Source organism: Phascolarctos cinereus, unplaced genomic scaffold (assembly GCF_003287225.1).
Source record: "Phascolarctos cinereus isolate Bilbo 61053 unplaced genomic scaffold, phaCin_HiC Scaffold_726;HRSCAF=1367, whole genome shotgun sequence".
Lineage (NCBI taxonomy): Eukaryota > Metazoa > Chordata > Mammalia > Diprotodontia > Phascolarctidae > Phascolarctos > Phascolarctos cinereus.
This window is the reverse complement of record NW_027556098.1, coordinates 380,142,117-380,212,959: the sequence shown is the minus strand read 5'-3', so window position 1 is coordinate 380,212,959 and position 70,843 is coordinate 380,142,117. Positions and strand designations below refer to the sequence as shown.

Here is a 70,843-nt window from a genome sequence, read left to right as displayed (position 1 = left end):
GGTTTGTGTTGAGCCACCCACACTCTCTCACCCAACCCTGCTTATGATCAACAGCTCGAGTTTGCAAAATGGCTAGTCTGAGCCAAGGGCATAGTGCCATAGATAAGAGCAGAGCTAGGGGAAATTAGAACCACAATTGGATAAAACAGAAGTATGTACCATAAGTCAGATGGTCAGTGGTCAAATCCAAGATGAAAGGGAAAAGGCAGGTACCACAAGTATAAGAAGGCAATGGGGACAAGTTCAAGGCAATGGTATTCAGGAGACTGAAGGACGTAGATGAGGTCAGTAGCCAAAGTGAATGGTTTAGAGGAGCAAAAGGCGGGACCTAGACAAGAAGACTAAGTGGTATAGTAGGTAAAAAGTACACTTGGAGTCAAGAAGAGCTGGGTTCAACTCCTGCTCAGACACTGACTAGCTGTGTGGCACCGGGTAAATCACTTAACCTCTCTGAGCCTCTGTAAAATGAGGCACAAGCAGTTAGGAATAAAGCTTGATACTGAGATAACTGCTTTTAGCCAGAACTGGATTGGGGAATCAGAAACCTGAATTCCAACCCTAGTCTTCCAGTAATTCATTAAAAGGCTTTGGGCAAGTCATTTTCACTCTCTTAGCTTCTGTTTCCAAATATGAAAAAATGAAGGAAAAAAAATGAAGGGGTGCCTGCCAGCTCTGGCATTCTGTTCTAATGCTAACAAGTCCACTTGCAAATCTGACAAGATAACTTCCAGCTGGTAAGGCCCCTCCCAGCTCTAACATTCTATGTCCTAAGGTCCTTTCTACTTCTTACAATCTAAGTCCTAACATTTTGTGATGTACTATTTCTTCCTGTTCTAATATTCTATGTTCCAAGGTCCCTTCCAGCTGTATCATTTTGTGTTTCAGGGTCCATTCCAAGCTCTGACATTCTGTTTCTAAAATTCTACGTTCTAAGGCCCCATCTAGTTCTAATATTCTGTGTTCTAAGCTCCTTTCCTGTTTTGATGTTCTCTGGTTCCAGGTTCCGGAACGGCAGAGTTGAAAGAGCCCTGAGTAAATTAGTCAAAGGAGAGTCCAAATAGTGGCTCTGCTCCTTGCTACTTGGGGCAAATCACAATCCCTTGGGCCCAGGTTGCTCTCTGTAAAAAGGAAGGATTTAGGAAAGAAAACAAATGTTTGTTAACTGAAAAAAGATAAGTTTTCAAAATGAGGGGAGTTGGACTAGGTGGCCTTTAAGGTCTTTTCCAACTCCAACTCTATGATCCTGTGTTCTGACATTCTCTGGTCCTAAGATTCCATCGGGCTCCAATATTTTACGGAAATATCTGCTCTGAGGAAGCAAAGGCTCCCTGTAGAGCCCCCTACCTAAGGACTCCAAGCACAGGCAATGCTGGGTTCTAAAGTGTATAGGAATAGTCACTCCTAGCAAACAGGATACTAACAGGCCCAGTGTGTTTTCCAAGAAACAGATGATCTTGCAAAGAAAGCCACTCCCTTCAGGGCTCAGGGCTCAGGGCTCAGGTCTCAACCTCAGTCTCCTTAGCACCTCCCTTTAACCCACTGGGCTGAACACTGCCGAGATCCTGAACCCTTCTTCTCCTGTAATGGGAACTTTAAGCAGGCTGTTAGGTATAGCTGTGGCTGCTAAAAAGAAAACTGTGGGCATTTTTTTTAATTCACAGAAGAGAACAAAGGGGAACCAGGAGTCCCAAACAGGACAGCTTCAGAAGTCATATAACCTCTCTGAGTCATAGTTTCTTCATCCATACAATGAGGATATATTATCACCCACACTGCCTATCTTTTGCCAAGATCAAAGGAAAACAAATGGATGGAATTTACTGAATGAAGTTCCATAAAAATGCCAGCTATCATCTTTGTATGGAAGGGAATTGGCCATAAAAGGGGTGAAGACAAGGTCAGGTGCAGCTGGTGATGGTATTGAAGTAAATACATCCCTATTCACCCCCAACGCAAACACACCCATCTATACTCACCACCCATCAGCGTCCTCGCTGGGAGAGGACGGAATGCTGGAATTTGCCCTCTCTCCATTTTTCTTCCAGGTTCTTTGAAGGGCTTTACCATCTTACTATGTCCTGTAGCCAAACATTTGACAGGCATAGGCAGGGACACAAATCGGATGGAAGAGTCTCTATGAACCACAGTACAGGCTCAAGCGGCCAGGAGAGAAGCCACCTTTGAACCCTCTGCCAGACTGTTGGCTTCATTTTCCTACAGTCTATGCCTTCCCCCCCAAAGCCCTCCACAACTGAGTAGAAGGCAGAGGAATGTAACAAACGAACCCTGGACCGGGAATCAGAAGACCAGGGTTCAAATCCCAGCTCTGACACTTTCTAGCCCTGGAATGTAAAGCAAGTCATCTAACCTGCCTTAATTTCCATTTTTTCCTCTGTAAAATGGGTATAACAAGCTGGACCAGGTGACCTCTTAAGTCTCTTACAGATCTCACATTCTGTGAGACTTTTCATTACACTTGTAAGGGCCCTCCCAGCTCTGAGACTGTGTTCTCAGGGCCCTTCCAGATCTGACATTCTGTATTCTAAGACACCTCCTAGCTCTGATGTCTTATGATATTTATACCCCCTACCCTAGGCAGGAGTGGTAGTTTTGCCAATTTCAGAATTGATGTAATAATTCCTTATGTACCTAGCACTTTATTGCTTTTTTAATTCACAGTCTCTTTTTAGGCCTCAGAACAACTCTGTGAGGTAGCGAGTATAGGAATAATTATCCCTCTTCCCCTTTGGGGATGAGATCCCTGGAAAGGTGAAACCCAAGGTGACATAGACCGCTACTGGCAGAGCTGGGACTGGAATCCAAGATTCTGGACTCCCATCCCAGGGCTCTTTCTAATTCTGCCCATTCAGTCACGCTAGTTTTCTCTTTCAGGTCTGGTTGCAAACTGTGGATGGATAATTCTCCAAATGCTGTCAACCAGCAGCTTCCTCAGTGCCCAAGCCACACGTAGGCTGGTGCTCCGCTGTGGAGAAAGGCATCCTCCTCCACAGTTGCAGTGAGTGGGAACTTTGGCGTTATATCCACAGCTGGAATGTGAGACGTGCCAAAAGGAGGTGTTATATTCACTATCAGATGGCTAGCTCACTGTAGGGCTCAATGTTGGCTGGAAACCGAGTAAGGAGGGGGATGGAGGTTAAAATGGCAGTGATGGTGATCAGGGTGATTGGACGGATCGTGATAGTTCTGGTGACAGTTGTCATGATGGTGGCGGTGGTGGTGATAGTGGTACTGGCGATCATGATGAGAGCATTAGTGGTGACAATTATATTAATGGTGCTAATGGTGAAAAATGATAACTGCAATAGCAGCAATGATGAGAGCATTGGTGGTGATAGCAATAGTGGTGATGATGGTGTTAATGATGGTGTGGGAATGATGACAGGATTGTTGATTGCAATAATGGTAACAGGGATGATAGTGGTGCCAATTGGGGTGATGAAGGGAACAGTAGTGGTAATGCTGATGGTGATTATAATGATGATGTTGGTGGAGGTGATAGTCAAGTGACAACATCTCAGTACATCCAAAACTGAATTCCTTATCTTTGCCTCTCAAACACTCTCACTTCTTAACTTCCCTGCTTCTTCTTAAAGATACCACCATACTTTTAAGGTTCTAAGACCAGTGTTTCTCAAACCATGCTGCAAAGAACCTTATAACATCTCAAGTTTGTTTTTTTTAATGCACCTTTTGTCATTGGTTAATAGGCATTAAGAACAATAATTTCTACTACAAAGATTCTGCCAAAGTTTTGTTTAAATTGAAGGGTTTGACAAAGGTTTCAAAATTGCTGTGTAGACCCATAACTTTGTCACTGCTCACTCTCCTTCATCTCACTCAACCGCTTGGTTGCCAAATCTTGTCATTTCTCCCTCTGTAATGTCTCTTGCATCCCTTTCCTTCTCTCTACTCACGTGATCATCATCCTTGTTTAGTCGCCCTATGACCTCTTGCCTAGACTACCACAACAGCTTCCTAATTGGTCTTCCTGCTTCAAATCTCTTTCCTCTCCAATTCATCCTCCACAAATATGCAAAATGATATTCTGGGGGACAGCAGATAGAGCACCAGCCCTGGAGTCAAGAGGACCTGAGTTCAAATCCGGCCTCAGACACTTGATACTTACTAGCTGTGTGACCCTGAGCAAGTCACTTAACCCCATTGCCTAGCCAAAAAAAAAAAATTATATTCTGACAGAGCAAGCCTAACCACACCACTCTCTAACTTAATAAACTCCAATGGCTCCCTACTGCCTCTAGGAACTTCCATTGAGCTCTTAAAGCACTTTTGCCACCTGGCTCCAACCTACTTTTCCAACTTTATTATCATTTTTCTCTTTTCTGGACTCTATAACCAAGAAAAAAATTGGACTTATTGCCTTTTCTTACACACTATATCCATTTCTTTTCTGTGCATATTCACACTGAATGTTCCTGTGCCTGGAATTCACTCCCTGCTCACTTCTGCCTCTTAGAATCTCTTGTTTCCTTAAAAATTCTACTCATACAAAACCTTCTACAGGAAGCCCATCCTGAGTCCTCCAGATGATAGCACCCAATCGCCCAAAATATTCCATATATTATTTTTGCATATAACCTGTATATAACTAAATGTGAACATGCTTATCCCCTCCCCAATACAATGTAAGCTTCTTAAGGGCAGACGGTTTGGTTTTTTGTCTTTGTATTCCCAGCACATAATGAAATAGCTGGATCATAGCAGATGCTTCATAAATGGTTGCTGATTGATCAATGGCGGTAGTGATAGTTACAGTAATGATGGATGGAGATACTGCTGTTAATCATGGTGACATGGTGTTGGTGCTAGTGTGAGGGATGGTGATCATGTAGGTAGCAATTGTGATAAATGATGGAGATGGTGTTGTTAGTGATGATTGTTGTGACGATAGTGACATGATACAGTTAGGGATGTTGGTGACAGTGATGGTGATGGTGATCATGGTGGTGATTGTTTTGGTGATGGTAATAATTGTGGTGATGGTGGTGATGGTGAGGTTGTACTGGTGGTGGTAGTGGTGGTGATATGATAATGGCAGTGATGATGATAGTGATGATGATGGTGACCATCTTGGTAGTGATGGTTATGGTGACTATACAGTTATGGTGATGGTGGTGGCAGTGATGTTGTCATGGTAATGGCTGGTGATAGTGGTGGTGATGGTGGCAGTGATGGTATGGTGATGATGGTGGTGGTGGTGATATGGTGACAGAATTGAAGCATAGAGTAAGATGGGGGGAAGGGATGAAAGTAGATGGAGTAGGAGGAAAAGAAGAGACCATCAGTCAAAGGCAATTATCCCTCAGGAAGGCACTGTTGGACTTGCTCCAAGTTTCATACAACACACAGGAATGGTTCTAGGACATCTCCATCCCTGCTTCCCAGGAGACTCTGTATACCCTCTGTCCTCAAGGACAGCCCCTGAGAGGAGCAAATACTCTGCTCTTCTACCTTTGTCCAGACCACAAAGTCTAAACATTACAGTCAATCAGTCAAAAGAGCATGTATTAAGTGCCTACTATACGCTAAGTACTGGGGATACCAGTACAATCCAAACAATCCCTGCCTCTCTAGGAGCTCACAATCTAATGAGCTGGTGGACAATACGCATGTACGTGCAAGGAACATACTGAGACGATACAAGGCAAGCTTAGAGGAGGAGGCACTAACAGCTGGACGAACTGGGCAAGGCCTCTTGCAAAAGGTGACATTTGACCTGAGTCTCGAAGGAAGCCAGGATCTAAGAGGCAGAAGTTAGGAGGAAGAGTATTCTAGGCTTGGGACACAGCCAGTGCTAAGTCATGGGAGTTGGAGATGGAGTGGTGTTGTGAGCCAGGAGTATTATCTGAGCCCAGCCCCTTCCCACAGCCCTCCCACCCCTGGCCTGGCTCCCACAAGACTCCCTTGGCTTGACTCCAGATCAGCAGGGCCAGCCCATCACCTCCTTGGCATGTGCCTCTCTCTCACCAAGCCAAGCTGTGGTCAGAGCCTGCCTTTCACCGAGCTTTCTCTTAGGGGTCGGAAGGACCGAGTGGGGGGAAGGGAGAGAGGTTCTTGCTTCAGATGCCTCGGGAAGGAACTTGAGAGCAGAGAAAGGCCTCCAGAGTCCCCTCTCTGACTCAGCACTGCTAAAAGTGGTTGGGAGTGGAGGAGGGGGTGGCTCACTCACACCAGGGAGCCTGTGGTTTGGAAATAAAGTCTAATCAAATGCAGAATCATTCTGCCTTCTCTCTTGCCCCCAAGGACGGCCCTTTACTGGGTATTACTCATATGCTCTCAGTGAATTCTTCTGAGGCTTCTCTGAGACATGAGGGAATTTGCAGAGCTAGGAAGATAAAAATCTAAAAATCCTTTTTTTTTCAGTTGCTTTCTCGCTTTTCATATTTTCTCTCTGTGACTCTTCTTTGTTACCAAATCCTTTCAAACACTGGTCCTTCTTTGTCCTTTGGTCCTTCTTGTCATTGATGATTTCAAAGGAACAGGATGCTTCAAAGGCCATGGAGCCCAGACTGCAGACAGGGAGATAAAAGTGTCAAGGGGGTCCCCGGCCACGAACTGGGCACCCCCCAGGAGCAGCCAGAGGCATAGCCAAGTCACAGGCCACTGTGTGTGAACCAAAAGCTAAGGGCCAGACCAAGGTGAACTGGGAGCAAGACTGGCACCATGAGGGAATTGGCAGGTTCCCAAGACCCCAGCTAAGATCCACAGCTCCATTTACACAGGCAGTGTAGGTGAAGCTACTGGCCAGGCTACTCAGAGAGCCAAAAATAGCAGAATCAGTTAGAGTCCTTAGAACCTGGGATATCAGAGCTGGGAAGGCCCTTAGAACACAGGATGTCAGAGCTGGGAGGGCCCTTAGGACACAGGATGTCAGAGCTGGGAGGGCCCTTAGGACACAGGATGTCAGAGCTGGGAGGGCCCTTAGGACACAGGATGTCAGAGCTGAAGGGCCCTTAGGACACAGGATGTCAGAGCTGGGAGGGCCCTTAGGACACAGGATGTCAGAGCTGGGAGGGCCCTTAGGACACAGGATGTCAGAGCTGGGAGGGCCCTTAGGACACAGGATGTCAGAGCTGGGAGGGCCCTTAGGACACAGGATGTCAGAGCTGGGAGGGGCTCAAAAGACAGAGTGTCACAACTGCAAGGGCCCTTGGAACCCAGAATATCAGGGACGAAAAGGATCTGAGCTATGACTTGAAATGAAGAACTGGGCATGTCAAGGACCAGGCTTGACAGATTTACATAGCCTGGGGAAATAAGTAGTGGGGAGAGGGAAGGGTGAGAAGAAGGGAAACAGAAAGTGGCTTCTCATTTACACCTGGGGATTTAAGGATGGTCTATCCTACTATGGGACAGTGAGCTGTATTATCCGTGATTGTTCTCCTGTTCCAGGGACTGAAAAGCCACTGGACATCGGTAGTCTTCTGGTATAATAGAAAGAGTCCCACGGCTTAGGAACTTGACAATCCGCTTTGTGACCTTCAACAAGTCACTCCTACTCTCTGTACCTCTGTTTTCTTATCTGTATAATAAAAGACTTCCAGTAAAGTCTCTTCCAAATCTATATTTTTAGCACAGGCCCTTGAGTCAGGAGGACCTGAGTTCAAATCCCACCTCAGACACATAACACTCACTAGCTGTGTGACTCTGGTCAAGTCACTTAACCCCAATTGCCTCACCAAAAAACAAAACAAACAAAAACAAAAACAAAAGCAAAAAAAAAACCAACCAAATCTAAATTTCTATTTTCTAAAGTTTCTTCCAGCTCTGACATCCTATGTTCTAAGGCCTCTCCCAGTTCTGACATTCTTGGTTCTGAGGACCCTCCCGGCTCTGACATTCCCTGTTCTAAGGCCCTCCCAGCTCTGACATTCTGTGTTCTAAGGGCCCTCCCAGCTCTGACATTCTGTGTCCTAAGGGCCCTCCCAGCTCTGACATCCTGTGTTCTAAGGGCCCTCCCAGCTCTGACATCCTGTGTCTAAGGGCCCTCCCAGCTCTGACATCCTGTGTCTAAGGCCCCTCCCAGCCCTGACATCCTGTGTTCTGAGGACCCTCCCGGCTCTGACATTCCCTGTTCTAAGGCCCTCCCAGCTCTGATATTCTGTGTTCTAAGGGCCCTCCCAGCTCTGACATTCTGTGTTCTAAGGGCCCTCCCAGCTCTGATATTCTGGGTTCTAAGGGCCCTCCCAGCTCTGACATTCCCTGTTCTAAGGGCCCTCCCAGCTCTGATATTCTGGGTTCTAAGGGCCCTGCTTTTAGATTTTACATTCTTTAATTTGTATGAAAAAATCAACAAATCTTAACTGAGTGCTTACATTGTGAGTTCAATTCAACAAACATTTAAGTACTTACTATATGCCAGGCATGATGTTAGGTATTAGAGAAACAAAGACAAGACAAAATAGTTCCTACCCTCAAAGAGCTCACATTCTCCTGCGGGGAGTTGGGAGTGGTGGGAGAAATATAACACGTACTCAAAAAAGTAAAAATAATAGGAGGAGGAGGAGGAGGAGAAGGAAGTGGCACAAACATCTGGGAGGGTCAGAAAAGGTCCCTTGTAAAGGGCAGAACTAGTCCTGAGCCTTGAAGTAAAGGGAAGGAAGGAGAACAAGGGGAAGGCATTGGGGAGGGCTTTTGCAAAGTCTGGAAAGTGGGAGGTAGAATATCATGTAAGGAAGAGCAGTGCAGGTAGAATTTAACATGCAGAAGGTGGAGTAATACGGAATTAGCCTAGAAAGAGAAATTGGAGCCCAATTGGGAAGTGATTTAAAAGACAATTAGATACAAAAAAAAAAAAGACAATTAGAGAAATCTGTTTTATCCTGAAGGCAATAAGGAGCCCCTGAAGCTTCTTGAGCTGGGAAGCAGCATGGACAATACCATACTTAAAGGAATATCAATTTCTCTACTGTTGGAGGAGCTCTGAGAATGGAGATGCTTTGAGATATATCCACATCCGTGCTTGACATATGGTAGACTACTAAATGCTTACTGATTGCTTGATGGATTGAGAGGGAAGAGACTACAAACAGGGAGGCCAATTAGACGGCTAATTTTGTTCCTGTTCAGTCATTTCAGTCACGTCTAACTCTTTGTGACCTCATTTGGGATTTTCTTGGCAAAGATACCAAAGTGATTTGCCATTTCCTTCTCTAGCTCATTTTTTATAGATGAGGAAACTGAGGCAAACAGAGTTCAGTGACTTGCCCGGGTCACACAGCTAATAAGTGCCTGAGGCTAGATTTGAACTCAGAACATGAGTCTTCCTGACTCCAGGCCTGGTGTTCGGTGCACTATGGAGCCCCCTAGGTGCCCTAGGAGGCTATTAGAATATTCTAAACTAGAAGAGATGAATTGGGTGGTGACGGTGTAAGCATAGAGAAAGGAACCAATATAGTAGATGTGGTGGTGGTAGGGACTGGGTATGGGAACAATCATTTCTTGAGAGTCTACTATGTGCCAGGAACTGTGCTAACTGCTTTAAAATATAATGTCAGTTGATCCTTACCACAACCTTGGGAGTTAGATACTTTTAATATCCCCATTTTACAATTATTGAAATTGAGACAGAGAGAGGCTAAGTGTCTGAGGCTGGATTTGAGCTCAGGTCTTTCCGACTCCAGTCCCAGCGTTCTATCCACTTTGACATCTAGTTACTGATTGGGGGTAAAAAAAGAATAAAGCCGAGGAAGACCCTCGGGTTATAAATTTGAATGTCTGGAAGGTAGTAGTGAATTGGACTGAAATAAAGAAGTTAAGAGGAGAGGTAGGTTTTAAAGGGAAGGTTAATGGGTCCTGTTTGGGACATACTGAATTTGAGATGTATGTCCAGGTGGAGATCACTAGGACACAGAATGTGATACGGAAACAGATTTCAGGGGGGAAATTAAGGCTGAATGTGTAGCTATGGTGTTACCTGCATAAAAATGATTTCATGGATAAATTCCATGAAAACTGAAGACCTCACCAAGATAAAGAAGAAAAGAAGAGATGGTCCAGGATACAACCTCCCCGGCCATTATAACTGATAAAACTGTTCGTGTCGTTGTTAATGTAAGGACAGAAAATTGTTAATACCAATTGAAATATGGACTGCCTAAATCTTAGTCATCATGACAATGTCAAAATTCCAGTAATGTCCTTACATTCCTACCCTTAAGATAATGAGATTAGGTTGAGCTGAACCACACCCTAGGTCCCCCCACCCCAAGGATGTTGCCTCGTGGGGAGCCCAGCTCAAGTTGGATCTCAGCTTCTAGTGTCTTTGCCCCCTTCCATTAGGATTCATGGCATGAAGGGCAAAACAGACAGAATGAAGTGGTTTTCCTTACCTGGATTGACAAACACCACTCTGGTCTCATGACCAGGTCTTGTTACCTCATACTGTCTCCCCTGCCCCCTCCTAAAATGATTTTTAAGAATTATTTTTTAAAAAAACTTTTTCATGGGTCTCTTCGGTTGGGAAATCCACTGCACATCCACCAGGGTGGCAGGTTTACTACTGTGTTGTCTCAATTAAAGACAATTTACTTCTCAACTCACGGCTTTGATTTATTTCAGGACTTGACACAAACATGAGAAGAGAATTGAATGAATTTGGTGATCCAGTAAAAGAGACAAAGAAAGCATGGTCAGCCAGAGTTACAACGGTGTCATGAAAACCCAGAGAAGACAGCGTATCCAGGAAGAGGGGAAGGTCAACATCATCAAAGGCTTCAGAGAGGTCAAGAAAAGGATGAAGAATGGGAAAAGGGAATTCAATTTTTCAGTTTTAAAGGGCTATTGGTAACCTTGGATCAAGCCATTTCAGTAGAGTAACTGACTTGGAAGCTAGAGTAGAAAGGGTAGACACGTGGGGTGGGATGTGACAAGGGAGAGAGAATGAGTATGGAATGGTTCTTCTAGGATACTGGCACTGAAAAGGAGATGAGATATATGGGATGTTAGCTTGAAGGGATGGTAGGTCAAGTAAAGGTTTTTCCAATGAAAGGATACAGTGTTTAGTCTCATTCTCCTCTAGCAAAGGACTTCTTGTGGACGGATTCCTCCCCGTGCTTTCTGTTACCACCAACATTGCCTGAACCTCTGCAAAGATCTGTATCCTCTACCATCCTCTAATCACATGCAGAAAAATCAAGATGGGCCAAAAAGGTTTGGTTCCCTCCTCAAAGGAGATGGAAGACAGTGAGGACGAAGACATGCCAGAAGATGAAAAAAAGAAGTTGTGGTCCCTCAGAAGGAGAGCAAGAAGGCTGTGGCTACGCTAGCAAAGAGAGTACCATGAGCCAAAAAAATTGTTGTCACCACACCTGCCAAGAAAGCACTCATGACTCCTGGTAAGAAGGCTGCTGGGAGGCCCTGCCAAGAGAGTGTCTACCCCAGCCAAAGCTGTCATCACACCAGGCAAGAAGGGAGCCACTCCAGCTAAAATAGCAGCCACCCAGCTGAAGCACCAGCCCTCCCCCCACCCCAACCAAAGGGGCAAAAAATTAGGAAGAATGCCAATAAAAAAGAGAGTGAATCTGAAAAGCACAGCGTAGGTAAGGAAGATGAAGAAGCTAAGCCACTCAAAGCCAAAAGATGGGAGCAGCTCCAACCAAACAAGATTCTGAGGAGGAAGAGGACGAGGAGGAAGAAAATGGTGAGGAGGATACAGAAGATGAGGATGACATTGAAGAAGAAGCTACAGACACCCCGCCTGGCAAAGGGAAGGCTGCTTCTGGGAGAGCTGCCCCTGGGAGAGCTGGGAGAGCCGAGGAATCCAAGAAGAAAGGTGAAGAGGAGGAGGAGGAAGTGCCTGTCAAAGAAGTGCCAGGGAGGAGGAGGAAGGAAATGGACAAACAGAACATCCCTGAAGCCAGGAAACAGAATTTGGAAGCTGAAGCTTCTACAAATTGCAATCTCTTCACTGGTCACATGAACTTCAACAAAACCATTTCTGAGCTCTCATGGATGTCTTTGCAGAAAGGACCTTAACAGTTGTGGGCATCCAAATTGGTGCCACCAGGAAGTTTTGGCTAGGAGGAATTTAAACCCACTAAAGATATGGAAAAATCTCTGGAACTCAGTGACTTCGAAGTGCTTGGCTCTGAAATGAGATTGGAAAAAGGAAAGAAAAAGATCTAAATGCAAGGATGCTCTTCATCAAGAATCTGCCTTATAGGGGGCAGCTAGGTGGCAGAGTGGATAGAGCATTAGTCCTGGAATGGGGAGGACCTGAGTTCAAATCTGGCATCAGACACATAACACTCACTAGCTGTGTGACTCTGGGCAAGTCACTTAACCCCAATTGCCTAAAAAATAAAAAATAAAAGAATCTGTCTTATAAAGTAACTCGGAAGGTCCTCAAGGAAGGGTTTGAAAATGCTATTGAGGTCAGGCTGGTCTGCACAAAGGATGGGACACCCAAAGGAATCATCTATGTTAAATTCAAGACAGAAGCAGATGTGATTAAGGCCTTGAAAGAGAAACATGGATCAATGGTCGGGCACTCATTATGGACTACACAGGAGAGAAAAGTGAAGGACAAGAGAATCTGAGAGATGGAAAGAAGAATTCCTAGAGTCAGAATAATAGCAAGCCGGCAGACTCACTGAATAACCTCACCTGCAGCAGCTTTGAAGGCTGAGGGTCATGGCAGCAGTCATGGAGGCATCAGTGGAAATTGTTAAGGCACTCCAAGAATGATGTAGGGAGAGAGAGCGTTGGTTTTAACTGGATGCATGTTTCATAAACTTTTCGTAGAGACTAGTGATAGATGTGGGAGTTAACCTTTTTGCCTATGAATTGTTTTGAGTTTATAATGTTATACCCCATGTCCAAAACCACATATTTTCAGAAAGAAAGAAAGAGGGAGAGAAAGAAAGAGAGAGAGAGAGAGAGAGAGAGAGAAAGAGAAAGAGAGAGAGAGAGAGAGAAAGAAAGAAAGAAAGAAAGAAAGAAAGAAAGAAAGAAAGAAAGAAAGAAAGAAAGAAAGAAAGAAAGAAAGAAAGAAAGAAAGAAAGAAAGAAAGAAAGATCTAGGCATGTTTGTAGAAGCAGGGAATGAAGAAAGACTGGAGATTAGAAAGGCAAAAAGGATGATGAAAGAGCAAGCTGCCAGAGGAGACAGTAGATGGGAGCAAGGACTCAAATAAAGGGGTTGGCCTTGACCAGGAAAAAGCATCATTTCTTCTTCTGAGAATGGACTAAGGGGGATGAATGAGGATGCTGAAGGAATAGAAAGTGGAGAATCGGAGAGAGCTCATGAAGGAGTGGCCTCAATTTTTCGTGAAATATGAGACAAGGTCTTCTGTTGGGAAGAAAAGAGAAGGCCTGGGACAGACACCATGGAGAGTGCAAGAGGAAGTCAGTCAGAGAAGAATAAAAGGTGTGCTATGAAAGAGCAAAGACCCAGGAGAAAATTGGTAGCAGACTGCATCAGAACAGCTGTGTGACTGACATCCTCCAAGAACACTCAGCAGAGCTCAAGAAGGAGCAAAATAGACAGATGATGGGGGCAATCCAGCATGGGCATCTGGAAAGGAATGAGTGGTAGTAGACAAGAGAGAAATGAGCTTACGGATAGGGAAAATCATGAATCGAATTTGTTCTCCATAGCAACAAGATTTCAAAAGGAAAAAATTGGGCCAGAGCAAGGTGGCAGACCAGGAAGGAGGAAGGAGATAGAGCAAAGGTTGTGGTGAGAACAAAGAATAAGGGGGGGGGGGGGAGACTAAGACATTTAGCAGACCATTCCAAATAGGAGAATTTCTGGAATTGTGGAAATGGACCATTTGTGGGTGATCATGAGCCCAAAGGAATGATTTTGGGGGCAAAAGTAGAGTGAAGGTACAAATCATGGGAGTTGAGAAGGTTGATGAACTGGGATATTTGAAAGGACATCAATAGGAATATTGAGTACTAAAGGAAGGAGAAATTGCTATTCAAGGCAGTCACTATGGAGGATTATGCTCTAAATGATGGGAAGAAACTGGACAAATAGGAGTGTTGGACTAGGAGGGGATGGAGACAGCAAAGGCATTCCAGGAAGGAGGAATAATGTAAGTGGAGGTTTAGGAATTAGAATAATGGTAGAAAAGGATCCCTCATTGTCCTGGCACTGATCTCATCTATAGGGTAGCCTCCATAGGACACCTGGCCTTTTCCCAGCAAGGGGAGCAAGAAGATGTAGTCTGCCTTTGTTGAGATGGTGGAATTTCCCAGAAAAGAGGATAGCAGAAAGCCCCAAGGTTATTGAAGCAGAATATCTCTTGGGAGCAGGCACTGGAAAGCTCTAGGAAGGGCATAGCACAGAACCAGCATGGGATGCCCCAAACCAGATCTTCCTTACGGGGACCATTCTGTGTGAGACATCTCTTACCACTTCTCAATAGCATTCTGGCCAGACACAGGTGCCCCATGTCCCAGCCTAGCCCACTCAATTGATGAATTAGAGCCAGGTGGGCATTTGATGGATCCCAAGACCCCAGCTAGGTAATGCAGTTCTATCTTCATATGTCTTGCATGCATCTCTGCCACCCAGGTCACTAACAGATTCATAGAGTGCCAAAGGTAAGAGCTGGCCTTAAAACAGAGAAGGTCAGAGCTGGGAGGTCCCTCAGAACACAGAAGGTCAGAGCTGGGAGGTCCCTTAGAACACAGAAGGTCAGAAGCTGGGAGGGCCCTTAGAACACAGAAGGTCAGAGCTGGGAGGGCCCTTAGAACACAGAAGGTCAGAGCTGGGAGAGGCCTTAGAACTAGAAGCAATCTTAGAATATACAATGTCAAGCTAGAAGAAATTTTGAAACATAGAAAGTCAGAGTTGAAACAGACCTTAGAATAAATTGCCAAAAGGGACCTTAGAAGATGGTGTTAGAGCTGGAAAAGGCCTTAGAACATGGTATATCCTAACTAGAAAGGAACTTAAAACAGAATGTCATAGCTAGGAGAGACTTTAGAACATAGAATGCCAGCGATGAAAGGGACCTTAGACAGCCTAATTTAACCCCTTCCACTCTTACCCTACCTAGAAGCAACTAGCACTGGGCCTAGAATCAAGAAATCTGGCCTCAGATACTCACTAGGTTTGTGACCCTGGGTAAGTCACTTAATCTCTGTCTGCCTCCATTTCTTCAGCTGTAAAATTAAGATCATAATAGCACCCTTCTTGCAGAGTTGTCATGAGGATCAAATGATATAATATTTGTCAAGTGCTTAGCACAAGCCTGGCACATGTTAGGGCTTAATAAATGACTTTCCTTCCTTCCTCCTACCTCATCCCACCCACAATGTTGTAGATGAAGAAGGAAATCCAGGGGAAGTGACTTGACCAAAGTCACAATCTGCCCTGCAAACTTGAGTCATAACTCAAACACAAGTCTTTGGGCCCGAGATCCAGTGCCTTTTCTACTGCGATGCCGTGACTTTTCAAAACCTTTCAAGCGGATGTGCCAAGGTTCTGACGTTTGTTTATCAGGAATGTTGGGGGCAGATCAACTGGGGAGTGGCGGAGAGAGTCTGCCAACTATATAAAAAAGAGAGAAAGTAACGTCACCTCAGGTTGGTAAGGGAAAAACCATTAGTGTGCCAACTGTCTCAGGGAGAAATAGAAGTAGGTCATACCTTCTGGACAGTCTTCCTCCCCTCCCTGTCCCTTGGAGTTTTCATCTATAAAATGAGGACATTAGACTGGATGGTTTCTGGTGTCCTTTCCAGCTCACACATTCTATGCTCTGAAATCACTGCCAGGTCTAAAGTTCAACTCAATCCAAATTAAGTCAATTCAACAAACACTTAGTGAATTGAATTCTATGTTCTATCATTCTATATTCTGAAGTCCCTTTCACTTCTAACATGTTATGTTCTAAGGTCCCTTTAAATTCTGACATTCTATAGGCTGCTTCCAACTTCGGTGAGAAAATGTCATTGGGAAAGGATCTAGAAAAGAGGGGCCTTAAGCCAAACAGGAAGAGGTGCTTGGAGTAGTAGGGATTAGTGAAGAAGACCTGGGGTTGGGTTTGAACAGGAGAGATTTGGCAAGATTTGGGAGAAATTGAAGAAAATTTGGAGAACCAAATCATAGTTCTGGTGCAAGAAAGCAAGATGGAAGATAATACAAGAAGATATAAAAGGATTAAGGAGGATAGAGGAGTGGTGGAACCTAGAGTGATAAGCTCAAGCAAGAAAAGGAGAAAATAGCAAGTCAAGTCAAGGCCACTCAAAGAAAAGGTGAGTGGGACAAATAAAGGGTTAGGTAAACTGATAGAATGGATTGGTGGGTGGGGCAAACTGGTATAAAATAAGTTTTAACTTAATAATAATAATAATAATTGGCTTTTCTAAAAAAAAAATAAGTTTTAACCAGGTGTTCAGGGTTAAGGTATAAACACTTGTGAGTGGTTTCAAAAAGCGAGACTGAAAATGATAATCATTATGGGTTAGGGAAAATTGTACAGTCACTTAAATCAAGTATTATCTTTTGTTTGTCACCAGTCAATTGACTATTATCTGTATTCCAAGTGTAGTATGATCTCCCTCTTAGAAGAACTGGTGAAGGGCTATTTAAAAAAACAAAAACAAAAACACCTCTACACATACTAGAGGTTGTTAGGGAGATTGAAGGGCTTCTAAAGGAAAATGGAAGCAAGGCTTTACTTTAGAGGAAAGGCAGGTTCTGGAGTGGGTAAAAGGATACTTGACCCTCATTTGGATTATAAAAAGTGGAAGAACATTACACAGAGGAGAAAGGGAAGGAAAAAACCTTCTGTACAATTACAGTTTCATAGCTGATTTGAGGCTCTTCCTAAAGAGGAGAGAGGATGATACGAGGAGGATAAAGAAGCTGCTTGTCCTCCCAAGAATGATAGAAGCACAGATGCTATCAGTTGTGAGATAAGGGCACATGTGAAGAAGACTAGGGGGCAGAAGAAAATGAAAGGAATAGCAGTTGGTGATTTCCCACTCAAAAATGGCGACCCAGCTATTGGCTGAGCCCAAAACACCAAGAGACCTACTGGGGCCATGTCTATATCCAAGACATGAGAGAGAATATTCTAAGCCTTATCAAAAATAACAACTACTCCTTTCTGGTGACTCACATGGACTCAAATGACACTTCCAGAAGGATCCTTAAAAGAATGGCCAATTACTACAAAGTCTTAGGCAAAAAAAATAAAGACTCTAAGGGCATAGGATGTACTTTTTTTACTTTTGCCCACTGTAGGCAAAGGACGTAGAACAGAAAATTTGATTTGGGAAGTATACAGCTGGCTAAAGAGGTGGTGGGTATGAATGGGATTTGGTTTTCTGGTTACTATATGCAGTTGATAGATTCCTGGCTAGAGAGAGAGTCACCTAACAAAGGTTGGTAAGAATGTATTTGTTAGGTGTGTTGCAAATCTATTCAAAAGGGCTTAAGCTAAAAAAGATGGACGAGGAAGAAGACACCCTATGAATTGGAACTGGGACACCCACAAATTGGATAAGCAAGGATCCAGTAGTAAAACCCATAGCCTTCTGTGTCTATACACGAATATCGAAAGTTTAAGCATCAAATACAAGGGATCAAAGGTCCCAACAAAAAGGTACAAATTGGATCTTATGGATATCACTGAGATCAAACAATCAATAAACAAATATTAAGTACCTACTATGTGCCAGGGACTGTGCCAAGCACTGGGTTTACAAAAAGAGGCAAAACACAGGCTCCGCCCTCGAGGGGATTACAGTCTAATGGAGGAAACAATATGCACACAAGCTCTATGAAAGATAAATAACAAAGGGAAGGCACTAGAATTAAGAGGAGTTGGGGAAGTCTTCCAGTAAAAGACGGGATTTTATTTGGGACTTAAAGGAAACCTGGAAAGTCAATAGGTGGAGCAAAGGAGGGAAAGCGTTGCAAGCATGGGGGACAGCCAGAGAAAATGCCAGAAGCCAAGAGAGGGAGTACCTTGTTCATGGAACAGCCAGGAGGCTAGTGTCTCTACATCAAAGACTCCACATCGAAGAGAAAGAAATAAGAAGCTTGGAAAGGCAGAAAGGGGTTAGGCTATGAATGGCTTTGAATGTAAAACAGAGGATGTTTTTATTTGAGCCTGGAAGTTTATTGACGCAATCATACACAAGCTTTCGGAAAATCACTTTAGAGACTGAACGGAGGATAGATTGGAGTGAAGAGAGACTTGAGGCAGGCAGACTCAACCAGCAGGCTACTGGAGATGTAGGGGAATGAGACCCACGACTTGACTGTGGCTCTGGGTGGCTATACTTTACTAAAAAGATACAGGATAGGCAAAAGGGGAAAAAACGTATGTGTAAAGTGCTTTGCAAACCTTACAATGCTATGCAGATGCTAGTTATTATTGTTCTCGTTGTTGTTATATTAAGGAACAAGAGCAAGGAAGCATGATGAAGGGTGTTTGAGTCAAGGTCGAAGGAGGGAGTAGCAAAAGTGATTTTGTTATCACTACCAACCATATGAATAGAAAGAAGAAATGGAGGAAGAGTTTGGGAAATAGGTCACAAATCTGGCTCAGGGGTATGATATAGTGGTGACAGGCAACTCCAGTTATCCGAACATCTGCTGGAGCTCCTTCTGCCAAATGCAGAGTAGCTAATCACTTCTTAACCCAAGGGGAAATTCTATTCCATATCTGAGTCTCATTAACAAGGAGGAACCACTTCCTGGGGTAGAAATGACAGGAACATGGAAAAAAAAAAAAAAGAAGTGATGTAACATGGCAGGAGGCAGGAGGGAAAGGTAGAAAGAAGTGAGCACACCATCCTAGAATCTGTGATAGGTAGCAAAAAGAAATCTGGACATAATAATCTAACATGCACTTGGGATCTGGAGAAAAGAAATGTCAAAAAGTGCAGAGGAAAGATAGAAGCCCATGAAATAAAATACTCCAGGAGAAATCAGCCTAGGAGGGATGGGAGATACTCAAGAATAAAACTATAAAAATACAAAGAAAAACACTTCCAATGAGGAAGAAAAAAACAGGATTGTCTGAAGAGACTAGCCAATGTGCACGCAGAGACTAGCCAGTGTGGATGCATAGAGACTAGCTGGTGTGGGTGTACAGGGAGTTCATCCATCAACTTAGATTTTAGAAAGATGTGTCAAAGGTAGAAGCAAAGCCAGGTAATAGATGATGAATATTCATAGGACAGCCCTGTAAAAATAGTATCAGGAATCCTAAAGCTCAGAATTAGTGGAGCCTGGAAAGGGAAGCTAAGAATAACCAAAAAGGATTTTTTTTAAAGCTGTGTTGAGGGGCAGCTAGGTGGCGCAGTAGATAGAACACCAGCCTTGGAGTCAGGAGGACCTGAGTTCAAATTTGGTCAGACACTTGACACTTACTAGCTGTGTGACCCTGGGCAAGTCATTTAACCCAATTGCCTCACCAAAAAAAAAAAAAATTACATTGAAAGGAGAAAGAGGCTCGAGGAAGGGAGAAGACCTATGTTTGTAGTGGACACGTTGATGATAACTTATGATGGAGGGGAGATAGAGCTCCTTAGTCCTTATTTCCCTTCTGTTTTCTCTTCCAAAGAGAATGGCTTTCCAGTCACAAAATCTGTCATTGGACATGCCAGTTCAAAAGGGACTCACAGAGAATTGATACCCAAGATAAGGAAGGAGATAGTGAGAGATGCCCTTTCTGCTCTGGATGAATCAATTGACCTGGAATGTGGTGGCTGCAGTTTACCTGGATTTTAGCAAAGGTTTTGACAAAGTGGCTTATGCTATTCTTATGGAGCAGATGGAGAGGTAAGAGTAAATCATAATATAATTAGATGGATTCATAACTGGTTAGATGGTCAGTCTCAAAGAGTGGCTGCTAATGGTTCAATGTTTACATGGCAGAAGCTCTTTTATGGAGTGCCTCAAGGATCTGTGTTGGCTCTATGATGTTTAACATTTTTATCCATGACTTGGAAAAAAAGGGGCAGATAGATGGCTGAGTGGATAAAGCGTTGGGCCTGCAGTCGGGAATATCTGAGTTCAAATCCAGCCTCAGACACTTACCAGCTGTGTGACCTTGGGAAAATCGTTTAATCTTTACTTGTCTTAGTCCACTGGAGAAGGAAATGGCAAACTACTCCAGTATCTTTGCCCAAAATAACCCTATGGACAGTGGGGTCCATAGGTCACAAAGAGTCAGACATGACTGAACAAATGAAAAAAAGGGATAGACGGCATGTTTATCAGTTCTGCACATGACCCAAAGCTGAGAGGAGTAGATAACACAATGGATGGCAGAGGCGGCATCCCAAAAGGATCGTAACAGACAGGGCATTGGGCCAAATCTAAGAGAATGAAATGCAACGGGGATAAAAGTAAAGCTTTACACTCAAGTACAAAAAAATCAACTTCACAGGCACAAGGTGGGGAAGGCATGACTAAACAGCAGTTGTTCTGAAATAGATCTGGGGGTTTTAGTGGACCACAAGCTCAATATGAGTCAGCAGTGTGATAGGGAATCCCAAAAAGTTAATGTGACCTTGAGTTGCATTGAGAGGCAAAGCTTTCAGGAATCAGGAGGTGAGGGTCCTGTTGTATGGTGCTCTCCAAGATCTGGAGTATTGTGTTCAGCTGGGGACATGATAGTTAGAGAAGACACTTAGAAGCTGGGGAGAATTCATAGCCAGGACAACAAAAGACCTCAAGTTTATGCCATCTAAGGATTGAATGGGGATGTTTAACTTGGGGAAGAGAAGACTAAGGCATGCAGGAGAGCAGTGTTCAAGGATCTATTATTTAGAAGAGGAATTAGAATTGTTCTTTTTGCTGCTAGTGGACAGTTCCAGGAACAATGGGTGAAAGCCACAAATGTAGGCTTGACAGCAGGAAAAAATGCCTAACAAACATCGTTGAGTTTTCTTGGCAAAGATATTGGAGTGGTTTGCCATTTCCTTCTCATTTTATAGATGAGGAAACTAAGGTAAACAGGGTAAAGTGACTTACCCAGGGTCACACAACTAGTAAGTATCTGAGGCTGGATTTGAACTCAGGTCCTTCTGACTCTAGGGCCAGTGCTCTATCCACTGCACCACCAAGCTGCTCTCCTAACAATGAGAGCTGTCCAAAAGTGGAATGGGCTGCTTTGGGAGGTAACCTCCTCCTGCATGTATGTCTTCAAACAAAGGCTGGAGGTACACTTCTCAGGGAAGTTACGGTGGGGATTAATGTCATGTATGGGTTGTAGTAGATGGCTACTAATGTCCCTTCCAACTCTCAGATTCTGTGATTATTGTTCCAGCTCTAATGCTTGTATTCTAACATCCATCTGATACTCTCTTTTCTAAAGCTCCTTCCAGTTCTAACAGCCTGTGTTCTAAGGGCCTTCTAGATCTGGCATTCTATTCTCCTTCATGGTTTGACATTCTCTGTTCTAAGAACCCTCCCAGCTCTGACTTTCTCAGTTCTAAGATCCCTCCCAGTTCTGACATTCTATGGTCTAAGTTCTCTCCTAGCTCTGTCATTCATATATGCTATATTCTTTGTTCTTTCCCCCTTCCAGCCTTTACAATCTATGTCCTGTGATGCCTCCCAGCTCTGACATTGTATGTGCTAAGAGCATCCCCACCTTCTGCATCACCCCCCACCCAGCTATGTGATTCTAGCATTCTCTGAAAACTGTGTTAGACCCCTCTCACAATCACAAGGGGAAAAGGAGACATGGTGGTGACAACCCACTCTTCCACTAATGAAAGTCAAGCTGGGTGCTGACAAGGCTTGCCCAATCATAGTTCTAATTTACTGAGCTAACAGATGACTTCACTTCCTAAACAGGGAGCTACCTCACCTGACTCAACTCATTACCCATTGGAGCACCCCTGGTGAATAGACACAGGTAAATATTATCCTTCAGCCTGGATCAACAGCTTCCAGGTAATCTTTTCCCAAACAGATGTGGCCATACTGGCCTTACCTCACCAGTTTGTTTAACAATCTCATACAATGCCTATCAAAACAATTAACTGAGCAATTTAAATAACTAGCACCATAAACGTTCCACCTCCCATGCTAAAAGGAATTCCCCAGGCTAGCGGCTTCCAAGAGAAAAACCTCAGTCGACTCATCCCAGCAACATAAGAGTCGCTTTCAATTCTCTCCATCCAGAGTGAGGTACTTTCCAGAGAAGTAAATGCTGTCCAGCAGCTCCAGGAGGATACCACCGTAAGTTGGGCAGCCAATGCCTTGGGGCCTCAGTCACAGTATCACAGGATTCAGGGCTGAAAAGGCCCTTACAGATTCTGCAAGCAGAGCCTACCCTGTGGGAAAAGCACAGGCTTGGAGACTGGAGTCCTAGGTTCAGATCCCAGCTCTGACGCTGTGTGACCTTGAGCGAGCCCCTCCCCCTCATCAAGTCTCACTAATGAAGATAATAACCTATAGCCTAACTCACAGGACTGTGGGGAAGAAAGCACTTGGCAAACTTCAAAGCACTATGAAAGTCAGAGTCAGCGTGATCTTTCTGCCTATGAATGTGGTTTTCTGAGCACAAGCAACGGTGATCCCCTTTCTTTTCTCTTCTTGGTGTGGAATTGGGAATCCAAGGAACCAGGTTCGAATCCAAACCACTACTCACTAACTGAGATCTTGGGCTACTCTATCTCTCTCTGGGCCTCAATTTCCTCATCTGTCAAATAAGGGTATTTGATTAGATGATTTCTAAGGCCCAAAAAGTTGACGTTCTGTAATCTAAGGTCTCTTTCACCTCTGACAATTTGTGTTCTAAAGTCTCCCCCAGCTCTGACATTCTGTGTCCTATGGAACCTCCTAGATCTAATGTTCTATTACCTAGGGACCCTCCCAGCTCTGACATCCTGTGTTCTAAGGACCCTCCCAGCTCTGACATTCTGTGTTCTAAGGACCCTCCCAGTTCTGACATTCTGTAGGTTCTAAGGGCTCTCCCAGCTCTGACATTCTGTGTTCTAAGGGCTCTCCCAGCTCTGACAACCTGTGTTCTAAGGACCCTCCCAGCTCTGACACTCTGTGTTCTAAGGGCCCTCCCAGCTCTGACACTCTGTTCTAAGGGCGCTCCCAGCTCTGACACTCTGTTCTAAGGGCGCTCCCAGCTCTGACATCCTGTGTTCTAAGGGCCTCCACAGTATTAGTATCCTATGATCCTACAGTCTTTGAAGTGACAGAGAACCCTGCTCCAAGAGTATCCAGCCACAAGTAAGTCCATTGTAACTGACTTTGTAGAGTAGGTCCTCATGTTCTGACCTGCCCCTCTGGTTCAAAGGGTTACTAATAGCGGCAGATACTTATCTAATGTAGCAACACAAAGCACTTTCCTAACATTATTTCACTGGATGCTCACAACAATCCTGTTATCATTATCCCTGTTTCACAAAGGAGGAAACTGAGGCTGAGAAACATTAAGTGCCTGGTTCAGGGTCAGACAATTAGTAGGTGGTCAAGGCAGGATTTGCACCCAGGTCTCCCTGATTCAAAGTCCAGCACTCTGTCTCTATCTCTGTAGATAAGGAACTAAGGCTAGGGCAGGGCTTTGGGGTGAATTCCATGGCCACAGGCAGAGGCATACTCAGTATGATGCCCAGCCATCCCTATAACTAGCATCGGTAGAAAGCTTCATGGATTACAAAGCAATTTTATATCCACTGTCTCATGTGATCCACACAGCAGCTTTGTGTGGTAAAGATTCCAAATATTAATCTGTCATTTTGCAGATGGGGAAACTGAGGCCGCAGGAGATGAAGTGACTTGAACACAATCACATAAGTTAATGGTGAGCCAGGGCAGCTAGGTGGAACACTGGGCTTCGAATGAGCAAGGCTCATCTTCCTAAGTTCAAGTCTGGCCTCAGACACTTACTAGCCGTGTGACCCTGGGCAAGTCACTTCATCCTGTTTGCCTCAGTTTCCTCAGCTGTAAAATGAGCTGGAGAAGAAAGTGGCAAACCACTCCAGTATCTTTGCCAAGAAAACCCCAAATGGGGTCCTGAAGAGGCAGACGTGAATAAAATGACTGAACAACAACGATGCCAGGACTTGAACCCATGTCTCCTATTACCAAACCCTACACTTACCTCTTCCCATTCACAAGGGGAATAAAAAAGAGACTGTGATCCCAGGGAACTGGTTGAACCCAGTGGGTAAACATTCTTTGGGGTTTTATTGGAGACCAGAAGGCATATCCTAACCAGAATGGCTCATGCCAGACTTCTGACCAGCAGGCAGTCTTCTTCTGTAGCTGCCAGCTCAGAAAGGCCAAATGAAGACTCTCTCTCAAAGCCAATGGTCAGCAAGCTGTAAAAGATCCACTCAGCTGCACAGCCTTAAGGGATGGGCCCTGTGGATCTCTTGTCGAGGACCAGAGACTCACCCTCAGGCTGACTAAGTGAAGACTCTATCACCCACAGCCTCCCATTAGTTTAAACCGTGGATGACTTTATAGCATAGGGCAAAATCACAGATCCTTGAAGTTTTAAGGTATTACTTCAGGGGTTACTTTAACTTGTAATCATTACAATAATAATAGCTAGCATTTACAGAGCACTTCATACATAATGATGGATCAATTTGATTAATAATCGATATCATTTGATCCTTACAACAATCCTATGAGGTGAAGTACTATTTTTAATCCTCATTTTACAGATGGTGAAACTGAGGTACCAAGAGGTTAAGGGCTCAGGGTCATACAGTGAGCAAGTTTCTGAGGCAAGATTTGAACTCAGCTCTTCCTAATTCCAAGTCCAGCACTCTAGACACTGCACACCCAACGTTGGATGCTAAGGAGGGTGGGAAGGACAAGTTTGGGAGCCATGTGGTGAGGCCCCAGGCCAGAACTGACTTCTAGACACCAGGTTAAGGAGCCAAGCTGACCCCTGGACTCGGGAAAAGCCAGGACGTAGTCCTCGCTCTAGCACTAATTCCCTTGGCAGCCTTGAGAGAGCGGTTCAATCTCTCAAGGCCTCAGTTTTCTTATCTGTAAGAAAGAGGGAATCAGATTATGTAAAATAACTTCTGACTCTAATATGCTCTAGGATGTGCCCATTCTAGAGCTGGCCCACTGTAGACATGTCCAAAGGAAGGTGACCAGGGCAGTAGAGGATCTGAACACCAAGTCATGTGAATAACAGTGTGAAGAATGATGTGAGCAGGGCAGGGGCTCTCTTTTGCCTTTATTTGTATGAACCCAGTGAGTGGCACATAGTAGGCACTTCATAAATGTTTATTGACTGGCTAGTTGACAGAAGCAGGATCACAGAATGAGAGATTTAGAGGCAGAAAGAGATCAGAGGTTATCTGTGACTATAAAATCCATGAGGGCAGGAACAGCATGGTAGAAAGAGCATTGGGTTTGGAATCAATTGTGTATTTGGAAAAAACAAACCAACTTATGACCATGAGAGCTGTCAAATAATGAAATGGATTACCTCCCAAGGAAATGAGCTCCCCACTACTGGAAGGGCTCAAACAGCTGTTTAAGATGACATGTTGTTAATGTTTCAGTAATGTCTGACTCTCTGTGACCCCATTTGGGGTTTTCTTGGCAAAGATACTGGAGTGGTTTGCCATTTCCTTCTCCAGTTCATTTTACAGAAAAGAAAACTGAGGCAAATAGAGTTAAGTGATTTGCCCAGGGTCACACAGCTAGTAAGTGTCTGAGACTGGATATGAACTCAGGTCTTCCTGACGAGAGAGAGAGAGGCTGGACCTCCTTCCTGTCCCAGTGAAGCAATGGTGGAGGTGAAGAAGAATGTCCCCAATACTTCTGTAGCATTTTTTTAGGGTTTGCAAAGGTCTTGGTTCAACAGTCTTGACCATATGGGGACAATATGGTTTTCTTTGAAGCTCAGAGAGGTTAGATGACTTTCTTTGGGTCACACAGATCCTAAAGGTCAGAGGCAGGCTCCGTACCAAGGGTTCCTGGATCCAAAGCCAGTGTGCTTTCTATGATGCCAGCAGAGACAAGAGTGTTGGGATATTGTGTGGTGAAGGGCACTGGCCAGGGAGGCGAGAGAGCAGGGATATAATCTTGGCTCTTCCACTTTAATGAGTTTATCTCTCTCTCTCTGGAACTCAGTTTCCCCATCTGAAATGAGAGAGTTGGTTTAGATCAGAGGTTGTTAACTTGGAGTCTAAGGATCCTGAAGGAGTCCATGTTACCAGTGGATTTCAGGGAGGGAGAAATGAAAATTACGTCTCTATTTTCACTGCATGACAACTTCCATGGTAGCCCTATCAATTTTATTTAACGCATTTAAAAATAAATTATTCTGAGAAGGGGTCCATAACACAAGAATTGGTTAAGAAGGATCCAGATATTCTCTAACTTTTTATTTTCTAAGAGCCCTCCCAGCTCTGACATCCTGCATTCCAAGGGCCCTTCCAACTCTGACACCCTGTGTTCCAAAAGCCCTCCCAACCCTAACATCTTGTGTTCTAAGGGCCCTCCCAGCTCTGACATCCTGTATTCTAAGGGCCCTCCCAGCTCTGACATCCTGTGTTCTAAGGGCCCTCCCAGCTCTGACATCTTGTGTTCTAAGGGCCCTCCCAGCTCTGACATTCTCTGTTCTAAGGGCCCTCCCAGCTCTGACATTCCTGTGTTCTAAGGCCCTCCCAGCTCTGACATCCTGTGTTCTAAGGGCCCTCCCAGCTCTGACATTCTCTGTTCTAAGGGCCCTCCCAGCTCTGACATTCTCTGTTCTAAGAGCCCTCCCAGCCCTGACATTCTGTGTTCTACGGGCCCTCCCAGCCCTGACATTCTGTGTTCTAAGAGCCCTCCCAGCTCTGACATCTTGTGTTCTAAGGGCCCTCCCAGCTGTGACATCCAGGCCCAGTGCTCCATCCATTGCACCACCAAGCTGCCCAAAGATAGTGTGGTATAGTAGAATTCTCCTTGGATTTGGAGTCAGAGAGTGTGGATATGACTCCCGACTCTCAAACAAATCACTTCCCTGCCCAAATCTCCATTTCTTCATTTGTAAGAAAGGGTTGGGGGGGGGGGCAGTGTGGGGGCGCAGAGGGAATAGAATTAGACCCAATGATCTTTAAAGGTCCCTCCAGCTCCAAATCCTCTGCTTTATGATTAACATACCAGAATATTGTAAGGGATATCCAGCAGAATTTGGCTTTCCCAGTATTTCATGGAGATAGCCCCTAGCCAGGCATTCCCCAGAGCCCTTGCAGCCGGGGAAATTACCTCAGAGGAGGAAACAAAAGGGTTGCTGGAAGGGGTTCGGGAGTGGGGTGCAGTCCCTTAGATCAGCGAAAACCTAAGAAGAAATGTTTATGGAATGAGGAGAGGTAACAGGGTACATTGGAAAAGATCACAGAATTTGGATTCAGAAGGCCTGGCTCTGCTATTTACCACCTATCTAGCCTTGGCTAAGTCATTTCCCTTGTTTTAAGCCACTGCCTTGGTTTCCCTAACTGTAAGATGACAGGAGCTGGACTGATGATCTCTAGGGTTCCTTCTAGTTCTAAACCTTAGTCCTAAGTCTATCAACACCTGGCTAGGTCATTTTAAGCAAGCCACTTCCCCTCAGTTTCCCTGTCTGTAAAGTTTAGGCATCTCAAAGCTCCCTTTCAACAACAACCCTTCTGGGGCAGTCCTGGAGGGCCCCTTTCATCGGTGGGGGTAAGGGAAGGGAGGAAGAGATGTTCAGGGAAAGCGGCCAGAGCAGAAGTAAATAATTTACATTGATGAACTGGAGATAACATTGACTATAGAGGATTGAGTTCAGGCCTGGAGATGAAAGCTCACCCCACCTTCTGAGAGGGAAAAGTTATTGCATCCCTCTGGTCTCAGAGAGTGGCCAGGCCCCTGAGGAGGACTGAGGGGGTTTCCCTTCAAGCCATGCTGGCTGCAAAGGCCACACCCCTGAAGTGGTTCCTATGGCCACAGCAGAGTCTACCAGGGATTATTTCTGGGTCTCACACACACACACACACACACACACACACACACACACACACAAAAGCAAAGTATGTCAGAGCTCAAAGAAACCTGGGAGGGCCCTTAGAACACAGGATGTCAGAGCGGGGGGGGGGGGGGGAAGCACCTTAGAACATGAAATGTGAGAGCTGGAAGGGATGGTAGAGACATAGTCTGACCTGTTCAATGGCTAAGTCCAAGGTCACACCCCAAGTTGGGACTAGATCTCAGTTTCCTTGACTCTGAATCCACTATTCTTTCCACTACTCCAGTGTCTCTTCCCAGTTCCTTCTCTGTGGACACAAACCTCATGACCACCGCCACCACCCTGCAGTGAGAAGGGGACCTTCTGGGGTCCCCCAGGCCACCAGTGCTGACCTTTGCATCCTCCTGTGTGCTTCATCTCCCCTCCCACCATTTCCATGCCTTGCACAAAACAGAAACTCTGTATTCCAATGTTTGCTGAATGAGGGAATGAATGATGAAACAAATGAATGAATAGATGAATGAATGACAACTCACACACAGCTTCCTGTTGGTGATGCCTCCTTGTAATGATAACTTCCTGTCATTAGGCATCCCATCTCCTTGACAACTTCCTGTCACTCCCACACAGCACCCCTCCCATCTAGCTCCTGACCCCAACTTCCTGTCCCTGTTGGACTGTCCAGTTTCCCAAGCCGGCCCCTCTACTTTCTTTTGCCTACTTTTCCCTTTCAATGAGCTCTACTTTCCAAAGCAGCCATTCAGAGATTGAAAGTTCTTGCCCATTCCAGTGTCTAGATTATCTTTTGGAATTTAGAGCTGAGAGGCAATCCTCACACGCAGTCCCCCTTGCCAGCCAGCATCTCATCCTGACATAAGACACTAGGGGAACAGTCACATGCCCCCAGTGCCCCAGCCTCTATGTGGCCTCCCTGGATTGGAAAGTCATCAAATCCCATGATGCTGGGCCATCTTCCCACAAAGCCTTCTCCCTCAGAACCCAGGATCGCCAGCTGTACTCTGTCCTGAGCCACCCCGGAACTACCATTGACTTGAATTTGCATGTTGTTTGAGAGACTTATTCCCTCCACTCCTGGAATCATGGCATCTTTCCCTCCCCAATCCCCACCCCACCCCCCATCCTAACTCTTTCTCTACAACAGGCAGGTTTTATAAAAAACAGAGCAGCTGCTTGGAGATTTGAGAGAGAAAATTCTGCACAGTTTCTAAGTCTGGGTGACAGGTCTCCTCGACAGGAAATTGTTTTTATGAAGTTTTTCTCTCTCTCTCTGTCTCCCCCTTTTCCTCTCCTGTCTGTCTTTTCTGCTCTCCTCTTCTGTCTCTGTCTCTCTCTCTCTGACTCTCTTTGTCTCTGTCTCTTTCTGACTATATCCTCTCTCTGTCTCTCTTTTCCTCCTTTCCTTTCCCGTCTCTCCGCCTCTCTTCTTTTCTGTCTTTTCTCCTCTTCTATCTTTCCTCTCTTTCTTTCTCTTTCTCCTTTCCTCTCCTCTTCAGTCTCTCTGTCTCTGTCTCTCTCTCTCTCTCTCTCCCCCCTCCCTCCTTACCTCCCTCCCTCCTCTTGTCTCTAACCCTCTGTTTCCTTGACTCCTTTTCTTTCTGTCTCTGTCCACCCCTTTCCTCTTTTCTCTCTGTCTCCTTCCCCCTCCCTCTTTTTAAAAGCATTTTTCTATGCTGTGCAATGCAACACAGGGAGGAGCTACCGTGGACACTCTCATTTCTCTGAAGTTTATGACAGTGTTCAAGTTTGACTGATAGAACATTTATTAAGCATCATTCTAATAATGGACATAGAATGTCAAGTTCGGGGGAAAGCTAGCAAGCTGTTTGGCTGAGATGGAGAGTATATGGAGAAAAGTAGAATGAAAAAAAAAAAGCTTGGAAAAACAGAAATACGGGATCATAGACTTAGAGCTGGTAACCATGTAGTTCAATCCCATAATATTACAGACAAGGAAACTGAAGCCCAGAGAGGTTAGCGGACTTGCCAGAGATTATATAATTAGGCAGTAAATGGTAGAACTCTGGGTGAGAGCCACATGGTGGGACATCTTCCAAAGCCCTAGGCTAAGTTCTTTATATTTTCTCCCTGAAGCCATATTGAGCCATGGAAGGTTTTTCAGCAGGGAAGTGATATGGTAAGACATGTCTTTGAAATAATAATTTGGTAGGTGAGTAAAGAACAAATTGGAAAAGGGAGAGACAAGAAGCTGTAAGTTCTGTTGGGAGCCTACTGAAATAGTCCATGCGATGGAAGTTTAAACAAGGTGCTAGCTGTGTAGAAAGGAGGGGCCAAATTTGAGAGATGTTGTAAAAGAGGAAACGGCAAGACCTGGCAATTGGTTGAGTACAGGGTGGCAGTGAGGAAGGGGAAACAGTGATGAATGGGATTGAATTTGTGGATCTGGGGTAGAAAAATGGTGATGCCCTCAATAAGAATCCAGGAGGTCTGGAGGACAAAGATAAGGCCTTTCATTTCAGACATGATGAGTTTCAGATGTCAGTGGGATACCCAAATGGAGATATCTGAGTCAGGAATACAGGACTAAAGTTAGTAGAGAGATTACAACTGAACATATTTGATTTGGGTCTGCTTTTACTTGACCCCGTAGTAAAGAAAAGTTGTTTACTGTTTCTTGAATGTGTGAACCCAAGTGCACATGAGGTCCTATGGATTTTCCCTAATCTGGCTATTCATTCCATATTTTTTCTTGTTGCTTCTGCAGCTGGGCCCTCCCTTCTCTGCTAATAGCAAGGTGCTGACCTTTGACACATTAATGCTCACTGAATTAGAATAGAGAGTTTGACTCCCTATTACAGTATAACCTCAAGGAGGGCAGGATCTATGTCAGATCTCTCTTTGCCTCCCAGAGCCTAGCATAGAGCCTTGCATATAGTAGGACATTTAATAAGTGTTAGTAGGACTTAATTTGTATCTCAGATGCTCCCCACCATCCTCTTTTAAACCTAAGCCAATTCTGCCATTGCCAAAGAGCTCTAAAGGCGGCCCTAACAGAGAGCCACCATCTTTTCTAGCTTCCTGTTCTAGGGAAAGAACTTCAGTCCTCATTGATTTGGTCCCCTTTCCCATCTGTGAGGCTGGCCTTGGAGACTTTCTCTGTTTCTCCATTAATACCTCTTGGTTACATAAGGGATCCATGGACCAGGTCTTTCATTTTCCACTGTTGTGTGTTGTTAGAGTCTCAGTGAAGTCCTTACTGAAGGAGGCTTGGGTGGTCTAATTGGCATAGCCTAGATCCTACACTGGGAATTTATCTCTGACCCTGGCCACACCTCTGATATCCACATGAGAAAAAGCCCCAGTTTTCAATACTTTGGCCAATAGAAGAAAAGGTTAGAGCTAAAACATAGAATTTCAGAGGAAGGGACCTTAGAACAGAGAATGTCAGAGCTGGTTAGGGCTTCAGAACACAGAATGTCAGAGCTGGGAATGCCCTGAGAACACAGAATGTCCAAACTGGGGTCTTTAAAACATAAAACAAGCCTAGCATCCAGAATTTTGGAAATGGGAAAGCCCTTAGAACACAGAATGAGAGAGCTGGGAAGGCCTATAGAATACAAAATAGTAAAGTTGGAGGGGGTTACCTTAGAATACAGAATGTCAGAGCTGGAAGGGGTCTTAGAACTTACAATGTTAGAGGTAGAAACAAGCCTAGAACCCAGAATGGTGGAAATGGGAGGTCCCTAAGAACATAGAATAGCAGAGTCAGGGGCATTACCCTAGAATATAGAATGTTGGAGCTAGGAGGAGCCTTTGAAAAAAGAATATCAGAGTTCGTATGTGAAAGAAAACTTTGGAAAATAGAATGTCAAAGCTAGAGGGGGACATAAAATATGAGAGCTGGGCAGAGCCTTGGAACACAGAACATTAGCTCATAGAATATTAAACATAGAAGGGCCTTTAGGAATCAGCTAAAATAAAGGGGTCAGTGAAGAAATGACTGACCCATGCAGCTAATTTCTTTCCGAGTCAAGACCTGAATCTATGTCTCCTACCTCTCAACCCTGGCTGGGCTTTTCCTACTTCTATAGACCTTCAACCAGCAAGTGATAGGGCTTAAAATGCTTTAGGAAAAAGATGGTGATTCTCCTGCCCCAAATTCTGCTGAGAGCTAGCCAAAGTGCTGGGAGATATGAGGAGAGCTCCCCCCAACCCGTTCCTCTCCCCATCCCCCCTCCACCCCCACCTCCACCTCCCAGCCCTTCCTTTTTTCTCTTTCATCTGTGGTCTCCAGGTTGCCAGTAATTTACAAGTCTCTCACATTTTAAAACTTAATTTGCCAATTCCCCCTGGAGGCATTTTTTATTCCCACAGACTGTCAGCCTGGCCAGGCCACAGGAAGCGGAATCCATAAAGGTTTACATTTATTTCAGGCTTTCAATTAGCTAAGTTTGAATAATGCGGCCCTTGATTCACCGATCAATAAACCAGGAGTGCAGCTCCACTTCTCCCAACCCCCTCTCTGGACCACATCCCCTCCCCCTCCCACACCCCCTTCCATTTCACTAGCCCTTTCCATATTTATTATACTTAAACAAATCTTTCAAAGGTGCCCTGCACTTGACAAGATTTAATATCAGCCAATCCTCTGGCCCCTTGCTGAAGTGCACAGATGTTTACTTGATCCTAAGTTGCATGTAAAGTCTCATCTTCTTTGATGCTAAATGGAAGCCTGGAAAATTGCCGATGCCAAGAGAGCTGAGCACATTTCCCCAACTACAGTAGGGGACCCATGCAGTCGTAAATAGGAGTTGGATACGGAATTCATTAAGATGGACCCCAAGTGCCAGGACAGCAACCAGGGTCCACCACTCTTCTGGCCCTTAAGTCAGACGTGACCCATGACTGGCTTTGGAATCGAGGACCTGGGTTCAAATCCTGACCCTAAGGATTCAGTTCTACAACTATTTATTACATTCTTACCACATGCCAGGCACTGTATTTAGTACCTGTGTGATCTTGGGCCAGAATCTTCCCAGACCTGGCTTTCCTCATCAGTGAAAATGAGGTCATTGGATTAGATGATCTCTAAGGTCCATTCCAACTTTGGGTCTGTGATATGACAAGAAGGATTCCAATAACAAGAAGCTGCCAAATAAACAAACAAACGAGAAAATGCCTCCAGAAAAATAGAACAAAATCTTAGGATTTGGAGATGTAAGCGACATTTGAGCATATAACCTTAGAGCTAGAAGCCATGTAGCATAGGAGAGCTGCAGAAACCATAGATGATATAATGTCAGAGCTGAAAGGTCCCTTCCAGACCTCTCATTGCATGGACGAAGAAACAGAGCGTCCAAGGGGCCCCAGGTCACACAGGTTGTAAACTGCAAAGCTGGACTTTTAAATATACACGTCCACCGATGTCAAAGCTTTGTGTACAAGAACTTTGGACAAATGAGAATTCAAGTCCAGGAGAGAAATCCAGCTGGGAAGTAGCAGAGGCCCTGCTGTTGAGTAGACAGCAATACCTTCCCTTCCCCCTTCTCCTACAAAGGATTCTTTGAATGAGGACCTAACCCACCCACCCCACCCACCTGCACCCACCCCCACCACCCAGTAGATTCCTGCTTAAGAAAAAGGAGAGAGGAAAAAAAAAAGAGGCTTGGGAACGAATGGTAAATAGAAAGAAGATATCATTTGAGAAGACAACAGATTTCCCCAAGCACCCCGCCAGTACTGCCTGTGGATTTCTGATTGTCATTGCTATGTTGATTAATTGAATCATATGATTATAGTTATCATTAACACCCATAACAGTAATAGCAGCTCACACGTAGTGTTTTACAGTTCACAAAGACCTTTTCTTACAAAAGTCCTGCTAGTAATACTAGTATCATTATCCCTATTTTACAGATGGCAAAATCGAGAGGAAACACTCAGCCCACACCACTACAGCTAGAGCCAAACTGAGCCCCATTCTCAGATCTTCTGACGGGAGCCCAGTGCTCTGGGTCCCCAGTGCAATTGTTTGAGCAGCCTTTGAGGATCTTTGAGACCACCCTCTGTGACTGGCCCAGACCCCAACCAGACCCCAGGTTTCCCCTTTTCCCTCCCCTCCTCCTAGGCCCTGTCTTACCTGATGTCTGAGTCACACCGCTCCTGCTGTCACCGTGAGCAGTGTGTTGTGACTCCCCAGCCTGACAGTTTTACAACAAACATGTTAAGCTCACAGTTGGCAAAGCTAGTGAAGGAACCCAGGGGAAAAAGCCCCTTGGAGTAAGTGGCAGCCAAAATCCTTCCCCCTCTGGAAAAAAAAATCCCAGCATCCTTTGTCCCACCTCACAACTCTTCCCCACCCGGAGGCTAATACTCTAGCCCTATCCCCTTGAAGGACCACTTTGAGGAGTGATGGGGCACAAATCAGAGGAAATAGGACCAAGTCCTGCTTAGACAATCCCTGGCTATGCACCCCCAGTCAGGTTGAAATCATCCTGCATCTGGAAAATGGAGACTAGTATTTGTGCCATGCAGCTCACAAGGCTGTGTGGAGAAAGACTTTTGCATGAATTGCCATTCCTGTTCTCAGGCTCATCCCAGGAGACCAGTTTACAGAATGCAGGCTCTTGGGTGAGGATCAGAGATGCACACTGACTCAACGTGCCACTGGCATTTTTCTTCTCCTAAGCAAATTCTCACACTTCCCCTGAAATTGTTCTGCCAGACTGGCACCTCGGGACCCAGCTCTTGGTAGGTGTTGGAAGGAGACAATGGCTTAGCAGCCACGCCTTGGAGGAGAAACAGGCCGCCTTTTCTCCTGAGCAGGGTGGGGGCTGGGGAGACTCAGTACACATGGATTCCCCTAGCCCTACCCCAAAAAAGGGAATGCTAGCCTCATCCAACAATTGATGGCAGACATTACAAAGAGTGGGGGAGATTCCCCAAAGCAGTCCAACAATGAACAGGCATTCTCTGGTGCTCCCAACCCCAGTAAGAGAAACCCTGCAAAAGCTAGCCTGCCTCATTCCCCATCTGTGATCTCCCAAGAGTGACCACCTAACTGGTTTTTCCTCTCTCTCTCTCTCCCTCTCTCTCTCTCTCCTCCCCTCCCTCTCTCTCTCCCTCCCTCCTCCCTCCTCTCTCCTTCTCTTCTCTCTCTCTCTCTCTCTCTCCCTCTCTCTCTCTCTCTCTCTCTCTCTCTCTCCTCTCTCTCCTCCCTCCTTCCTCTCTCTCTCTCTCTCTCTCCCTCTCTCTCTCTCTCTCTCCCTCTCTCTCTCCTCGTCTCTCCCTCCCTCTCTCTCTCTCTCTCTCTCTCCCTCCCTCTCTCTCCTCTCTCTCTCTCTCCTCTCTCTCTCCCTCCCTCTCTCTCTCTCTCTCCTCTCCTCTCTCTCCTCCTCCTCCCTCCCTCTCTCTCTCTCTCTCTCCCCCCTCTCTCTCTCTCTCTCTCTCTCTCTCTCTCCTCTCTCCTCTCCTCTCCCTCCCTCCCTCCCTCTCTCTCTCTCTCTCTCTCCCTCCCTCTCTCTCTCTCTCCCTCCCTCCCTCTCTCTCTCCCCCTCTCTCTCTCCTCTCTCTCTCTCTCTCCCTCCCTCTCTCTCCTCTCTCTCTCTCTCTCCCCCCTCCCTCTCTCTCTCTCTCCCCCCCCACACACCACCCTTCCTCTCCCCCCCCTCCACCCAATGGTACCACAAAAGAATCAAGACACAAAAAGAGATTAGACACAGGAACAGTCCCTTTTATTGTACACTGCAGAAATAGCCCTGTGTAGTGGTTAACAGTGCACCATATACACAATATTGAATTAAGAAAAGGGAGGGGGGGAAGGAGAAAGGGGAGGGGGTAGCAGAAGGGAAGGTGAAAGAAACCTCTTTGAGGTCTGTCATCCAAAGTTGCAAACCCAAAAGAAGAAAGAAAACAAAAATGGTGAAAAGACCCCCCACCCCCAGCCCCTGCACAAGAGGCATCTCTGCAAACATCATGCAAAAAGGAGAGCGGTTCTGCCTTAAGAGAAAGCCCGATAAACAGCCCAGAAAAGAGAGGCTCTGACAAAGCACTGCTTCACGTGGGCTCAGGGAGCACAGAGAAGGGGAACCAAACTGAACTGCCTTTTGGCGTTTCCAGATATTTGGCACTCTCATGATCACATTTTTGTACAGTCCATTCATTGAAGAAGATGAGTCGCCACAACACCGGGAGGAGGAAAGAACCGGGATGGGGGCTCATACAACGCAGAGAAGAAGGCTTCTTTTCCCCTTCCTCCTCCCCCCCCATATAAAATTCAGTCCGTGTGAACTGGAGCCTGGATTGCTTGCAAGCAGTCCAGAGAACACAAGCTTCACAGCACATTGAAAACAGAAGAAAACTCTTCCTAGAGGCATTCCTTAGGGAAAGTGGGTTGGTTTTGTTCTGTGGAGCGCACACACATCCCACCAAGGAAGACCTTCCAAGGTGGCGGGAAAACGAAATAGAATAACTATCTATATATCTATATATAAGTCATTCTGGGGTTTTTTTTGTTTTCTTGTTTTGTTTTGTTTTACACACATCCAAAGATATGAATATTTTTGTAAAAATGAAACGGACAGCATTTCACATCTAAGTGCACAGAAATGATTTTTGCCAGATGGGAATAATGTAAACAAAGGGCTGACTTTCAGGGCAGCCAGATCAGCAAAGGGGATGCCAGCCCCCCCCCTCCCACCAGGAACCCAGAGGCATTTTGCTGGGCAGGCGGTTGCTGCTGCTGCTGCTGCATTATTTAAAGTGGCTGGAAATCCAGGTCTAGAATTGCGCAATATTCACTGTATATAAAAGGAAACGCATATTAATTTAGACAAACAGCTGCAGCTGATGTCAATTTCCATATGAGTGTGTGTAAATCAACTAATTTATTGAATAATCTTTTTTTTTTGCTTTTTGTTTTTATTTCTGCAGAAGACCCTAGAGCCTTTCTGTCCTTGCTATGCTCACACCTCTTCTGTCCCCAGGCCTGACACAAGATACAGGTTGGTGGTGTGTCCGCATTGTGGACTGCAGGCTAGAGTAATGAAGATTTTTTTCAAAGTGCTTTTTTTTTTTTGCCAATAAACTGTGTGAAGTTGCTGTGTTTGTTATCATCATTTTCTCCCTTAACTCAGTGTCTTTGGGGGCTTTAAACACCAGGAGGTGCCTTGTCTGTCATATTTTTCAGCACGTCATCAATCCTATCATCTTCAATAACAACTGTAAGGTAGAAAAGAGAGTGAAGAGTATAAGCAGGCCTTTTCTCCGGGAGATGGGAGGGGAAGGAGGAAAAGGAAGGAGGTCGAGGGGAGGGGGCTTCTCCCTTTCCAATAGATACCCACTAGGGCACTGAGCTCCCTCATCTCCAGCTATCCCTTAGCTTTCCTCTTCTGTCCACAAGCCTCTGTCCTTGTCAGAGCTACTTGGGGGGGGGGGGGAGCCCAGGCTAGGAGCTTTGGGTTACAGACAACCCCAAGGGCTGGTGGGAGGGTAGCAGTGGCCCAGAAGGCTGACTCCCACCCCCCTGCACATCCACATACCTCCCCACTAGGGCTTATTTATTTGGAAAAAGGACTCTCCTGGCGCTGGAGGGTGGGGTGGGGGAGTGGTGAGGCACAGAGTTAGCTAGGCATACAGCAGCCTCTCTGCTCTGTCAGCTCTGGATAACACGGCCAAGGGTCCCTGTGGGGCTGGGGGCGGGGGAAGGGGGAGGGATGAAGATGGCAACCCGGCCTTTGCGTTGACCTGGGCTAGGTTCAGAGAGGTTCTGGTTCTCTCTTTTCTCACTCCTCACCCTAACTCGGCTATCCCAGTCATGGGTGAGGGAGATGAGGAAGAGAGGGAGACTGTCTTTTTTTTTTGCTTTTTGTGTGCATGTCCAGGAAAGAGGGGGTACACCACGCAGAGGGCTCAGGTCTCCCTGGTCTCCTCTACCCCATCCCACCACCTTTCCCCAAGACCCCTAGGAAAGGCAGCAGCAGGCAGAGGTTGGCTCTGCACTGCCACTGCGGTGGTGTGGAGGGGACTTTGTCCCTTTGCAGACCCCCTCCCCGTACTACCCCATGGGGAGGCCCCAAGTCCCTTAGTGTCTAGGGAGAGAAAGGACTCGAGGCTACACTGCGCAAAAACAACAACAAAAAAAAAGTTTGGCGGGGATGGTGACCAGGCTGATCTCGCTGGGGGGGCGCGGGAAGGCCCCGCTCCAGCTGAAAGCCGAAGCTCCTAGACTGGGACTGATCGAGGGGGGCAGAGGCCCGGAGACCGTGCTGGTTCAAACAGGCTGGGGCGTGGGGGGGATGGGGAGGGAGGAAAGGAAAGGAGGAGGGAGCACCACCCCTCGCGCTGCTGGTCCCTGCCGGACCCCGCAGTGCGCCCGCCCTCCCCCCTCTCGGGAGACTCCCCTTTCTGGAGGGTCCAGAGATCCCACCAGCCTCTCTTTCTCTGGCCCTTGCAGGGCGCCCCTCCCTGCATCTTGTGGGTACCCCTCGGAGGTCTGCGTCTCTTCCCCATCCCCCAGCCTAGGGGAGCCCCCAGTGGGACCAAGACCCTCGTAAGCCTGCGTCTTTCCCTCCTCCCCTGGCTTCCGGGAGCACCTCGGGTGGGGGGAGGGTTGACTGTCTCACTCCCCTTAACTGACGGGTGCCCCCGACCCCATCTTATGGGGGGTGATGCTACATCCCTCGTCCTACTCCTAGCCTGTCACTACCCCTGGGGTCAGAGCCCAGGGATGAAGAAGGGTGAGGCTCCGCTGAGTGACCGCGGAAACGGGGAGCGCTAGGGATGGGGTTCAAACAAAGTGGGCTGCCCACTGCGGGATAGGGGAGATGTGAGAGTCGCCCCCTGCTCTTGTCCGCCTGCAGCACGCGAGGGGGGAATGGCTCACGGAGGGGGTGAGGGACTGGGCGCTCCCGGGGCTCACTTACCTCTCTTGCTCCTGCCGATCTGGCCCAGTTTGGGCGGTCTCTTGTTCTGAGCCGCCCCGAAGAAGTTGTTGGTATCCTGCAGGCGGCACGTGAAGATCTGGCCCACGTCCCCCCCATCTCCATAGTGCCCCAGCTTTTCCTCGTTAAACGGCAGCACTTCCGACATGTTCTCGCCCGGTGGTTCGGCGGCGCCGCCTCCTCCTCCTCCTCCTTCCCCGCCGGCGGACAGGGTCAGCGCTGGAGCACGGGGGCGGCCGGAGAGTGGCGGTCCGGGGCAGGGGAAGGGTGCCCCGAGGCGGCGAGGTCTGGGGCGCGGGGTCGGGGCAGCCGGACCGCCGGGGGCCGCGGACTGGGGACAGGGGAAGCGGGAGAAGAGAGGGCGAGCGAGGAGAGAGGGAGCCCCGGGCGCCCGCAGCTTCGCTCCGACCGCCGCCGCCGCCGAGTGCACCCTCCGCCCGCCGGGTGCAGTCACATCCTTGTCTCCGCCGAGCGGCTCCTCGAGCTCAGGAGGGGGTTAGGCAGGGGGAGGGGGGCCGGGATCCTGGGGCGCAGCAGGGGGGGACTGAGCAGAGAGAAAGAAGGGGGATCCCCTTCAAGGCGAGCTGGGAAGGGCAGGGCAGGGCAGGGAGGAGGTGGAGAAGGAGGGGGGATGGGAGCCCCGGGGGGGGGAGCCGCTGGCGGCCCCTCTCCTGCTGCCTCGGCCGCCGAAGTGCTGCTGCTCCTGCTGCTGCTGGTGGTGGCGGCGAAGGTCCGGAGGAAGCTGATGGAGAGAGATGTGCAGAGACAGGGATTCGAGGGAGAGAGGGGGAGGGGACAGGGAGGAGGGGTGGAGAGGGAGTAGGAAAGAGGGTAAGAGGGAGGGGAGGGGAAGAGAGGAGAGGAGAGATCCCTGGAAGATGAGTAACGTCACCGAGGGCTGGCCGAGCCTGGCCGCGCTCGAACTGCGAGGGATGGCTTCCTGCCGGCGACGATCCCCGCTCCCCGGCCTGCCCCTTCTCCCCTCCCCAGGCACACTCTGTCCTGGCGGGGATCTCTCCACTGTGCGCTCCCTCCCCGCCCCCAGCTCCGCGGGCGGCCGAGTCCTGGGCTCTCCCCCTGCCCCTCCCCTACCCCCCCTTCCCCTCCCGGGGCCAGCCGCGCAGTGTTTACCTCCGGCCCGGGAGGGAGCCAGGACTCAGCGGCTCGGTGCCTCCTCCCAGGCCGGGCCAGGCCGCGGGGCCGCGCTAAGCGATCTCCCCGGGTGCTTAGGCGCCGTGACCAGGGTGCCTCTCCTTTGGAGGAAGATTATTAGTATTATTTCCCCCTGGGCTGGAGCTGGCCTCAGAGTGTACTTCGAGGTCACCGCCCGCCAGCTGCACCCATCCCCCACCACCACCACCCCGGCCCCGGGAGGGAGAGCCGAGCGCTTGGGAGACCCAGGCTTGGGAGAAACAGTTATTGCAATTTAGGGTGAAGGGCTCTACGGTGAAGAGGGGGACTTTATACAAAAGCATCTCTCCCTGTCCTCAGCGGACACGGTGGGGGCGTTCAGGGACACAGGCATGGGAAAGGGCTCTGATTTGATGGTTTGGGGGAGGAGGGAGACCTCCCCAGGAGTGCCCCACCTCTCCCCGGGACACGGGCTGGGGGCAGAGAGGGTAAATGATTTCAGTAAAATGCTGAGAGAATGGAACTGGGATGGGGAGGCAGTCTGGTTTGGGGAAGCGTGAAATCTTTACGGGAGTGTCGTTATCAGGACAGAAGCGGGGGTGCATTCTTGTAATACAAGCTTTGGGAAATGACGGGGTTGAGGGGCGGCGATGCCTCTCCAGCAGTACCTCACCCCCTTCACTCCACCTTGGCCCCAGGAGAAGCCGAGTTCAGGGGTAGAAGCTGGAGGAAGAAAGGGCACTCGCACCTAGGTGCAGGGGAGCAGGCTTTCACGTTTGGGGGCTGAAGAGGTGCAAGGGAGAGGGGAGTGTAGCACGTCATTGCGTTCAGCTGCGGGTAGGGGAGTCGGGATTGGACAAGGGCAAGGCTTCTGGAACGCACACCTCTTTCTTCCCAATGCCTAGGGCCCCTCCCCGGGAGCAGCTGGCTGGTGAGGGAAACTGACTCCACACCCCAACTCCCAGGGCAGAGCTGCTGTGACTGGAGTACCAAAAGCGAAAAGGGGGTAGTTAATGATTAACGAACGAAATTGTCGTCTCCCTCCCCCATCCCCAGCCAAGTCCGCTCGACTCTAGCCTTGGGGGAGAGGGCGCCTTCATTTGCTCCCTAGGAACCTCTATGTCCTTTCATGCTCCACGGCCTCCTAGCCCCTTCCAAGCCAAGACTGGGCCTTTCCCCCCACTCCCCCCCCCATAGCTCCGGAGGGAGGGGGAATGGGAGGAGTAGTCAAGCTGGTAAGTCTTCTTTCCCCAGCTGGTGCTCCTTGGTGTGGCCTTCAGGTAAGGTGAGGATTCCCTCGCTGGGGGATTAGGCAGGCATTTCCCGATCTGTCCTTCCATTCCCCTCCCCCCATCTCCCGGGAGCCCAGAGGCTTTGAGCTCCCTGAAGTGAGGATAGCCCTGAATCCTCCTACCTTACCCACCACCCACCCCCACCCAGCACCTGCTCCTGTTCGGTGAACCGTGGTAACCTCTGCCCAGGGAACATCAGCCGTCATTGGTCCTTTGAGCACATCCTCCCTCCTTCCTGCCTCCCTCCCTTCCTTTCTGTTCTCAATGTCACTTGGAAAAGGCTGAGGCCCTGGTGCAAGGAAGCACACCTGCTCCTCTGTTCTCAAGAGGGAGGGGAGGGGAGGGTCTATAGCAGCTTGGAAGAGCAGGGGGAATCCCAGGGCTCTAAGAGGCTTGTCACTACCCAGATGGCTTGCTAGGAGGAGGCCAAGGAGTGTGAAGGATGATCGTTAGCATCCCAGAGTTCCTGTGACCCTGTTCTCCTATCCTACAGATGTTCTATTGGCTGGAGCTATCCCCCACAAGAGAGGGGCAGTCATCCACCCAAGGTCACACAAGCATGTTGGGAAATTAAGCCATGTCTGCCAATTCCCTGTTGAGGGTAGGTTCCTAACCTGTTTTAGCTACTATAGGGACCTCCCCAAGAGACCTCAGCATAGTCAGAGTCCTGTCTGAAAGGAAGGAAGTTCCCAAGGACAAAATAGCCCCTTCCAATCCAGGACAGGCAGCTGGAAGGGAGCACGGAACCAGGTTGTGATGACAGTGAACTTGGAGTCAGGAGAGGTGGGATCAGACCCTAGCTCCAACCCTTACTTACTTCCTGACTTGGGGCAGGACAATTTGGTCTCCATTACCTCCACTGTAAAACCGGGATAATGATCCTTGCACACAATTTACCTCACCATCCTTAGAATAACTTTGTTGTGAGGAAAGCTTTTTGCAAGACTTGGACAACTGTAGACATGAAAGCTGATACCATCTTTGCTCAGTGGGCATCAGGTATAAGGAAGACTCTTAAACCCATTTCAGGAAGGCATTGATGTCCTTGGAACAGGTGCTAGAAAAACTCACTAGGAGAGAGGTGACCAGAAGGAAGAGGAAAGCAGCCCCAGCCAGTCTCCTTTTGCCTCTGGGGCCTTCAGTCTCCCTAGCAAGATTTGTACTGTGAAAGGGCCTTCACCTCCAGGGACCCTTTACCCCCATGGCAAGCCAAGCCTCACAGAACATCACAGAGCTGTCCTGGGCCCATTCACATTGCTAGGGAATCAAGGGAGACCAGAAAGCTGCACTATATCCAGTCAGTCATGGAATAGTAGACCTATGAGGGCCCTTAAGAAGATAGAATGTCAGAATTGGAGGAGCCCTCAGAATATGGGATATTAGAGCTGGAAGATACCTTAGAACATAGAACGTCAGAACTGGAAACATGTAATGTCAGAATTTGGAAGGCCCATAGAATATGGAATGTCAGAGCTGGGTGGAGCCCTAGGACAGAGAATGTCAGAACTGGGAGGGATCTTAAGACAGAGAATTTCAGAGATGGGAGGGACCTTAGAACACAGGCTGTCACAGCTGGGAGGGTCCATAGAGCTGGAAGAGGCCTTGAAGCAAAGAATGTCAGAGGTGGGGGGATGGAGGATATAAAAACAAAATTTTACGATGTCAGCACTTTTGCTCATACTCCAATATTCAACTCTTCAGATGGTAGACCCTTGGGCAAAAGTCTGGAGATTCAGCTCATACAATGGGAGGGTAGAAGGGGCCTTAGAAGCCATCTAGTAACACTTTTCAGATGAGGTAAATCAAGGTTCAAGAAGTGGAGATGGCCCAGTGTCACAGCCAGTAAGTGGCAGAGTCAAGATGAAAATGAGGCCGCTCTCTCCGTCCTGCCCCCTTGCTTCATTCAGGGAGCAGTGATCCAGGGAGTAGCTGCTATAACAGGTTGGGCACTAGAGGGGGATGGGGGCAGATGTAAAGAAGCAGCAATACTGCCGTCCTAATGATCCTGCTATTTGACATGTGCACAGTGAGTTTAGCTCCGCCCTAGTGTTGCAGATCAAGGATTGTGGCCCTCGCTTTATTGAGAAAGCACAGAGAGGTCATGAATGGAGCCAAGGATGTGACACAGCCTTTGCACAACGCCCAGCATACTGTGGTTGTTTAGTTGCGTCTGTGACCTCTTGGGGTCTTCTTGGCAAAGATAACTGGAATGATTTGCCATTTCCTTCTCCACGGGATTAATGCAGAGTTTAAGTGACTTGCCCAGGGTCATACAGCTAGTAAGCATCTGAGGCCAAATTTGAACTGACTCCAAGCCACCTCAATGCCTCCACCTGGCACATAGTAGGTGCTTAATATACATGTTTCTTGAATTGGAAGCTTGGCCTTTTAGCTCATTGGTCCAGCACTCAATCTTTTTGTAAGCTAGTTTTTAAAATTTAAACACACACACACATATGTGTGTGTATATATATATACACACTCATATATGTATAGATGTATAGATGTATATAGATGTATATCACAACCGTGTGAAATTACAATCCTGCAATTATATATACAGATGAAGAAAGTGAAATAAATTATACTCCTGACAGTAGATATGCAAACGAGACTGAAAGAAATTATTTGCCCAGAGTTACACAGCTAGTAAGTGTCTGAGGAAGGATTTGAACTCAGAACCAGGACTTTATCCACTGGTTCATTGAGCTTGCTGAATAGAAGTCACAGTTCCCATCCTCAGGGCAGATGGGATGCAGAGAACTTTGCTGTGCCCTGGGCTCAGACTCAAGCCCAGTATAGGGGCAACTGGGAGATGCTACAGGATGGGAGTAGAGAGAATTCAATAATTCAAAAACACAGCATTTGTTAAGCGATGACAAAGATAAACCAGGGCCTCTGCCTGCCTGCAAGGAGACTGCATCCTGTTAGAAAAGCTACCACAGGGCACAACTAACTAAGGCATAGGAATCAGTTAGAAAGGAAATGGAATGTTTTGTTTAGGACCATGAGCCTCTCCTCCTTCTGGTCGAAGTCCCCTTGATTACAGAACACAATGTCTATCCTTCACCCATCCACACCCTCTTGAGTCTGTGTATTTGTGTGTGTGTGGGGGGGGTGTATGCGTGCACGCACGTGTGTAAATTTTAAAAGCTAGCTTGCAAAAAGATTGAGTGCTGGACCACACACACACACACACACACACACACACACACACACACACACACACACACACATACATCCTCCTGACAGATTGTAAGCTCCACGAAGGCAGGAACTGCCTCATTTTATCTTTATATCCTCCCAAGGCCCAGGAAACTGGAACTCTTTTACTTAGAGCTGTCAGACATTCAAACAGGTTGCCTTTAGAGATTGTGAGCTCTCAGATGCTGGAAGTGTCTGCATGGGAACTGAATGACCACCTCTAGGGATGCAGTGGAGGGACTTCCTGAGTTCAGGAAGGAGGCTGGATTAGACCAATGGTTCTCAAAACATGATTCTAAGATGGGGGGGGAAGGGGGGTTCAAGATCCTTTCAGGGGGTCCTCAAGGTCAAGATGATTTTCATAAAAGTACTAAGACGTTCTAATTTCAAATACAGTAAATATAGGTAGCTATGACCCACATAAACAAAAAGCTCTTTGGGAGGTGGGGTCTTCAGTAATTTTTGTTTGTTTGTTTGTTTTTAGGCAATTGGGGTTAAGTGACTTGCCCAGAGTCACACAGCTAGTAAGTGTCAAGTGTTCGGTCTAAGGCCGATTTGAACTCAGGTCCTCCTGACTTCAGGGCTGGTGCTCTATCCACTGTGCCACCTAGCTGCCCCTGTCCTCAATAATTTTCAAGAGTATAAAGGGGGCCTGAGACAAACGAGGTTGAGAGCTGCTCAATCATACAAGACCCATCCAGCTCTCCTGTTTTGCAGAAGCCATTGAAGGTTGTCTGAGGGTTGCAAGGAGGTACTTGGTCTTCCTCAGGAACTCTCAGAATGGTATGATGGAACGGGGACTTGGAGCCAGAAAAGACCTGGGTTCAAGTCCTCCCTCTGAGTTTGAGATCCTGGGCAAGTCACGAAACTTCTCAGGTCCCCAGATAACTCTCCAAGAGGAAGAGCCATGGAGGAGCTGTCCAGGATGTAAGATGGTGGAGTTTCCTGAACCAAGGAAATCACAGATCTGTCCAGAACTCCCTACACCTCTCCTCAAAAACAAACATAAATAAATAAATCCATATTATTTACCAACAAGGTGATGAAAATCAAATGAGACAAAGTATGCAAAATGTTTTGGAAAGCTTGAAGTAATGTGTCAATTGTTATTATTAGCACACGTAATTCTATACTACTATGGATCTCAACTATGTTACTCCCCTCCTCATTAACATCTACTGGCTCCCTATTACTTTTAGGATCAAATACAAATTCTCATTTGGCATTTCATTAAAGCCCTACCCAACCTGGCTCCAGCATTACAATCCAGCCAAACCATGCCCCCTTGCTGTTAACTGAATTTAGCCTTTCATCTCCAGTCTCTGATCCTTTGCATGGCCTGCCCCTCATACCTGAAATGCTGTCCCTCCTCATTGCCACCTCTTAGAATTCCTGTTTGAATCTTTAAAAATTTCTATCAAGCAACACTTTTTATGTGAGACCTTACCTGGCTATCCCTCCAGATGCCAGTGCCTCCTTTCCACTCCCCCAAAAGTTACATTGTCTTGAGTTTGTGTGTGTGTGTGTGTGTGTGTGGGTGGGTGTTGGTGTGTGTGTGTGGGTGTGTGTGGGTGGGTGGGTGTTGGTGTGTGTGTGTGGGTGTGTGTGGGTGTGTTACATATATATATATATATATATATACATATATATATATATATACATACACACACACACACATCCCCTTCTGATAGACTGTAAGCTCCTTGAGGGTAGAAACTGCTTAATTTCATCTTTGTATCCCCGATGCCTGGCACATAGCAGCTGCTTACTAAATATTTAATGACTGATCATTCTCTGATTTGGGCTTTCTCTTCCCCAGTATGGATAACAATAGTTAAGAGCTATAATAATAGACATTGCTATGTTGATTTAAGGTTTGCAAAACACTTTACAAATGCTTTATTTTATTTGACCCTCACAACAACCTTGTAAGGCATGTGTGATTATTGTCCCCATCTGACAGATGAAGAAACTGAGGCTGAGAGGTTAAGTGACTTTCTTAGGATCACATAGTAAGAGGGAAGGATTTGAACTCAGGTCTTCCTGGCTCTAAGTCCAGCACTGTAGCCCCCCTGTGCCACAAGCCAGCCCTATTCTGGTCCTTTGAAGTTCTCATTCATGCCTTTCCATGAACCATATAGAGAAGCTACCCAACATGATAGCTATTTCCCTCTGGATCTTGTGGGATAATACTTTAATTCTCCAAGAAGCCATGGGTTCTCCACCAACACTTGACTTCATTTCCTTCTTAGGAGGCCATTTTATTAGTCACTGTGGACCAAAAAGAGCCTAACTGACCAACGCCCTGGAAATGAGCTCCATCACACACGGCCAGCTTGGACCTCCAATGGCAGGCTTGTACTTGTCCCACACCTGGGGCAACCGAACTTTGTTAGGTTCTTGAAGATTCCTGTAACCTGGCACCAACCTCCTTGTCCAATTCCAGACTGACCTTTCTTACTGTTCTTCACAAACTCTACAACCCAGCCAGGCTCTAGCCCTTACTGTTCAACCTCCCAACGCTGTGCATTGACTCGGTATTTATTTTGTCTATGTTGCTGTTGTCATCGTCATATAAGTTGTGTCTGACTCTTCCTGGTCCCATTTGGGGTTTTCTTGGCAAAGACACTAAGTTGGTTTGCCATTTCCTTCTCCAGCTCATTTTACAGATGAGGAAACTGAGGCTAATTGGTAGGAAGTTTTGCCTGACATCAGGACCAATTTGCCTCTTGACAACCTGCACCTAGTTCAGCCTTCTGAAGCCAGATAAACATTTATCAAGAGTCTATCTTGTGCCCAGCACTATCTCTTTTGATCTTTACAACAACCCTGGGAGTTAACAATAACCCTATTATTATCCCATTTTATAGATGAGGAAACTGAGGCAACAGAGGTTAAGTGACTTGCCCACGGTCACACAGCTAGTTAGTATCTCAGGTCAAATTTGAACTCAGGTCTTCTGGACTCTGAACTCAGTCCTCTACCCACTACAGCTATATGAATAAGGTTAATCCCCCTTCCACATAACAGCCCTTCATATACTTGAACACTGCTGCCATGTCCCTTCCCCATCCCACCCCCATCTTTTCTTCTCAGGCTAAATATCCCCAGTTTCTTCAACCAGTCCTCATATAACATGAACTCAGGTCCCTTTAACACTCTGCTTACCTTCCTTTAGATGTTCTCCACTTTATCAATCAAACAATAAGCATCCCTAAAGTGCCTACTATGTGCCAGGCTCTGAGCTTATCAATATCTCTTCTAATATTGAACACAGTTCTTCAGATATGGCCTGACCAGGGCAGAAGACAATGGGACACTCACCTCCTTGTTTCTCAAAGCTCTGTCTCCATTTGTGCAGCCCAAGATCATGTTAGCTTTTTGGTCTACCTATCATACTTCTGACTCATACTAAGCTTGTAGTGCACGAAAACCTCCAGGTCATCTTCAGACAAACTGATGCCTCAAAACAATTCCCTTCATGCTTACAAAGTCACTTTTTAAAAGTCACCTCAGCCAATAAGACAGGAGGGTCTACTTCACTCATGTGTAGTAAGGAGGCTGGTTTTTAAGTCCACAAAAGGTCACTCTGGGACCCTTCCACCCCAGTCATCAAAATCCTGATCTGAGTCACAAGAACTGGGGAGAAGAAGAGAGTCTGTTTGCTGGAGCTTTTTTTATTTAGGGCCTGAATGACTCACAGGAAAAGTGCTTTGAGGGGAGATGGTTTCTTAGAGCGAAGCGGGAAATATCCAGCAGAGAGGAGTACAAAGAGAATGGGGATAATGAGAGAGAAACAGTGGAGAGCAATGGAGGAAAGGCAGACCGAGAGATGGAGGGAGGCATGAGGAAACGAAAGGATTGGAGCAGAAGGAACTGAACCAGCCCCCACCAAACAGAGGCAAGGAGCCCAGGGGAGAGACAGACACACGGGGGAGCCTAAGAGCCAGGGGCTGGGGAGAAAAGAGAAAGAAAGGAGAGAGGGATGAGAAAACAGAGGTCTGAAAGGCAGGACAGGACAAGACAAGCTGATCTCCTAGCCTTATACACTGACCACTACCTCCTACTGGATACTCTCTTCTCCCCGTGCTCCAAAACCAGCACTCCCTCAGCTCCCTCCTCCCTCCCCAAACACCCCTTCTTTGCCTTCTTTCCCCAAGGGGCTCTTTGCCCCATTTTCACCTTTCTCTGTGATCTCTCCCTCAGCAATCTTGTTCCGTCCCACAGCCTCAACTACCAACACCATGTAAGTGATTGATAAATTAATAAATCTAGATTTTTATAAGGCTCAGCCTTGAGCATCAGACAGATATTAGACCATTTCCTTTGGGATCTCTCTACTTGCACACTCCACTGGCACTCAAATTCAGCACGAGGCATCTTGGTGTGGTGAATGAATGGTGGGCTTGGAGTCAGGAAGACCTAGATTCAAATCCACCCCCAGACACTGACTAGTTCTATGACCATGGGCACATCACCTAACCACTCAAAGCCTCAGTTTCCTCATCTGTAAAGTGAGGGGTTGGACTCCATGACCCTAAGGTCTCTTCCAACTCTAAATCTTGTGATCCACTATACAAAACCAACTTTATTATCTTTCTCCCTAAATCTTCTAACTTCACTATCTCTGCCTGAGCTACCACCATTCAACCTTTATCTTGTTCACAATCTAGACGTTATCTTTGACTCTTTCCTTTCTTTTGACTTTCACACCAGTTTAGTGACCAAATTTTGTCAGTTCTATCTCCGACGCATCTCTTGAATCCATCTCTAGTCCCACTGTCTCGCCCAAGTACAGTCCCTCACTCCGACCTGCTGAGATTAGGATGGTCTCCTAACAGGTCAGCTGTCACCTCCATTCTCTCCTCCCTCCAATCTTTCCCATATATTGCTGCCAAATTATCCTTTCCCTATGCAGAGATTGGGTCTGTTAAAAAAAAATTTCCAGCTTGTACCCTTTTTCTTCCATGGTAAAATTCCAATTCTTTTGCCCACATAGCGGGTAAGGAATGATCTGTCTGGTGACTGGCCCTGTTCACTACCATCAATGTGCTTGGCACGTAGTAAGATAAATGTGTCACCCTCACCCTTTTCCTTTCATTCCAGGGCCCACCCCCACCTGTTATGTGGGCCATCTAACACCAGAGGGTGCCCCAGGGTAACTGCCTAGCTCTGTCTAGAGGGATGGAATCTGCAGAGATAATGAGTTTCTGAGCTTTTCTCTGGTCTAGGATTTGTACTTGTGGATTAGTTCATCAAATCTCATGGCCTGCCCTCTAGGAAAACTAGACCCATTTGCCTCAATTCTCATTGTGTTTTCTAATTGGAAGGTAATAGGCATTTATTAAGCTCCTACCATGCGCCCAGCACTGTGTTAAGCACTTTACAAATTCTATCTCATCTGATCTCGACAACCACCCTGGGAGGTGAGTATTATCATTAGCCCCATTTTAAAGATGAGGAAACTGAGGCAAACAGCTATTAAGTGACTTGCCCAGGGTGATACAGCTAGGAAGTATCTCAGCCTGGATTTGAACTCAGGTCTTTTTGACTCCTGGCCCATCACTCTATCCACTCCACTGTCCAGCTGCCATCTCACACAACAGAAATTGCAGAGCAAGACATGTTATACCAGTCCTTCAAGGCTCTCCCCAGTAGAGTGACATCCCAGCTTTCCATCCTCAACTCCCCTCCGTGGGCTCTATACTTATAAATCAGTTTGGTTAGTTTTTATTTCTTAAATGGGTCATACATTCTTGCACTTCCATGCCTCCCCATCTTCACCTGATGAATCCTGTCCATCTCCTCCAAGAAGCCTTCCCTGATCAACCCCATTGATCCATCATGAATGCTCTTTTCCCACAAACTTTACTTTGTTTTGCACCCCTCACATTTGTCATGTAGTATGCGTTATTATCTATTATCCAATTCAGTAAACATATTTTCAGCAACTAAGTGTATAACAGATAGGTTTTTCTGATTCCAAGTCTGGTTTCCTAAGTTCAAATCTTGCCTCAAATACTTACTAGCTGTGTGACCTTGGACAAATCACTTAACCTCTCTCTTCCTCAGTTTCCTCAACCATAAAATGGGGCTCATAATAGCACCCACCTCCCAGGGTTGTTGTGAAGATCAGATGATGAGAAGCCCAAGCTAGACTTTGAAGGAAGCCAAGGTGCCTAAAAGGAGGAAGTGAATGTACAGTGGTCCCAAGCAAGGGCATGGGGAGAGGAGATGGGACATTAAGTCTGAGAAATGTGGCTGATCCCCCTGTTAACTAGGGCTTCTGAGCTCCCTGAAAACTTGTTGGAACTTTGTGACTCTCTCAGCTACTGCTGAGATGAGCCTAAATAAAAGGAGGTTGGAGAACTTGGCTGAGATCGGTGTGCAGACCCAACACACTGGGGAACTGGGGCAAACCTGGACCAGGGGGAACTGGTGAATGATTCTACTTGGCCATAGTGTGGCCTGGAAAATACCCCAGGGAATAACTGTTTGCTCAAAGAAGGGATTCAGAGAAGGGTGGCCACTGATGGGGAGAAGACAGAAGACCAGATTTTATGAGGACTGGTTGAAATGAAGACGGTTAGCTTGGAGAAGACATCGGGGAAACATGACCCTTGTCTTCAAGGGTCAGAAGGGCTACCACGTGGAATCCATCTTGTACCTGTTCTAATCGACCCCCCCAAAGGGCAGAACTAAAAGCAGCCTTGGGAAAGCACATTTCTTTGGTTCAACTGTAAGGAGAACTGCCAAACTAGAGCTGTCCAAGGTGGGATGGGCCCCTTCTAGAGACATCAGGTTCCTCCTAATTCACTGGGGATCTCTGGGTGGATGGCCGCTAATTAGGGGTGTTGCTGAGAGGATTCCTATCCTATCACAGGTTGGCTAAGGTGATCTCTGAGTCCCTTTCCAGTTCTCTGATCCTGTTAAGAGCTTCAGAAATCAACATTTACTTGGTCTTAATTCCCTGTTTTGCTGGGGTTTCTTTTCAAAGCTTTCGTATCTCTACACAAGCCCTCTGGTGTGCTGGGCCCCAAGAGAACCTGAGGGCCAAGACGACAGGAAAGCTGAGATATTGGGTTCCTTCTTCTCTGCCCAGGGCTGTTCTTATTCCTGAAGTAAAGCTTGGGATCACTGATCTAAAGTTAGACTGGACCTCCCTCAGAAACCATCTAGTCCAATCCTTCCATTTTTCACCACTGAAGAAACCTAGGCTCAAAGTCAAGGGCTTTGCCCAAGATCACACAGGTGACAGAGCTGAGATCTGAACTCAGGACCTGGGCCTCCATGTTGAATCTAGATTCAAATTCTGCTTCAGACACTTAAAAGCTGGGTGTTCCTGGACAAGTCACAGGCTCTCTGAGTCTATTTTCTCATCTATCAAATGTAGATGGTAATAATAGCACGCATCTAACAAGATGGGGAGGCTCGAATGATTTATGCAAAGCAGGTTGAAAACCTGATAGCATCATATAAATGTGATATTATTGCTATTTTTACTCCCCTCCTACCCCTACCCCTACCCCACCCTGGGCCAGAGGTTCAAACAAACAGTTGTTGGAAAGGAGAGAGAGAAAAAAGAGAAAGAGGGGGTGGGGTGGCCAGGAGGTGGCATCCTTTCTGTCCTCCCTGTAGGGTCTGTCCTAAAGGAAGGAGTCAGCAACGAACTCTTCGAATAAGACAGTGAAGCCAAGTGCCCGCTGAGGCTCCAACCTGGGGCAACATTGCCACCTCGTGGCCAGTGTAGGGAAGGCAGAACTGGAAAAAGCTTCCCACCTCCATTTTTTTTTCACTTCAACAGAATTACTCTCAAAAATCACAGAATTTTAAAACACAGAACAGCAGAGCTGAAGGGGATTTTACAATAAAGAATGCTAAGGTTGGAAGGGACCTGAAAATATAGAGCATCAGAGCTTAAAGGCCCAGCAGGGCCAGAAGAGACCTTACACCATAAAATGTCAGAGTGGGAGGAGGTTCCTTAGAACAGAATGTTAGGCCTAGAAGAGTACTTAGAACAGAAAAGGTCAAAACTAGAAGGCACCTTAGAACAAAGAATGCCAGGGCTGGAAGGGACTTTAGAAGAGAGAATATTAAAACTGAAATGGACCCTTACAGCACAAAATGTGAGAGCCAAAAGGTACATCATTTTTTAAAAAATAAAAATAAAAACCCAATATATCAACTAATTACGAGAGTATATGCAATGTTTCATACTCATAGCCCCCTTAACTCTTGGAAGGGACTCTTTTTTTTTTTTTAAGGCAACTGCATTTAAGTGACTTGCCAGGGTCATACGACTACTGTTAGAGATTAGACTTGAACTCAGGTCCTCCTGCTCCATGGCCAATGCTCTATCCACTGCACTACTTAGCTGCCCCTAAAAGCGGACCTTAGAACACAGGATATTAGAAGTGAGAGGAGCCTCGGGGACATCATTTAATCCAATTGCTTCATTTTTACAGATGAGGAAACCAAGGCCCAGAGAGAAAGGACTTGCTTTATAAAGATCACACAATGAGTTAGTAGCAAAGTCAAGACTAGATTCCAGATTGTCGAGCTCCTAGACTACTGTTTTGTTGTTTCTGTTTTTTTCATTTCTCTGCTTAGAGAAACATCAAATTTGACAGCCCAAGTCTTGGCCCCAAAATCAGACAGGGACTCAGCTAGAACCAAAAAACAAAATTCTCTCCAACTCCCTTCTACTGGAACTTTCTCCAGCCCCTCCAAGGTTAGGCCAGTCAAGTCTCCTGGAGTCATACCCAAGTCACCTCCACCTCAGATGGGCTATGAAATGGCTGAGAAATTGAACAGAAAAGGGAGTCAATGCCACTGGTCCAGGGAACCCCATCTCCACCCCTTCCTGGAGGTGGCAAACGTAAGTGTGTACAGACTGGCAAGATACAGTGGTTCACTGTCCTACCTCCACACAGACTGCCATGACAGGAGAGGGAGGCCAGCCATAAATGCGAACACCTTACTGTAGTGATCACCTGGGGATTCAGACTACTGGACCTGAAAAGCACCTCACAAGAAAAAATGTCAGAGCTGGGAGGGTCCTTAGAACACAGGATGTCAGAGCTGGGAGGGCCCTTAGAGCACAGGACATCAAAGCTGGGAAGGGCCTTAGAACACAGGATGTCAGAGCTGGGAGGGCCCTTAGAACACAGGATGTCAGAGCTGGGAGGGGCCTGAGAACACAGGATGTCAGAGCTGGGAGGGCCTTAGAACACAGGATGTCAGAGCTGGGAGGGCCCTTAGGACCCAGAGGGTCAGAGCTAGGAGGGAGGGGCCTTAGAACACAGGATGTCAGAGCTGGAAGGGCTCTCAGGACACAGCATGTTACAGCTGAATGGGAGGCAATTTATAGTTAGAATAATTTAGCCCAAGTCACTCACTTCAAAGATGGGGAAAAAAGAAGCCCAGAAAGGTGATTTAAATAGAGAGAGAAGAGGTGTGACCCAGGGTGGCAGTTCTTAAGCACTAGAACCCAGCTCTGCCTCCCTCTAACCCTGACCCCTCCTGTTAGGCAGAGGCTGAAGAAACAACTGTAGCCCCAACGGAATTACCCAGAGCCAGCCATGCCCACTCCTAGGCCCACCACCACAGGCTGTCCAGGGGCTCGGACTCCTCCTGGGCTCTTCTCAGCAGAGCCTCTGGTGAAAGGGGCCGAGGCCAGCTTCCCAGCTCCAGGCTCCAGGCCCATTGCCCTCAAGGGGACTCTGGATGGGAGGGCAAAGAGGAGATGGCATATGGCAGACTTCTAACAGAAGCAAAGGGTCTCTTTTCCCCTCCAGCTTCCAGGGCTCTGACACTTATCGGCTGGGTGATCCTGGGCAAGTCAGCCTCTGAGAGTCTGTTTCCTCATCTGCACAAGGGCATACTGAACACAAAGTAGTTAACATCAAGCACTACAGAAATGTGAACAATTACTTTTATGGGTTTGGGGTGGCCAGAAAAGGAACAGGCCACAAACGGATCCTAATTACCTTTCACTCTCATTGCTGAAATTCATCATTGTCCACACCTGGCTCTCTACAGTGGTCTTGAGCTAGAAGCAGATTCTCCACGGTGGCAATGCCCCAAGGCCCCAGACAACTTGGACCTTCATTCCAGTGCTGAAGTCATCAATTAAAGGGTCACTTTCACGGTCTGTGTGAGCAGCACTTCTGTGTTTAGGGGGACAACATGCCAGGTCAAGAAACAGGATGCCCGTATTTTAGATGCAAGGCCAGTGGCTAGTGGAGCTCCCTGGAGGATGCCCACAGGGCCTGAGGTCTGTAAGGAGCTAGCACATCAGGTCTCCAGGACCTGACTTGTGGGCTTCCTAATTCTAACTGCTAGGGGCACAGACCTTTCAGTCCTCAGACTTGGGACCACAGACTACAGCTCTTCTTCCAACCACTCAAATGATGGACAGCTCTCTGCCCTCCAACAGCTACAGCAGCCTCCACTTCTCTACCCCGTCTCATTAATCAGCTTTGACTACTTGATTCTGCTGAAGAACTCAGCTCCCTGACCAGGCCCTGTGAAGTCATGGCCAATTTAGCCAGTATGATCCAAGCCTTAGACTCCAAATTCAAACAGTCCATGATCTCAATCCTTGGTCCCAGAGCCCCAGGCCCAGTTGAGGGGCCTGGCAAAGGGCTAATGAGGAGCGGCAGCACCACAGTCACCTTCAGGAAGGGAAAGGCCATCCCCCCCAGGCCAACTGCTCCAGAGCAGAACCGGGCCTGGGAGTTAGAACAAAAAGGCAGCTGCAGGGGAAGTGGCTAATGAGCACTTCTGGGAGCAATTCAGCTTAGAATACATGGAAATTTATTTCATTCAAAATGGATGTTAACGCCATCTAATTGGAAAGAAAACGCAATTTTCCCCTTCTGGGTTTCTGCAAAGGCAATCCTGACACCTTGCAGAGGAGCTAGCCTGAGGGAAGTCACATTCGATTTCCAAGACTAGCCACGCCATGCACACAAGGACCTTAAAATACCTCTGCCTCACAGTTAAGGCCCCCCAATTGCAGAACTCTCCCCACCTTCAACTCACCAAGCTCATCTACTCAGGTACTCGATGCCCTGGCCAGGCTAATTGGTTCGCTTGTCCCTGTTGCACCCTTCCACACCTACAGACTCCAGTTCGGCTACTTTCCCACACCTCCACCCTGCTCCAGACCCCGAGGACCAAAAGGTGCAATGGAAGGGGCACGGGGTGGAAAAGGTGGTGGCACTGACAAGCAGTCAGGGTATCCAGAGTCTGAATTAGGGGGGAGAGGCAGCATGGTAGGCAAACAAACTCCAAAACCCAAGTCAACTTACTCAGAGGGGGTCTGCAGAGCGCCAACACCCAAGAGGGCTGAGGTATGAGGGAATTCATCTCTCCAATGGTAGACAAGGGCTCGGGCAAGGGAGCCCATACTACAATAGGAAATCAAGATTTAGAGTTGGCTCAACCCAGGATTCCCAGGCTTCACCTCATGTGCCAGTAAGGTCATAGATGGGATGACCAAACTTCCCCGCCTCAAGGCACTCCCCCTGGGGTGAGTCCATATACCAACCCTCCCTCCTCTCCACCAAACTAATCCTAATCTCCAAATCCAAACCCCACTGCCTCCAGGAAGCCTTCTAGCACTGACACCTTCAGTAAGGATGTGCCACCTTCTTTTATTGGTTCCATTAAGCCTAGGAGTGGGGAACAGGGTGCCCAGTTAGGTCTACACAGCTATAAGTACTAAGGATGGCCAAATGTCTGAAGGGTGTGAAGAGTGAGGTTCTGAGTGCAGTTTGCTTACTATGTATTATAACCATAGGCTCCTGCAAAAGATCACTGGCTGGGGCACTCTTATTTGGGGCACGCCTACACTTTGTTGCGCAACTAACTTCCATTAAACCAGAAAGAGCAGGGCTGTTCCAGTTAAAGACTCTGGCTATCATGCCTAGAATTTAGTGCCAGAAGGTGCCTCTGGGACCACCTAGCCTAGCACTTCTCCAATGTTCTGGTCTCAGGACCCTTTTACACTCCCCAGAGAGCTTTTGTTTATGCAGGTTCTATCTATTAATATTTACCACATCAGGAAATAAAACATCTTAGCATTCTAAGTTTGGACCTCGCTGACCCCCTCAAGGGTCTGGGAGCTCTTGGGTGACCCTGGAACACTCTTTGAGAACCGCTGATCTAGTCCAATGATTTCATTTTACAGAGGAGGAAACTGAGGCCCAGAGAAGGGAAGTGACTTTTCCAGGTCACAAAGTAGCAGAGCGAGGATTCAAACCCAGATTCTGACTCCAAATTCAGCGCTGTTTTCATTCAACCATAAAAACTTCCATATATCGATCATCTATCTTCAAAATAATGCAGTAAAATATGCCCAAGACGAAAGCCACACTGAGCCTGGCTTCATGTCATCGCTGCTCAGGTCAGACAGCCGAGGGCCCAGCAGAGCCACGGGGCTTTCCCGGGACATCAGCTCTCACAGTGTGGACTGGGCAGAGCACCACATTTAGACCCCCAACTTGGACTGTTTCAGCTCTACAGGAGAGAGCCGGCACAGAGGCCAAAGCAAGGGACCTGGAGTAAGAAAGGCTCGAGCTCACATCCGCCCTGAGATGTTCCAACAAGTCACTTCACTTCTGCCTCAGTTTCCTCATCTATACAATGGGGATAATAAGAGCACCTAATTCTCAAGGTGTGAGGCTCAAATGAGATGGCTGTAAAGCGCTCTGCAAATCTCAAAGAACTGTGTGTAAGTGCTTGCTGGACTAGACAACCCTCAATGCAGCTCTAATTCTGAGACGGTTTATCAAGAGAAGCCCTAGTGGGAACGCGCACAAAGCCACAGACTCACATTCAGTTTCAACATAAAATATTTACTCTGCGTCCTCTGCACACGAGCCAAAGAAGACACTGCATAGTCCTGGGGTGTTGCCGTGACAGCCCTGTTCTCAGGGGAGGCCAGGAAGCAGGACAGGGGAAGGAGACACGAGAAGAGAGGCTGCAACCTCGGGGATCCCCCCAAGGCTGGCGCTTACAAAACTCAAGCAGACAAGGAAGGGGGAAAGCAACACAAGAAGAGATAGCACTATCAGACCCATGGGACACTCTCACTTCGCGGTAAAGGGGATCAAGTAAGAATGCGTGCTCCCGTCCTCCTGACTGGTGAAAAGCCTCCAGGGTGAGGAGGCTAACGCGGTGACATCCTCAAGTCTGGAGCACTTTCCAATCCTCGCTTGAAACGGGCACAACACCTAATCATTCCCTGGAAGGTTCCCAGCTCGAACCCCAAGCACCGTGATCCTGGCGTCCTCGCCTCCCGTGGGCACAGCGGCCATTTACGTGTCAGCCTGCTCTGAAGGCAGTGAGCACACCGAGGGTGAGGCAGCTAAACGGGGACAAGACAAAGCTGAAGAGGAATCTGAAAATCCAGGCCTCACTTTCCACCATCACCAATAAGGCTGACTCGCTTTCTCCCCTAATGTCCCCTTCAGGTTCCTGCCCGCCACACTGAGCTGCCTGGGGCCTAAGGCCTAAGACGCAGTTTCACTTCCTTCCTTCTCCACATGCCTGTACAGACACTATTTGGTTGATGAGAGGGATGAGAAGGAAGGAAAGCCTTATCAACACATCATTCCCTAGCAATCTGGGTTAAAATAACTGCACGATATGCAAGTGGTGGAGCAGAAAAGAAAACTAGTCCTACTGGCAGCTGGCAGCTCCTGTTCTGACCCCAGGCTTCTCCTGAGGCACCTCTGAAAAACCCAACCCCCACTCACTATGTTCTCCCTTTTCTCCCGCTGGGATAACTGGGTCACTGAACCCAGGCTGTCCTAAACCAACGGGGATCACACGACTCGTCTGGAATGATGCTGGAAAAAATCTCAGACACAAGTGAGGAGGGAACCGCTTGTGAGGTCAAGGGGTCTAGTTAACTTTCTCTTTCTTTCATACACACACACACACGCATGCACGCACGCACGCACGCAGAAATGGCAGAAAAGATGCAGCCGGCCTTGCTACATACACCCACCCAGGCTCTTTGGCTCGCCCGCTCTTTGATTTAAAGCATAATCCCACAGGCCTCGGTGTCCAATCTCTGCTGCTGCGTTTAAGAGATCAGGATGTTTTTTCTCTCTCCCTCCATCCCTCGATGATGCCTAGCGGTTACAAGTGGCCACCACCAGACTCCACCTCTAAGGGATTGGTAAAATCCACTGAAAAGGGGAACCGTCTCCTCTGTAAATTCCAAATCTTTGAACAGTCAGCTGTCGTACAAGGGAACTACCCGGACAATCTCCCGTCTACAAACAGGGCACGTCTTTGGCTCGGGCAAGGCCTGGTAGCACTCGCCGCAGGAGCAGACGTGGCCGCACTCCAGAAAGACGCACGACCTGACGTTGCTCAGACACACAGCGCAGGCATTTTTTAAAGTCTCTCTGTCCTCAGCGCTGGCCGCCCTCAGGAGCTGGGCCTCGCGCAGCCGGAACTCCTCCCGCGCCTGCTTCATGCGCTGCCGCTCTCGCCGGTGCAGGTACTGCCTGCGCAGGATGAAGAGGAGGGTGGCACAGGCGGCAAGGCCAGAGACGACTGTCAGGATTTTCCAGAGCTTGACGCCAGACTCTTGCCTCTGCAGGAGGGCATCGAAGTCCTGGCTGCTCAGGTAATACTGCAGGCCCTGTTTGGGGGGCCGCAGACAGATGGAACTGTTGTCCAGAACCAGCTCCCCCACGCCCGTGACGGCGGCCCCCACCTTGAGCATCTCCTCCGTCTCCTGGATGCCCTTGGGCCGCTCCCCACTGATGTAGTGGCCGATCGCATCAGTGAAGGACTGGACCGTAGGGTGGAACTTCTCATACACCGTTTCTAAGCCGAGGTCAGCTGAGTCCAGGGGCTTCAGAACTCGGACCGCCACGCCCGTGCCATCGGCATGGGGCACCAGGTCAAAGGGCACCGTATTTGTTCTCTGGTGGATGATTTTTTCACAGTCATTCCTGGAAGAGGAAAATAAAAGCATGAGACAGAGGGCAGAAAACACCAAACACATAAGCAAAGGAGAATGCTGAAAGCCAGATGAATCTGTGAATCCCCATTAGCATGTGTTTGATTATGTGGCTCCCAAACTTCTTCAACCAATGGGCCACTTGGGGTGGGGCAAAAGGCCCCGAGATGTTTCCTGTTTTCTTTGCCAGTTTTTTAAAAAATCCATCAGAATCCAATGGGAAAATATTTGCTGTCATACAAGGAAAGAGGCCTCTATTAAATATTTAAATTACCAATTTATGCCAGATAAGAATGTGTAGAAATAATACTACAAAATTTAGGGCAGTAAGAGACAACGCTAATAAGAAGTGGCTGAGGAGCGGCTAGGTGGCACAGAGGATAGAGCTCTGGCCTTGGAGTCAGGAGGACCTGAGTTCAAATCCAGCCTCAGACACTTGACACTTACTTAGCAGTGTGACCCTGGGCAACTCACTTAACCCCGACTGCCTCACCAAAAAGATTTAAAAAAAAAACTGAATGAAATGGAAAGATCTGCTAGACTATAAAATCCAAAAGATGGGATGCTCTCTAAACTAAACTCTCTCCCTCAATTGCAAGCACCGTCATCTGCACATAATAGGCACTTAGTAAATGTTTGTGGGATTTGATTAAATTGCATAGATTGATACTGGAAAAAACTGAGAGGAGGATTTCCTGACTCAAACTATACTGTAGACGAGGAAAAGATCTAAATTCCCTATTATCCTCCTCCACTTTGATATGAGGGCTTTTAGTCAAGAAAAGGAGTCCTGGTCCAAGAATAGGGGCAGGGAGAAGGAAATGTGGAGGAAAAAAGAGAGTCTGAGGATAAAAGGGAAGAAGAAAAATAACCAGTGGCATGATCTCACATTTCTATTGTGCTTTATGCTTCATAGAGCACCCTCCTCACAAGTCTACGAAGTAGGTATTAGAAGTATACTCATACTTGTACCTAGCGGGTACCGTAGGGCTGCTGAGAGGAAAGCATTAGCAAACTTTAAAATGCTAGAGAAATAGCCCCCTGATGCCCTCTCGTGTCAAGGAAGCGTAGCCTGGCGGGGAGAGGGCTGGGCTTGGATAACAAAAGACCTCAACTCAGATGCTTCCCGTGCTTGCTTAGGGGATGTTAAGCAAGGCAGGTAACACTATGTCTCATGAAATTCCCTAAAATATCATCTACAAAGGCGCAGACCAGCTACAATCTGGCTCAGAAGAGAGTTCTCAGGCTGAGTTCTTATGAAATGGATGCTTTGCCTTCCCCTCTAAGCCTACCTCACACCTATTTTGTGTCTCCTACACACCCACACATGTAAATACTGTCTCCCTCCTAGAATGTAAACTCCTTGAGGGCAGGGACTACTCCCCCCTCCTCCAATCACCTAGCACAGTGCCTGAGCTTTCCACAAATGCACGATGACTGTCGGATATTCCTCCTTGAAAAAAATGATTTCCTTAAAGTCCAGGTCTAATCAGGTCTGCCCCAACTCCCAACTAAACAAACCCCAACTGTTCCCTAATACCTGTAGGCTCAAATTTGAACTCCTCTGTCTGGTGTCTGAAGCCCTTCCCAGCTGGCCCTCTTTCTATCTCTCCAGCCTTCTTCCATGTTACTCCCCTCCCAATCTTCCCCTCTACCGATCCCTACTGGCCAACCTGGAACTGGAACAAGAGGCCAGATCTTCCGACCCTGGGGAGGCAGGTTTTTGGACCTCGGGTGGTAGAGGTTTTGTGGACCAGTAAACATTTCCCACAGAGGGATGGCTGGGAAACCCTGGTTTAGGCAACACAAACTGTCCATCTGCTTGAGTAATTAGTCACTACTTCTCTTTTCTTGAAGCTTCCCCATTTCACAAAGAGAGAAACCTGACATTATGAATTAAGACCCAGGAATCCAGCAGGGGAAGAGACCATCAAAAAGCTCCTAAGCAGCAGGAAAAAAGGTACACACCAGAGGTGGGTTGTTCGATTCCACACCATCTTGTGCTCCTGGAGGGTCAGTCTCTGAATCACTCCTTTGCAGTTTTCCACAAATTGGCTGTTAAGGGTTTCCTTAACAGAACGCACAGCTCCTGAAGGGGAAGAGAGATTCCTTAAGAACTGTCCTCCCATGGAAAGCTTCTGCATGAAAAAAAAATCAATTTCCCCATCAAATCTATCTTTGCATCAACTCTCCCTGAAAAGGGTATAGAGGGAATTAACAAAAACATAGAACACAAAAGCCATTCCCCAGTGGCTCCGTGGTCAAAGCATACGATGTGAACACAGTCTCAAAAAGAAGAACCACAAACTATTAACAGCCACGTGAAAAGCTGCTCCAAATCACTAATGACAGCAAAACACAAATCAAAATGTCACTCTCAGGAAACGGGCAAAGATGACAAAAGACAGAAACGGTAAATGCTAGAGAGGATGCCAGAAAAGAGGCGCTTTAATTCACTGTCGGCGCAGCTGTGAATTGGTGAAACCCTTCTGAAGACAATATGGAATTATGCTACCAAAGTGACCTCTGATCCAGGGATGGCACTGCCAGGCAGACACTCCCAGAAGGTCAAAGACAAAGGGGAGGTTCACGTTCTGCAAAATAAACTATTCGTAGCAGCACGTTTTCTGTGGCGATAAGAACTACAAACAAAGTAGGTGCGCTCAGCTGGGGAAAGGCTCTGCAGAGGTGGGGGACAACGGGCAGGCTCCTGCGCATGCTGGAAGGGGCAGCTGCCATGCTGGCTGGCTTTACGGAACTGCGAGCTGGGGAAAGGAGAGGGGAGAAGTGATATAAAACCAAAAGGTATCAATAAAAATGGAACAGAAATACTCTCCTTATCTCTGAGCAAGCTCAAGTCTTTACTCACTTCGATGAAATGAATTTCACTCAGGCAATGGAAAAATCAATTGAGAACTTCCTTTGCAGAGCACAATTAAGTGCCAACTACACAGCAGGCATGGGGCTCCCAAGACGAAGACATAACATTTAAGGAAGGAGGGGAGGAGAGAGACAACCTGCACCCACGTTAATATTGGGGGGGGGAGGTGACAACGAGAGAAGGCTTCCTGGAAAGGGGAGGAACGTGAACCTTGAGGAGGATCAGGCTGCCAGGTGGCTGAGATGAGGGGCAGTGCATCCCAGTGGGCCCCTCACCAAGCCCCCTCCCTCCCACTAAACCCGACCCATCAATGAGCATACCCTCAATGACAGCATAAGGCACACACTTCCCAGGAGCATCACTAAGAATACTCTTCAAATCTTCTCCCAAGTGAATTTTTTTGGCTCCCTAGGGGGGAAAAAAAGTAAAATGATCAATGTTACCAATGTTATGACATATTCTATCAAACCCACTAATATTCAGAGAAGAAATAATAAATGTGGGTGAACCGGACAAGAGAAAGCTTATGTTTCTATTTCAATCCAGAAAGGAGTGGTTGGGAACCCTCAAATAGCAATTACAGAAAGTACCATTCAAAAATGGGAACAGGCAGCATTGTTGAAAATACAACTAAGAATATTTTCTATAGAAATTAAGTACCTTCAAGAGCAAAAATCTTATCCACTTCTGTGTGAATCTTTCTAAACTATATCATATACTCCCCAGCTACCTAACCTTTTCCTGACAATTCAGTCACCATTATGAACATCCACTACTTTGCTGTGCCACAGTGGTGCCCTCAGGTGCCAGTGCAGGGGTACAGTTCCTTGAGTGCTGTCTCTTAGAAAATTTTCTAACAACACTTCATGCCCGCTTTGCCATAACACTGCAGAGGTTACTTTAAATGTATTTGTGCGAAGATCACAGCCCTTCCCCTCCCATTAGACTGCAATAACCCCGAGGGCAGAGTCCATCCATTTCATCTCTAGCCCTCTCCCTCAATCACAGTGGCCTTCACATATCAGGCATTTAACAAATGTTTTCTAAATCAAATTGAATCGTCTCTACACACAACAGCCACAGACTGTTGAATTTTGCAAGTTCTTATAGGTGTCCTTTACTTGTTGCTGTAAGAGACATGCACAAAATAATAAAATCAAGACCGCTATGAAGTTCTCCTTGGAACAGAATGCACGAGCTTTAGGACACTAACTTTTTCGCTTCCTTCCTGCTAGGTAGTTCGGTGGCAAAGTGGCTCAAGCACTGGGTCTAGAGTCGGAAAAATATGAATTCAAATCCAGTGTCAGACACTTACTAGCAGTGTGACCCTGAGCAAATCAATTAGCATCTATCTGCCTCAGTTTCCTCAACCATAATATGAGGATAACACCACCTACGTCCCAGAACTGTTGTGAGGATCAAATGAGATAGTAATTGTGAAGCATTTAGCACAGTGACTGGCACATACCAGGTTCTATATAAATGCTTATTCCCTTCTCCCTTCCTTTCCCATTGTTTCAGATAACTGAGGTGGCCAAATAACAGATTCCCAGGTATATGAGGTTTTTAGGTGACAGCTTATATTACGACCACCTTCCATTTAAGTGGCTTCTATAATCAGTCTCAGAAACAAGCACCACAAGGGACATGCGAAAGAAAAAGACATGGTTCCTCTGCTGGAAGAGGCAACATCAACAGAACATTGGACTTGGAATACAGTCAAAACTGAGAACTGGGTGACCTGAGTTGTGTGACCTTGGGCAAATCACTTTGCAGCTCTGGGCCTCAATTTCCTCATCTGTAAAATGGTAAGGAGTAATTACACTTCCACCTCACAGGGTTGTGAGGAACACTCTGTAAGCCTTAAAGTACTAAATAAATTTGAGAGCTTTTCATTGCTGTGAGAAGAGCTGATAAACTAGATGAGGAAATAGAGATGTGCTACACTAGGGGACCCCAACCTACAGTACAGCCCTCTTTTTATATATGAGGAAACTGAGGCTGGGAGACCTTAAGTGACTTGCCCAGGCCGGGTCTGAATTCCAGTCTTCCTGACTCCAAGTCCAGAAGTTCACCCAATGCATCCCTTCACTGTACTACTGATAAAATGTCAGAAAGGCAGGAAGGCCCCAGATGGGAGACTCTGAATGTCAGACAAAGGAGTCTGAATTTTATGTGGTAAATAAGAAGCCATTGAAGGACTCTGAGCAGAAGGGTGACATGAACAAACCCATGCAGACACACATTGCTTGAGAATGTCCTTATCTACCCTTGCATCTGCCTCAGCACCTAAGGTACTCCACACACCATGTGTCAGGAGGGCCTTGAGCCCGGATCTCCCCGACTCCAAGACTAGCTCTCTACCCATTAGGTCAGGCCCATCTGTACCATCAGAGCGAAGTCTTTGCCGATGCTTCATACAACGATCCTGACTTTTAAAAAATCAAACAATGACTGGTGTTTCAAAGTCCTTTGTTGGGCATTTGAATCTTCCCATAAGTTGTATGTTACGAAAGAGCAATAAATACAAAGTCCAAATAGCTTTGAGATCAAATCCCTGTTCCGACACTTGCTGCTGAATAAAACTGGACAAGCCTTTCTCTCTGGGCATCACTTCCTCTACTGTGAAACGAGAGGTTTGGACCAGAGCTCTGAGGCTTCTTCTAGATCTAAACCTACAACTACTTCCCCACTAAGGCATTTCTCCTCTTTACTCTAGGCCATGCTTTCTTTACTCCCTAAAATTCCCGGTACTCATTTCTGTTCAGGTTGCCCCCTGCCTAGATTCTTCTCCCTTCTTCGTCTTCCTAAGAAATTCCTATCCACCCTCTAATCCTAATTTTAAGGTCACTTCCTCCACAAAGCCTTCTCTGATTCTCCCCTATCATAAGGACTTTGCCCTCTGACTTCACATAGCACTTCATTTTTACTCCTGTAACATATCAATTTACTTTTCCCCTGAATCATTTCAATTTGTTTTTTAGGAGAAAAGACACAACAAAAGCAAGAGGAACAAATTATATCTTAGCAAAGACTCCAAAATGACAGCTGGACTGCCTACACTTCCTTATTGAGGCTTACCGATGTAAATCACAGTCATTTCTAGAAGACCACCACTCCAAATGAACCCCTCTCTCCGGAAAAAAAAATTATCTTATAATGTCATGTATTATGGCTTTCTGTCTTAAGTTACTCGGGAAGGACCTTTCGTGTCTAAATTTTGTAAATCCTTCTGCCCTAAGAACACAAGTATATAATAAGTATTTAACTGCATTCCTCAAGTATGTCTAGTGCAAATTATTAATGCTCTTGACGTAATCTATGGGGAAGAATTTCTTAAGGTTTTCCTTCTCTATTCCTCCTATACATAAGAATAAAGTTGTGTTTATTCTCCTTAGGCTCAGGAGACAGCACTGGCTGATGATAAAACCAGGTTTGAAAAGGGTCTGGAGACACTCCTGAATTCCAGCTTTATGCTGTGGCTGTTCTTACATTAAAGACTTAACAGAATCCTACAAATGGAAGGTCCCACAACTCAAAGGTCACAAAGACTAAACCCTAAGTGAAAAATACCTGTCGCCCTATCCCCAACAAGTGGCTGTACAGGCTTAGCTTGAGAACCTCCAGGGATGGAGAACTCTCATGGTTAGCAAATTTCTCCTTACAAAGGAGTTATAATCTGCCTCCCAGAAATTTCTGCCCATAGGACCAAATGGCGAAATCCCATTTCTTCTAATACCTAAAGACAGTTATGATGCCCTCCCTCCAAGTGTTCTCTTCTCTAGGCTACATATGATTGAGCCAATCGTCAACTGGCCATGATTTTGACTTCCTTCCCCATCCTGGGTGGCTGTTTGTCAACTTCCTTCCCAAAAGGTGGCACGGAGAACTGACCACAAAACTTCAGTGGCCCAAGTACAAGGAACAAGGGAATTATCATGTCGCTATCAATCAATCAACTTGTACTATGTTCTATGGGGACACAAAACGGGGCAATGGACAATTATAGACGGGGGGAGGGGGAGAGACAGACAGGCACAGAGACAGAGAGAGAAAAACTAGATAAGACAGAAGAATAGAGAGAGAGGTAGATATAGATGGACAGACAGGACAGGCTATATATAGTCACAAATGTTAAATATATATATGGATGAATACATAAACAGAAAGAGATGTAGACAGGTATAAATGGATGGATAGCACAGACAGGTAGATACAGATGAACAATGGATAGATATAGATGGATAAGTGCATGCACAGCTAGAAGGATATAGATACGTAGAGAGCTATAGCCGGATAGACAGGATAGAGAGGTAGATACAGATGAATGATGGACAGATATAGATGGATGGATGTATAGGGAGGTAGACATCTCTGCTCCTGCCTCTCTTAATGCAGCCTAAAAACCAAAGTCGTTTTCGTTGACTCAAAGTGAGCTTGTGGTCCACTAAGGCCCCCAGATCTCGACGGTAACAGAGGCGGACGAGGAGGAAGGGGAAGACGCCTCGGGACGGGGTCAGGGCTTAGGTCCTGGGCGGGCCTCAGTCACTTTTGACTGTTGCGGAGAGGGAAGAGGGACGCGGGACAGGGGGAGGGGGCCTAGGGTGTGGGAACTCCGACGAGGCTGTGGTGGTGTGGGGTCAAACGGTCCGGCCCGGGGTCCGAGTCCGGGTCCGCGGCGCAAACCGACTGACCTTGAGCTCGCGGGCTGCCTGGACCTTGTGCCGGTACACAGAGTACAGGGCGGCGGCCACGGCCGAACTGGCGCCCAGCAGGATGAGCTGGGCCGCCGAGGGCCGCCCGCCGGTGTCCATGGCGCCTCCTCTGCGGCCTCAGCCAGCGCCGGAACCATAGAGACGCGCCGCCACCGCCGCCGCCGGCCAGAGAGGCCGGAAGGGGATGAGCCGGAAAGCAGAGACCGGAAGGGGAGGGACCGGAAGGGGAGAGGCCGGAAGGGGAGAGACCGGTCTCCTTTCCCCCGCGCTCTGGAACCCAAACTTTAGTGTCTGCGGTGGGACCGAACTGGCCGCCTCCCTCCCTCCCAGTTACTTCCGTGCCCTCGCCCCCAACAACTCCCCTGCAGCATTCTCTGTCTGTCTGTCTCCCTCCCTCTGTCTCTGTCTCTCTCTCTTTGTCTCTCTGTGTGTCTCTCTCCCCCTCTCTCCCCTCTCCGTCTCTCTCTCTCTTTCTGTCCCTCTCTGTCTCTGTGTGTCTCTCTCCCCCCTCTCCTGTCTCTGTCTCTCCTCTCTGTCTCTATGTCTCTGTCTCTGTGTCTCTCCATGTATATATGTATGTATGTATATGCACACATATTCACCACAACACAGAATTATGGAGGTAAAAACCTAGGTTTTCTTATTTTGCTCAAGCATAAATTCAAGCCTCAGAGAAAACCTGATCGTTAGGATTCTAACAAGCCTTCTTATAGGCAAAATTATGTCAGTGACAGGGAAATAATTCTTCTACATGTTGCAATCTTGTACATTCCCCTGACGCCATGAAAATTAGAGATCCGTAATCTCATACGTCCTTCGGTGTCATGAAAGTTGAACAAACTTAAACAGTCACAATGTCATACAGCCCCTAAGGAAATAAACTTCATCAAATAAACTCTGCACGAACAAAGACAGGTTACAGATTAAACTGCATTTAGAGGGTTCACAAATAGGCTGATTAAGAAGGATTTACAGGTCACCTGAGACACTTGAGATTCTTTCTCTGGCTTATCTAAGGAATGGTTAAGACTCAAGTAAATGTTTACATCCCATGGGATAGGTTTTGATCAGTTAAGGTTAATATTAACTAAAAGTTGCAGGAGAAACAAAAAGAAAGAATTCCCAAAAGAGGAATAGGGTGTAAGAAGACTGTAAAAAATAGGAGGGGGGCTAGGTTATGAAGAGCTTTGAAGATGTGTCTCAGAGTCTATCTGACTGAGAGCTCCCTGAGAGCAGGAATCGTGTCGTGATAAAGAAGATCGGGAGCTTTCTTCCTCAGACTGGGCATCCCCTGGGGGTGGGCATTGCATATCTCCCACCAGTTTGGAGACACCCCTAAAGTCAGAAGCTGTGTCTTCCCCTACTGCTCCCTCAAAACTAGCTAGGATAGTTTTCCTTCTTATCCAAGATGTCCTCCAACTCCAACTTTATCTGAGTCTATAAAATGGCAGAAATCAAACGAGCTAATATTTGTAAAGCATTTTGGAAACCTTGGCTTTATCATAATCATCATTATCATCATCATCATCATTGTCATCATCATTATTATTATCATCATCATCATCATCATCATCATTGTTATCATTATTATTATTATTATGGAAAGAGGGATTGGAGGGCAATAGTTAATCAAACAGAAGGATCACACCTCCTGGAAATTAGGCTCACAGCGACTGTCTTTCCTGATGCTTTGGGCCACTAGGGGGCAGGAGCAGCACAGGGATGCTGAGATCAGCCACACCTGGGGAAGATGTGGGTTACGGTCTGAAGAAGAGAAATACTGTTAAGGAGAGAAAGGCCTCTGATACTAGCTTTGTTCCATCTCTCATCCTTCTGGTTTCTGGGCCCTCTTTGGCCTCTGCTTTGCCATATGACCAGTCAACATTAATCGCTTCACCTCCTAGTGCCTACAGGATCATAGACTGAAGGCTAGAAGGGGTCTTAAAAGACCAACCGGTCCAACGGCCTTCATCTTACAGATAAGGAAATGGAGGCTGAGAGAATTTAAGCGATTTACCTAAGATCCTAATAACGCCAGTGTAAGATCCATTGTGCTCCTCTGCCTCTCCATCTAGTCGGACTCCTTTATTTTACAAAGCAGAAAACTAGAGCCCAGAGAGGGTCAGTGACTTGGCCACAGTCACAAAACTGGTCAGTACAACATGGGAAATCAACTCCAGATTTCCTGATTGCCAGTCAAGGACTCTCCTCTCTGCCCAGCTCTGGAAAGTAACCAAGGCTTCTGAAGGAAGAAGATAGTGGGAACGTTCAAATGGCAAGAAAGTGAGTTAGCCCTAGACCTGGTGCTGGGAAGCTTTGGCTCTTATCCCATTAGACTTTCTTTATAACATACAGATGTGAGTCCACAAGCCTTTGATCTCTTTAAACTCGTGATCCTGGACCAAATTTTCCACCCCAGTTCTCACTGTCCCCCTGCTTGTGCCCATCTTTGCACTGAAATCACTGGACATATAAAGGTTGAATGAGTTTGGAACAGTTTGTCAAATTCTTAATAAAATTTCTCAACAACTGAATTTGGCTTGTTTCCCCATCACCAGGATTTCCTTAGGAATATCATGTCTATGTCCGGCAATAAGATAGATAGTCGTACATACATACATTCATACATACATAGGTAAATAAATAAGTAAATGAATTAATAGATAATTAAATGAAAAAGAAAATGACCCTCAGCTCACATGAAAGGACTCAGGCTAGCAAAACATTAAATGTATATCAGGCTTTATCTAACCTGACAAAAATTTGCAAAGAACTCACAAGTCCACTGAAAGTCAAGATCACTCTCCTTCCTTCTCTCCAGAAGAACCCTGTCTTCTAAGGACCTGTAAAATACTTCCCTGGGTAGTGGGTAGGATCTCCCATTAAGAGAATTGATCTCCCTCACCCCAGGACCTACACTGTCCACATTACTCACAGTATTAATGAAGGGCAAAGTTGAGGCTCATTCCTCCACTTCATGGCTTGAGGCTTAACTGCTCCCAATTGTTATAGGAACTCTCACTTGGTCCTCTTCTCATTCCCTGGAAGAGCCAGATGTTTCCCCTTAGGAACTGCATTATAGACAAACCTTCCTTCAAGAAATTGAGTCTGAGTCTGGGTGGGGAATATCACCTCTCTAGGCTTCTCTATTTTCCTTCTCTCCTGTCACTGGAGGTTATATGTAGCCCTCTTTTATAGATTAAAGCCAGGGATCTATAGGAACTAACCCTGAATCATCAACCATCCTCAAGATGGTATCAACAAGACAAGTATCCAGTATAAAACAATTGTTTGTCCTATCACAGAGACCTCGGGCAATCAACAATCATTTAATAAGATCTTACTACATACCAAGCACTGTGCTAAGCATTAGGAATAAAAAAAAAAGTAGAAAGACAATCCCTGCCCTCAGGGAGCTTATATTCTAATGGAGATATAAAATGCCTACTCCAAAATGACATCACTATGTCAAGTTCCAGGTACAATGTGTCCAACTGTGGTTGATCAGACCAACACAAGCTTGGAAGGCTTGGGCTTAGATAGTCCATATGAATATCGGGGGGGGGGGATGTTTCTAAATTTGCGTATCTCACATTTCTTTTGAGCTACTGCAATTCTGCTTTGCTCAGAGAGCATAGTGCCTTCTTTGATGTGGACATGTCATGCTAGGCAGTCTTGTACCAGCATCTTCCATATCTCACAATCAATTCAAAGTTTTTCAGAGAGATGTTGAGAAGGTCCTTTTATCACTTCTTCTGACCTCCATGTGAGTGCTTGCCTTGTGTGA

General features: G+C 46.8%; 2 protein-coding genes and 1 long non-coding RNA gene across 3 annotated transcripts; all 3 read right to left on the bottom strand.

The window, feature by feature from the left end:
- Nucleotides 1-25,212: 25,212 nt before the first annotated feature.
- LOC144454495 (uncharacterized) lies at nt 25,213-34,921 on the bottom strand. The gene is made up of 2 exons (XR_013482926.1): nt 34,044-34,921; nt 25,213-26,094 (listed from the first exon to the last, which is right to left on the bottom strand). It is a non-coding gene; the product is annotated as an uncharacterized LOC144454495 (long non-coding RNA).
- A 690-nt stretch (nt 34,922-35,611) lies between these two features.
- CAMK2N1 (calcium/calmodulin dependent protein kinase II inhibitor 1) lies at nt 35,612-39,336 on the bottom strand. The gene is made up of 2 exons (XM_020973188.2): nt 38,827-39,336; nt 35,612-37,123 (listed from the first exon to the last, which is right to left on the bottom strand). Exons 1-2 carry the CDS (start codon nt 38,990-38,992, stop codon nt 37,053-37,055), a joined length of 237 nt encoding a protein of 78 aa, XP_020828847.1. The 5' UTR covers nt 38,993-39,336; the 3' UTR covers nt 35,612-37,052.
- Nucleotides 39,337-57,313: 17,977 nt separating this feature from the next.
- MUL1 (mitochondrial E3 ubiquitin protein ligase 1) lies at nt 57,314-67,235 on the bottom strand. The gene is made up of 4 exons (XM_020973181.2): nt 67,036-67,235; nt 62,662-62,749; nt 61,429-61,549; nt 57,314-59,452 (listed from the first exon to the last, which is right to left on the bottom strand). The coding sequence occupies exons 1-4, from the start codon at nt 67,153-67,155 to the stop codon at nt 58,723-58,725; spliced, it is 1,059 nt and encodes a 352-aa protein (XP_020828840.1). The 5' UTR covers nt 67,156-67,235; the 3' UTR covers nt 57,314-58,722.
- Between the last annotated feature and the right edge of the window lie 3,608 nt (nt 67,236-70,843).

Bases quoted from the DNA above. Each gene is read 5' to 3' on its own strand.
- MUL1 (XM_020973181.2), bottom strand. From the start codon at position 67,155: ATGGACACCGGCGGGCGGCCCTCGGCGGCCCAGCTCATCCTGCTGGGC. The intron at 61,550-62,661 runs GTATGCTCATTG...CTTCCCCTTCAG, and splicing joins GCCTTATGCTGTCATTGAGG to GAGCTGTGCGTTCTGTTAAG. The intron at 59,453-61,428 runs GTGTGTACCTTT...TTCCTCTTCCAG, and splicing joins AATCGAACAACCCACCTCTG to GAATGACTGTGAAAAAATCA.
- CAMK2N1 (XM_020973188.2), bottom strand. From the start codon at position 38,992: ATGTCGGAAGTGCTGCCGTTTAACGAGGAAAAGCTGGGGCACTATGGA. The intron at 37,124-38,826 runs GTAAGTGAGCCC...TCTACCTTACAG, and splicing joins GATCGGCAGGAGCAAGAGAG to TTGTTATTGAAGATGATAGG.